Below are 72,089 nucleotides of genomic sequence, written 5' to 3' on the forward strand. Positions count from 1 at the left end.
CAAGAAGAGGCTAGCTCTAGATTTGTAACCTTAATCTTCTATAGTGAACCTCCAGATGTAAAGGAGGAATATGTACTGAATCAAACTGTGAACGCCAAGAAGAGGCTAGCTCTAGATTTATAACCTTAATCTTCTATAGTGAACCTCCAGATGTAAAGGAGGAATATGTACAGAATCAAACTGAGAACACCAAGAAGGGGCTAGCTCTAGATTTATAACCTTAATCTTCTATAATGAACCCCTAGATGTAAAGGAGGAATATGTACAGAATCAAACTGAGAATGCCAAGAAGGGGCTAGCTCTAGATTTGTAACCTTAATCATCTATAGTGAACCTCCAGATGTAAAGGAGGAATATGTACTGAATCAAACTGAGAACGCCAAAAAGGGGCTAGCTCTAGATTTATAACCTTAATCTTTTATAGGGAACCTCCAGATGTAAAGGAGGAATATTGTACTGAATAAAACTGAGAACACCAAGAAGTGGCTAGCTCTAGATTTATAACCTTAATCTTTTATAGTGAACCTCCAGATGTAAAGGAGGAATATTGTACAGAATCAAACTGAGAACGCCAAGAAGGGGCTAGCTCTAGATTTATAACCTTAATCTTCTATGGTGAACCTCCGGATGTAAAGGAGGAATATGTACAGAATCAAACTGAGAACACCAAGAAGGGGCTAGCTCTAGATTTATAACCTTGATCTTCTATAGTGATATTTCAGATGTAAAGGAGGAATATGTACAGAATCAAACTGAGAATGCCAAGAAGGGGCTAGCTCTAGATTTATAACCTTAATCGTCTATAGTGAACCTCCAGATGTAAAAGAGGAATATTGTACAGAATTAAACTGAGAACGCCAAGAAGGGGCTAGCTTTAGATTTATAACCTTAATCATCTATAGTGAACCTCCAGATGTAAAGGAGGAATATGTACAGAATCAATCTGAGAACGCCAAAAAGGGGCTAGCTCTAGATTTAAAACCTTAATCTTCTATAGTGAACCTCCAGAAGTAAAGGAGGAATATTGTACAGAATCAAACTGAGAACGCCAATAAGGGGCTTGCTCTAGATTTATAACCTCAATCTTCTATAGTGAACCTCCAGATGTAAAGGAGGAATATGTAGAAAATCAAACTGAGAATGCCAAGAAGGGGCTAGCTCTAGATTTAAAACCTTAATCATCTATAGTGAACCTCCAGATGTAATGGAGGAATATGAACAGAATCAAATACATAACGTTAAGAAGGGGCTAGCTCTAGATTTATAACCTTAATCTTCTATAGTGAACCTCCAGATGTATAGGAGGAATATGTATAGAATCAAACTGAGAACGCCAAGAAGGTGCTAGCTCTAGATTTATAACCTTAATCTTCTATAGTGAACCTCCACATGTAAAGGAAGAATATTGTACAGAATCAAACTGAGAATGCTAAGAAGGGGCTAGCTCTAGATTTATTACCTTAATCATCTATAGTGAACCTCCAGATGTAAAGGAGGAATATGTACAGAATCAAACAGAGAATGCCAAGAAGGGGCTAGCTCTAGATTTGTAACCTTAATCTACTATAGTGAACCTCCAGATGTAAAGGAGGAATAGTGTACAGAATCAAAAGTAGAACGCCAAGAAGAGGCTAGCTCTAGATTTATAACCTTAATCTTCTATAGTGAACCTCCAGATGTAAAGGAGGAATATGTACAGAATCAAATTGAGAATGCCAAGAAGGGGCTAGCTCTAGATTTATAACCTTAATCTTCTATAGTGAACCTCCAGATATAAAGGAGGAATATTGTACAGAATCAAACTGAGAACGCCAAGAAGGGGCTAGCTCTAGATTTATAACCTTAATCTTCCATAGTGAACCTCCAGATGTAAAGGAGGAATATGTACAGAATCAAACTGAGAATGCCAAGAATTTGCTAGCTCTAGATTTATAACCTTAATCTTCTATAGTGAACCTCCAGATGTAATGGAGGAATATGTACAGAATCAAACTGAGAACACCAAGAAGGGGCTAGCTCTAGATTTATAACCTTAATCTTCTATAATGAACCCCTAGATGTAAAGGAGGAATATGTACAGAATCAAACTGAGAATGCCAAGAAGGGGCTAGCTCTAGATTTATAACCTTAATCATCTATAGTGAACCTCCTGATGTAAAGGAGGAATATGTACTGAATCAAACTGAGAATGCCAAGATGGGACTAGCTCTAGATTTATAACCTTAACATTCTATAGTGATCCTCCAGATGTAAAGGAGGAATATGTGCAGAATCAAACTGAGAATGCCAAGAAGGGGCTAGCTCTAGATTTATAACCTTAATCGTCTATAGTGAACCTCCTGATTTAAAGGAGGAATATGTACAGAATTAACCAACTATAGGATGTATAACCCTCCTGAACACACTTTCATCAATCTTGGGAAAGCTTGCCCACAAAAACCTCTTTGACTTCATTAATACACACATGCTTCTCACTACACAATCACGTGGTTTAGACCCAATGCATGGAGTCATTACAGACCTTATCTTTATGACAAATTTCTGTAGTTAGACATTATATTTCTGTACACATATCTTTCATTTCTGTGCACACTGTCTAGGTTTGCTATATTAATGGCCCTACAGACCTTATTTTTATGTTAAACTTTCTGTCGTTAGACATTAATAATATTTCTGTACATATATCTTTCATTTCTCTGTGCACTGTCAAGATTTGCTAGAGTAATGCCCCTACAGATCTTATCTTTATGATAAATTTTCTGTGACTAGATATTAATATTTCTGTATACATATCTTTTATTTCTATGCTCACTGTCAGGGTTTGCTAACGTCCCTATATTTGCCCAAAGCATCTGCTTGGCACATCAGCAATTCTTCCTTGTTAACCAACAGTCTTGTCTTGTTATGGACCAGACACAATCTTTTCTGTTTTTAACTCTTCCAAGAAGGAAACATGATATGACTTGAGGCTGTTTACTCCCCTTTGCAGAAACCTTAAGTGTAAAATAAAGGCTGGTGTTTGGCTTATCATTACAGGAAATGAAGAAAAGAATGCAGGGAAATGTTTTAATGATACTCACATGTGAAATATTCAGAAGGCTCCACCCACTTTTCTTCAGCTACTATTGCATCAGAACCAGGAAATAAGTTAAGATTCAAGCTGTCAGACTCAGGACGGCATTGTGATACATCCTATGTGATCTGTCAGAAACCTACAAAAGAGATACTCCCATTTGTCTTTACATTTCATCTTTACCCCAAACTATGATCAAAATAATCATCTTTATCAAAGATTTATAAATTCAGAATGACTGTTACCTTATATTTAAAAGGCAGGCCTAGGAAAGGATGAAACAATAAATGAAAAGAGAAACTAGCAACTTTGCAGACAATACTGGGTAAATTACTTGATAAATGCAGCTACTGTGGATGTGCAACTTCAAAGAATTTTTGGGGGGTGCATGATATATGTGCTACCATTTAGACAAATTCAGTGCCTAAGCATGATGTAACTTGCCATGGGGTGGAGGTGTGGGGTGTTAAGGAACACCACTGTTTAACTCTTCATTACTTGAATCATGTCCGATTCTGACAAACTTCACCTCACCCACCATGTGTTAGCGTAGAAAATCTTATACGACAATGACTATGTCATACTCACTGGATCAGTTCCAGAGTGACCCTCCCTAATGATTTAATTTCTCATGAATACTTCTTGTTTCACTAAGTCAGCACTAATAACATACATTATAACATCATTTTTTGCTTTCTTTGCTGAATCTAAAGTTTCTTCCCCTAAACCTTAGGGAAGAAACACTTAACAATTATTATCTGTAGACATATAAAATATGGCTCCAGGGACAACAGGCCTACCGATAAGGAACTAAATGACTAATGACCATCATTCTCACTTGTGGTTTCATCACAGAAAAATATTCTTGATGATGCAGGCTTATACTACAAGTAAACTCCCAAAGCACTTAATAAGTTTAGTGTCAGTAACACTATCATGTCCTTCAAGACATTGTACCTCCACTATGAACATTTATAGTATTGAATGTTGAAAGTTGATGTGACACCTCTTCAAACATAAAATGCTCCTTGAAAGATTAATAGGAAGAAAAGGTTTATAAATTATTTTGATTGAAATGGAAAGACTGATGACATTAAACTTAAAAAGCTTTACTTAAGTTTAAAAAAAATGTGAATGTTTGTATATGATCTCTGTGCTGTCCCCTACTTGCTAATGAAATACGCAGTTGTAATAAGAATATATTTCTTCATACTTTTCATTTCCTTATAATGCCTACTACCAGTAGTCAGTGGTCAGGAGAAGTGCATTGTAACCTGGGCAGGGTCAATACTATAATTTTATTGTTTGCTTTTATTGACAGTAGAATTGTAAGTCAAAAGCTATACCATATACAAACAAATGCAGTAATAAAATAAATATAAATCATATACTTTGTTTCTTTACTCTTCCCTCCCTATACTTTGTGCTCTTTTTTGACATTTCTAACCCTCAAATTTGCTCTTTAACCTCCTCTATTCCATGCACAACCAGGTTTCTACTCTTGAAAGATTATCCCCCGGATTCACTAATCTTCCATGTAAGACTAGATTAGTCTTACACGGAAGCGGCAGTGTAAGAGTATGATGGCAGTGAGCCATGCATATTAATGAGGGTATGCTGCCTCAACTCTAAAGCTTACATGGAGTGTGGATGAGTTTAGAGGGTGTGTCGGACTGCCGAACAGTCCAAAAATCCATGCCCCTGCAATGAAGAAATGCCGCAACTTCCATTTACATGAGCGAGTCCACTCACATGTGTACAAGGTAACACTACACTCCCTCATATGTTAAACAACTTACAAAATAAAAAATAAAAATCATTTTTTTTCTTCCGATATAGCTGCCTGTAGTTGCACGGGTTTGCGCGGGTTTGCCCATTGCTTAGCTACAGTTAGCAGCTTAGATACCAGAAGAGGATAATAAGAAAAATATATGCAAATTAAGCAACATAGCAATAGCGTAGTGGTTAGAGCCTTCACACAAAGAGGAGGCATTCCCGGTTCAAGTCCAACTACTGCACATTCCTTTTTCTGTGGGAAATCTGTATACAAAAATATTTCCTGACATTTTTTATGTATAAATTTTGTAAAAAGCATTGGAATGTTAAATGTAGTAGTGCACAAATTTTATATATATATAAAATGTTTATGCATTCTGAGGCATGAGTAGCCTATTTTAAGCAATATAAAGTACTGCTAAGCACATTTTACCAGTATTGAGCATATTTAAATACAATTGAGCATAGCTGTGCACCGCGCTTACTAGAGCAACGTTGGGCAAAGTCGGGCAAAGTCGAGCAAAGTCGGGTAAACACACTCACACCTGCTTTACTGTTCCTTAACCAGTCAGGTCTGCCCAACGCAGGATACTGTGCACTACAGTCACAGTACTTAACCGCTAAGCCATGACAGCATTTCACAAACATACACTTTCAACAGAGACATATCTATTAAAGGAATTTTAAACATTGCCAACATCAGCTAAGCAGGCGTGCCCACAGCTGAGCTTTTCTGAAACTGGCCAATCACAAATAAGTGCAGGAAATGAGGCATATTTAAGCTCCATAGGTGAGAATACTTGCTATAACTGGTTGTAGCTTCCTTCTGCAGTCAGCATGGCTGGTGTTGGTGAAGGCACTCTATTTAGAGCGCAACGCTGGGGCATCCAGGAGTCCAAAATTATGGTTTGGCTCCTCGTCCACAAACATGAGGAAAGACTCCTGCAGGGCCAGTACCAGGGTACCCAACATAAAACTGTGGCCTGGAACAGTCTTGCCCATGATCTCACCTGTGCCACTGGTGTTCCTCGGACTGGTGAGCAGGACAGGCACCATTATTCTGACCTGAAGCGGTGTAGGGGGGATGCACTGGATTGGTGGATCCAGGAATCCTATATGATGCCTAATGCCCCTGTACTGAGTAAGTAGCCATTGTATTAAGTAGTTAAGATTTGCCATGCTTGTCTATACTATGGATAGGTATATCTCAATATCACTGCATTTACTTCACAGCTCCAGGTGAGTGGGCTACGAATCTGCAAGCCCATGAAGATAGGTTGCAAAGGCTGCATCACGAGGCAGGTTAGTAATTATTCTGCATGTACTGTTATATAAAATAAATGAGACAGCCTTCAAAAAGTGTTTTAACCCAATAAATAAAGGTGTAATACTCCTTTAATAAATATATAATTCCTGGAGTGCGTCTGTGTCATTTTTTTTATATGTTGTTGTACTGTTGCATTCTACAAATAGTAGTGTTGTATTAAGCAGTGTTGTAAACACTTGGGTAGGCCCATATAATGTGGATGAAGGGAGTGCCAGTAGCTTGTATGCATATGTACAGCCCTTAACTGTTGGTTCATGGCCAGCATGTACAGGTTAATCTGGCACATGAGTAGCTTGGTATTGTGTTCCCCAGAAATGTCAGTGTGCTGCCAGAAATGTAGGGACCTGTCAACATATAACTGATACTTTCACCTGAACATATGTAGATAATTATATGAAAGTAGAGCTGTCAGTGTACCATCTTAGCAGTAGTGTGTGTGAGCAATTCTCAAATTATGTTGCAGTAACATCTGCATCTTGGACAGTTTGTATGTAAGATACAGCTCATGTATATAATGATCTAGCAAAATCCAATTTCACAATATAAGGATATTGAGTAGTGCAATAATACATGTAAGGGACATATAACTGCAGTTAATATGAATGTAGTGAAAACTAGAAGGATATATAAGTTGTTAATTGAGCTATCTTTTTCCACCCTACTGTATGTGCATAAAAAATGCAATTCCACACCTCAATCGGTATGTCTAATCTCAAAACATTTGTTGGGACATATGTCCTATTGGTTTATAAATATTTGCATTTATTTCTATGCATGTGCCCTGTTAAAATACCACAATATTGGTGGCCTGTTGCCATCAATTAAACCTGCATGCTGTTGTAATGTTCACTATTGTTCTATATATGCATGTGTCATGCTTGCTTTTCAACTGTTGAAAATCTGGTGTGTTGGGTTAGTGGGAATACTTCTGCATGCTGTTATAACTAATTGGCAATGCTGTTGACTGTTACTAACCCATATCTTTATTAAACTCTCCAAAAGATAGTTCATATGGGAAGGCTGGTCCCAGCAAACCCACCTGTCCCACCTCAGCTGGTCATGGCACCTGGCACCAACAGATCTGGTGCCCAGCCTGAGACCTCCTCCTCCATTGGTCCTATGCCACCTTTGGGTGGAAGCGCTGCAGGGGATGGGGCTCGCCCCCCCCGTGCAAGCATGGGTGGAGAGGTATCTATCACTCTTCATACAGTCCGGGCTGTGGTGCGTAAAGAGATTGAACATTCTGTTGCAGAACCTCTATGCCAGCTAGAGGCCCGAGTGGCACAACTCCCATGTCAGCCTGCCCCTCCTACACAGCCCCGAGCACAGCCACCTTCTGGGGTGTGAAGGTGCAGTGATGACTGGCCATGGGTGAGGACCTCAGTCCCATTGTTTCCATCTGGGGGCTCATGGGATTGCAATTTCCAAGCATCCCTTCCCGTCAAAGGTGTTCACCCACCATGTGTCATATACCACCTCTGTATGCATCTTGTTTGTCTTGTCTGTTTACCTTCTCAACCTACCTCCCCAAATATACCTATTTCCCCAACCCTACATTCCACTCTCACCTGAAAAAAGGGCAATCTGCTCCCAAAAAAAATTACACCCCATACATAGCTGCCCATTTTGCACACATGTCCACTGCCCACATGAAATGTTATTTAATTGGCATTACAACATACTTTGTTGTCCTCACCCCTCTTTCAGGGGTTGAAGGGTTCATATCTACCTCCAAATTTATTGCATATGCACAGCTGTTGCTGTTGATGAAATGGGCAGCTATGGATCTTCCCTACACCCATCCTGCACATCCCAAGCTATTTTCCATACTGTCTTTCCCTCTTTGTGCCCCTTTTTCACCACTTTCCTATCTCCCTATTTTTCTTTTCTTTCAAAGAAATTAGCACGGGGGTGAGTGGGAGTAAGCACTATTAAGCAGTAGTTAGCGGGTTTGCACGTGTTTGCTCGAGTTTGTGCTTATTTGCGCTTGGCTAAGCAATGAGCAGCATTGCGCAAACTTGTGCAAACTCGCTTACAACTGCTTAAAAGTGTCTTAGTCACTCTGTATGTGAGGGCCCTTGTTCTGCTCAGGAATAAAATAAAACACCTCTGTAAGTCACAAACCCGGACCTTGCACACACTTTACAACATGAAGTACCAGTAAGCCATGGTAGATATACATCAAGTTGGTGCTTAAATAATTATATCATGCATCAGAATGTGTGATTATAAAGGAAAATTAGGAATACCATACCACACAACTTATTCTGTGGATGTTGACCAACAGTTGTTGTGGGATGACATTACATGACTGTGATAAGAGAAGCAGCCATTCTAGCAGGAAATAATGTTACACCATCACCTTACAACCCCACACAGTATCACAGCAGGACAAACACTGGTATATCTGTTTAGGGCAGAAGCCATTCCTCTCAACTGTCCCTAATTTTCAGGGACATCCCTAATTCTGACCCAAATGTTAGCTCTGTCCCTCTGAATCCCTCTTAAAACTAGTGACTTTGGGCAGAAAGGTGGTGAATTACACTTAATCAATAATGACAATAATTAAGAGTTATACACTTCTTTTACTTCAGAAAGGTGTATTAATTCATATGATCTGATTCTCTCAATGTTTCAACTTAATGGCACTAATATTTTAAAGGTGTCCCTAATTGTCCCTGAGTTTTTCTTGACTTTTCCCTGATTCTGTTCAGATATGTACCTGATTGGTTGTGAGGTCTGGCAGAGCTTGAAACACAGAGGCATATTAGCCTTTCTGCTGTTACACACTGTGCAAATAGCTTTGGAAGGAGTTTTGGAAACATACCCTTATGTAGGAATAAAACACTGAAATACATATGGATGTAGCCATGTACTGGTAGCAACCAACTGTAAGAATGCCATTGCTCTATTGCTGAAAAGACCTGTGTGGTGCACAGACAAAAAATAACAGGCTATTCTCTGGCTATCATGTGGATAGGTCCACAGTTGGGAGTTATGCAGACAGACTACTTGCCTTGATAAACTAACATGTACACAGCAACCGTGTAAGTCCAGCAAGATAAAATCCACACAATAATACGTTCACTCTCTGTACTTCTGCAACCCTACCAAATGTAGAATATACCTGTGTGTGCAGGGTCTACCAAGGATGTAGGTAAGCATACTCACTGTACTGAAATGTGTCCAGTTTTTCTGAGCAGCTTGTGCTAATGTCAACACTAAAAAAGCACAAACTGTTTAGAACTGTGTAAATGAATATTCACAGTATAGCAGTTCACAAACAATTCTTGTGCCAAAGGAATACATCTCTATAACTAGCTTTGTATGGCAGTTAATTGAAACAGTTGAAAAGAAAGTACATCTTTCCATGTATCTTGGGGTAGCATTTTGAGGGGTGAGTACATTTCTACACTGACAAGTGGGTACTGGAAGCAGCAACATTAGGTCTTAGTACAAAATGTAAATCTCTGGCTACACCCCTGGCTTCTGATATAAGAATTATACCAACCTTCTGTCCTAAACAATGATGTCCACACCAAACAAGGATGATCTCCATCTTGGAAAGCTGAACGGGCCATGCCTACATGAGTCAGCAATTTATAGTTCTGGGTTGCTATGCCAGTGATTACTGCAATTACTACACAGCAGGCTGCATGCAATTAGCAAATGGTGGGCACTAATTGGTATAGAGGCCATCACATGCTCATATGCAAATCCTACAAAAGCAAGCTGCAATCTATGCCAACAAACTCAATCACTCTATTGCAGAGACTGACAGAGAGAGAGAGAGAGAGAGAGAGAAAGAGAGAGAAGGAAAAGGAAAATTACCAAATTATACAAAGGAAAGGTATGTGACACATATGTATTTACTGGCATGTAGTAGATGTTATTGAAGAATAGTCTACATAATGTGAAACATTCATATGTGGCAGCAGTACTTATTTATGCATAGATGATCCGCTTAACTACTGCTATGGACAATACTGTGTGTACCTGTGGACAGTGGGACATGCCTGTGAAATGTGTAGCTCAGCATTAAATGTAAAAGATCTGATCCATGTTATCTGTGATCTGTACAGTAGTGTGGCCAATGGCTGTTGGGGGGATTAGTGCTGGCATTATATAAACATGGGTGTGACAGAACAACACATGAATGATAGTCATATTAAAGTGTAGCTTAGCATTGGCAACTAGTGTAGCAGTCTAGTATGCTTATCTAGCATCCGTTGCCATATATACCCCCCTGATGTTAGTCTGTGTTCATATGTGACATCTGTATGTGTTGCAGCAAGACCCAACAGTTCAGCTGTGAGGTACAGGGACTGACAACAGTGTGGACCATGTGTGTGTATGCCACACACATACAGAGAAATATATATGTGTCATATATATTCACATCTGTATATGTGCATAGAGCAGGGGACATCTTGCAACTGTTTGTGAAGGGGAGATATATATGTTGGTGAAGGTTAGTATGTGCATCTTTGTATGTAGATTTTAGCGTGTGACAAACAAGACAGCATACAGTGCTGGTTTATGACATGCGGTGGTTAAACACTGTGGGTGGTTTGTTCAGTTTGCAGTGTTGAAGCCAGTAAGGCCTGCTAAAGCTACCTGGGCTGTGAACACCTTCAATGCATTTATCCCAAGACTGTGCGATGTTATTACATTACTGTACACATTACATCCTTTGTATAATTGATATTCTCACTATGAAAGGTGAAATGTATATATATATATATATATATATATATATATATATATATATATATATATATATATATATATATATATATATATATTCATATATACCCATACACACCTACATCTACTTGTTGCAATAGATTCTCTGTACGGTTGACTGACTGTGATGGTCAATATGTTTGTGAATATGTCAAAGATATGTATCTGTGGAATAGCTTACTGGGAAACTGTTTATGTTATGGTATTCTGGGTCCTTGCTTTGATCCTAGCAAAAGCTTTGTATTCTGTTGCTAGGCAGAACAAGTGCTATTGCATACAGTGTGATTAAGTCCCTTGGTTTTAACTAGGGTGTGTTATTGGAGGCTAAAGCACTACATGCATGATTATTGATTGGTACCAATGTTGAATGCAAAGCATGTGTGTACTGTAGTACTAATTGAAGCTCTAGGGCTGTACAGCAAACTATGGTGTATGTCCCCATTGCTTGCATCTACTGTTTTGTGTGGTCCCTGTATTCATCACAGATTACATTTCTCAAGTTTAAGGTTGCGTAAGTACTGACACACAGTACTGTATAGTACACACTGAAAGCTTATCTGGGTTGTCATACCTTTGTGTCCTGTAATTATGTCTGACGTCTGTGTGAGTATGTCTGTAACATGTCCTTTGACATATGTGTGGTAATACATATTACTGTGTATCTAGCAACATTCATAGTGTACTACAGCAGTATGTGACCTATATTCCCAATTGTGCACATATTTTGGCCATGGCTTTGGCATTAACAAGTTGTGTGGTATAATATTAATACATTTACTGGACCTTATACTGATTGTGATGGATGATATATTTCTTTAAACATCAGTTTGATTTATATCTGCTGTGGCTAGGTGGTGCATCGTGTTGCATACAGTGTGCCAGGTACTCTTGTATAGTCTTATATAGTGATTTTGTTTTGCTGCTGTGAAAAGCATGGTTCATTGGATAGAGAGTGAGACAGGCACTTTCAAGGAGTTGTCGGTTGAGCAGTGATAAGGAGCAGTTACAGAGTTTCACTCTCGGTTAGCTTATAGGTTGCTAAACATCCATAAGCTGTGCTTACCCTTCTGAAAACCTACTTGCAAATGCTGAAATGTGTCTTATTCCATCTGTAGCCTCTGAACTTTGTTTTGCCTAGTAACAAAATAAAAAGCATTTACTAGGAAAAAACCCACAACCATTAACATCACAGCATATGTGATTTCCCACTAAGCCATTTCAGATATGCATATAATTTATGTATTCACAAACATGACATCCAGTACAATCATGCAACACTAAAGAAAATGTACTCCAACATGTAGATGTATGTGTGTGAGTAATTATTGTAATCTGTGCTCAGGGACAACATATTGTATTATGTATGTAGGTATATATATATATATATATATATATATATATATATATATATATATATATATATATAGCAGTTCAGTGATATCTCTACTGCATAATGTTAAATGTGTCATTTGACTTGCTCAGACATATTTTTGTATTTATGTCTTCCAGGGATCATAGCCCACCACAGAAACCGAAGCTACAGTAGGGCTGAAGATGATATCATCACTAGCATCATGATTCAGCACTACCGTGTGCTCTTTTCAGAAACCAGTCAGGACCAGCAGGAGTGTACTGCAATGTGGCAAGATTTTGTCCACAGGGTCAATGAGGTAGGCCTGCATAACCTCACATATGAGCAGGTACGCCACCACTGCAGTGATCTTCTCCGACATGTCCGTCAGCGTGCTGCTGATGTGTTTATGGAACAGCATGCAACAGGTGGTGGTGTTAGCATCCAACCCCCCCCCTCACCAGAGTGGAGGAGCTGCTCATGAGCCTGGTGGCACCTGCCCAACAACAACAGCAACAGACATACACCATGATGGAGGTTGGAGCCACCCAGTAAGCACACATGGAGCATGCAGGTAACATGGCATATCTGTAGACTACTGTTATCTGTATTGGTAGATCATGCATATGTTAGATGTGGACTGTGTCGTTCAAAGATGTGGAGCCTGTTGTTGTGCAATACTGATCATTTGGAACATAATCTGCAGCCCTGTCAATGTAAACTTTTGTACTGTAAGATTGCAAACACACAGTAGCAATGCCACAGTTGTGGCCACTGACAAACTTTCTCATCTCTATGTAGGTACCTCTAGGGTGACGTCAAGGCAGTGGACAGATGCTGGTCAGTGTGTTCTACATTTATTATTTGAAATAAAAAGTGCATGTCATAGTTAAGGTGTAGGCCATGTACACATACAACACACCTACCCATAATGCATGCTGTGCATGTTTGCTGAAAGAGCACGCACATCTCACTAATGTGATTAGCAGCCTCAAACACATGCAATACCCAGACCATCCCAAACAAATATGGCTAGACTGTAGTGACCATTAAACAGCTGATACTCAACATCCACATAACACACATCTATGTCATACACAGAGCATTTTAACATGCTACGCATAAAGGATTCCCAAACCCTCTGTAAAGACACACTCCAGTGTCCAAAATCTCATCCACACATTACACAGAATATACCTAAGGCAGAGAGGCATATCCTGGGGTATGTAAACACTCTGCAACACACTACACATTCATGTCAGGGAATGCTCCTTATTGGCCTCCTTACAAACTCATGTAACAACTGGTTGTGAAATGGTGAATTTAGCCAAGGTAGTACAGTTCTGGCACAGCATGATTTGTGCTGGTTTATGAAACATTTGTAGCCTTGAGTGACCACCTGATGCTTCATGATGATGGCCTATGGTACTATACCCCATCCGGTTATTGTAACCACATTACTACACATAGCTGTCATTGCTACCATAATGATGCATGTGTGCACACATATGCACCTCTAAACAGTATGCATACCAATCACCATTTGCACAACTGACACATATATGTCTTGTGATGCTATTGAGTGGCTGGGTCATATGACAAATATTGGGTATGTGTAGTGTTTAAATATGCAGTTGTGTTTTAGCATGCCATGTCATGGATGAGACTGGCATGCCACAATATGATCTACACTCACCATAAGTACCGTACATTTGGTATGTGGCCGAATGGTATTCCATTAATTATCCATGCACCACTGATGATGTTGTGTGAATACTCATCATGCATGTGCTAAAAACGTGTCCATAATTAACACGTTTCCTCAATTATTTTCTAAAGACACACAGGCTGTAATCAGCATTGGATACCTACCTGACACATAGATACACATCCAGCAATGGTATATACACCTGTGAGTTATGGTGCACAGTACATCACAGGGTTATGAATACCTGCACAGCAATGTTATGTCCATGTATGCATTGTGTTCCAGGGGGAGGGCCATCACCTAATAACAAAACACATGCATCAAAGCCATGTATACTGTTAGTAACAAGGATTGATTACACTTGCACTGCATGCTGTTGAGCAACACATGTCCTGCATGCTGACAGGTGTGATATGACTGTTTTGCTTGTGATACTGTATTCCACCATGACCTGCTATTGTGCATGTTCTGTGATTGCTGGTGTTGTGTGTGTCTGCTTTTGGAAGGAGTGCAGTTTTGTGTCTGTGCATATGTGCATGTCTGCATGTGTGCATGTCTGCATGTGTGCATGTGTGCATGTGTGCATGTGGTCTGAAGTAATGTGCAGGTCTTAATGTGTGTTTCCTGTTTTCCTCTCACAGGTGGTGAGGTGGGGCTGGTTCAGTACAGCAGGGAACCTGATGTCACTGACACAGACAGTGATCATGAGGATAGGTGTGTTGAGGCTCAGGCAGGTTTGTCAGGGTCTGTTGTTGGGCCACCAATTGACAGTACACAAGTCTCCACCCCATCCATGTGCACAGTCATACTGCCTGTACATCTGTCATCACCATTGCCCTTAGCTGAGGGACAGTGTACGGTTGGCACTGACCAGAACAGTGTGGTATCTATGGCACATGTATCAGGACACAGAAGCCATAGCCAGATGTTTGGAATGGTACCACATAGGCAGATGCTCAGGGGTCTCGTCAGAACACTGTTGGTCATCATGCCCCTGGCAGACATGCCACACCTCTTTCTACCACATGCATGTTCCAGGCTGTCATGGATGCACAGACATGAATGGAGCAGTACACCAGACAGGGGCTAAGGGCACAAAGGCTCATTACACCTCTGTAAATGACAGTATCCGTGACCTAGCAGGTGCCATACGTAACTACACTGAGGTCATTGATAGACGTTGGGGTGAGACATTGGATGTCCTCCACAATGTCATGTCCATGTATCAAGATAGTGCGGGATGGTTGAGATGTCTATGTGGACCTATGCCAGCAACATCACCAGCTGGAGGTTGCCATGGACGTCCTGCAAGTCACAGCTGCTCCCGTAGTGCCAGTACCAGCCCCAGCAATGTTGGAGTGGCTGTCAATAGACCATCCTAGAAGACCACATGCACGTGGCTCTGGCCAGTCCCAGCAGGGACCTGGATCCAGTGGACATTTGTCAACCTCTTCGGATAGTACCAATCTGGATTAGTACCTGATACTGTCTGTAGCACCCCTGCCAGGCACAGGTTCCATATCTGTGACCAGAGATGGTGATCTGTAAAGCTTGCCAGGTACAGTCTGTAGCTGTCTCACAAATCCCCGTATATCGCAGCCACATGGTGGAACTGTGTGCATGCAGACACACACACATAAACCAGAAACCTAGGACAAACACATACCCGCACACATGACATCAACATTGGCCCATGACAGTACTCATGGCGCTCACACAAACACATGTTGATTGTATGGCTCAGTGTAGGTCTCTGGCAAACCAACAACACACCCTGTGCATATGATGAAACTTGTTCCACCTCCTGTCATCTGTAACATTGAGGCAGGAACAGGCTAACATGGTGCTGATGCAGAGGGTGATTTTAATAAAGTATATCTATGATTAGATGTGCAGCATGTTGTCAGCAGTAAAGTATAATGATATCGTTAAAGGTGTAGTTGAGCAACCATGATGCATTAAAGCTGTAATTAGCAATGTTGCATTGTTTTCACCAGTGTTTATTCCAATTGTGTTTTGTTTGCAAATGTGCCACATGGCTGATGTGTGTAGTTGTGTCAGCATGTGTTATACAGTGGACAGTAAGTGTGAAGTGTGTGCAACACAGGTATGCAGCTGTCCATTTGTGAACATGGTGGAGGTGCACTGTCTGCATGTACATGCATATTGGACACATGGGCAGGGTGACATGCCCTGTATTGGCCAGTGTTAACACTCCATAGTTCCTGTTGGTGGCCAGTATGCATTGTACTACATGCATTTTGGAACTTGAATACCCATGTATGTGTATGACACGGGTTGACACTGTGCTGTGGGTGATGTTGTTGTTGCTATCTGTCATTGGTTTGCATTACTAAGGTTAACACTGTCCCAGCTGCATAATCCTTTAGTAATGCACACTATTCACCTACAGGGTTGCATGGACCGTGCTATCACAAACACAAGAAATTCTCACTTATACAGTAAAAGTGCATTAGTCTCATGAACCCCTGCCATAAACTAAACATATAATAGAAGGTGTGAAGTTGTACCAAAAAAGAGTTACATACCAAGAAGGGATAACCTCTCTGGTCAGTATCATTGGGAAAATACAAGCCCTCATTAATCATACAAAGCAAGCTTCCAAATACAAATTGGCAAGGATTCCAAAGACAACACTAAAGCTTTCTTTAGTGTTGTTTATAATCTAGAGGGGAAATCTCAGATCTGGTCACAGTTAATGTAAATGGTCACAAAGTACACTTATCTGACTGACATTACCAATATCTTGTCAGACAGTTTGAATGTTGATTTCACCACCATGTCGTTACACAAGGGCCACATTTCCAGACCTGCAGAATGTAAAATCTGATGATTCACAGACACTCTAGTTAAAACATCTCTTTATCAAAGTCCAAACCACAGTGGCAATGGTGCTGGACAGTGTCCCCGGCTGTGCCATACACAAGCTGACATATGAAGTCACCACTCACCTAAACACTCTGTTCAGATGCAGCCTCTATACAGGTTACATACTTGTGAAATGATGCACGGTAATGGTGTTCACAGTCCACAAGGGTTAAGCTACAACTTCTTCTTCTTCTTCTCCTTTTGGACGCTCCCATTAGGGGTCACCACAGTAGATCATCTGTTTCCATTTCCTCCTGCCCTCTGCATCTTGTGCTGTCACACCATCCACCTACATGTCCTCTCTCACCACATTCATAAACCTCATCTTAGGCATTCCTCTTTTCCTGTTACCTGGTGGCCTCATCCTTAGCATCTATTTCACAATATACTCTCCATCCCTCCTCAGCACATGTACAAACCAACATAATCCTGCCTATCTGGCTTGGTCTACTAACCTTCAAACCTGGGCTGACCCTATAATATACTTATTCTTAATCCTGTCCACCCCCATCACACCCAGTGCAAATGTTAACATGAATTGATTAAGGGTAGAGCTACAACAGATCCTGGAAACTCTCACCCTATAAGCCAGACAAATGTTATCTGGAAGGCTATGGAGCACAGCATTATGGAACTCATTAACAGAGACATTATGAGCCTGCAGACACTGCACCATACCAACTTAGGTTCTCTAAAGGCCAGATCATGTCTCCTACACCTAGTAGACTTCAAGCTAGTTAACAAGGCTATAGGTGAGGGAGGGGAGGTCCACACAGCCAAGCTATAGCTCACCAGTAATTCATACCCATCCCACATTCTGGTATTATACATAACCTCAACAGACTGACCATAAACGATTGTTAGATGATGGATTGACAACTGACACACAGATATAGGACACACAGTAACATTTGCAGCCTCCATGTACAATTCTATGCCAGTAACAAGTGGCATTCACCTGCAATCAGTCCTGGGACCACTCCTGTTTGGCATATAGCTTTCTTAAGTACAAGAAAACAAAGTACGTTTATGTCTGCCCACATCTGATGAAAATGCATACTGTGGGCTATACTTTATTCTCCGGATGACACATACATCCTCCAAAAGGGTATCATAGAGACAGATACCTGGTGTCAAAATCATGCTCTAAAGCTATAAGCCAAAGAAAGCATAACTATCCACTTTTAGAAAACAAAGTATCCCCAGAGTACCACATCGATAGTAGCCCCCAAAATGTGGAACAAGTACTAATGTATACATAGAGCCATGTGTTTAGTCATATCCTTTGATAATCACATTACCAAAGGGTTTTGGAAATCCCTCTGTGGAGCACATAAGCAATAAAGGGTTTGCATGCAGATCCACAGAGGTTGTTGCACACCTATAATGATTAATCATCTTTGCCAGACCTTACTTGCTTTGGAACAGGATTCAAATATACCTCAAGCATAAACCCTCACTCACACTCTTCAATAGAAACCGTGATGAGTGGATGTGAAACAGAAGATGCAGCCCAGGGATCACTGCAGTGGCAAAGCTTGTCACAAGCATACAGAAGGGACCTAAGGTCTGGAAAGCACCAGCACATTCTGGCAAAGCTAACAGATGCTTTGATGGAGAAAGCAGAGTACCCACCTATGAAAATATTGTGGTCACATGTATGTATATGGCTTTGCCCTACAGCTACCTTACATGTGTTATGCACATACAGTTGTCATTGTGATATGTCATACACTAGAAAAATCAAAACCCACTCCACATTGAGCAATGGTGTCACACTCTCACACACAGTTAGCAAGTGTGGGATTCAAACTCCTACCTAACTACATTAGAATACTACAGCAGCATGCATTTACACAACGTGCTATACACATTACTAGGATTTTTCCTTCCCACAGGTATATTTGTAGGATGGTGACATCATCAGAATTGACAAAGATGAGTATATCACTTTTAAGGGGTGTGGGTAGTCTCCAAAAAGGTTGCTCCCTCCCCAGGGAGAGACACACACACAGTTGGCAAGTGCAGGATTCAAACTCCTACCTAACTAGGTTATGATATTACAACAGTACGCATTTATATGATGCACTATACACATCAATGGGGTTTCATTTTCCCACAGGTATATTTGTAGGATGGTGACATCATCAAACTTGACAAAGATGAGTATATCACTTTTAAGGGTTGTGAGTAGTCTCCAAAAAGGTTGCTCTCTCCCCAGGGAGAGACAGACACACACATACACAGTTGGCAAGTGTGGGGTTCTTAATCCAAACTAAATACTTCTTTACACTTCAGCAAGCAATATAGAGTTACAGGGTGCAATACAGACATTACTTGCTGAAAGTTTGCCCAAAGGTTTTTTTTCACATTTGCTAACCACAGCAAGCTTATCATACTAGGTGTATTGTGGGTGTATTGTATGCATAAGCTATGACCATATCATATATGGGTTGATACACTACATGCTGGCACCCACAGGGTCAAACCAATACTGGACAATTCAGTCAAGAGGAGTATGGTCATACAAGCACAACACCAACAGTCTCATATACACCTACAATATAAGCACCAGCAAAACACACACATAAATACACATTACCATACTCAGAGAATACAAATATTAATCTGAAAAAGAGAGAGTGTCCTCCTAAGCAGACAAGCAAGCAACATGCACCTCCAAGCACACGCCAAAAACACATAATACACCAAAGCAGTGTGCCTCACAACATGCCCTAAGGCAAAACAACATACCCAACACACTAGTAGTAGGTGACTCCATAGTCAGGCACACAGATGTTCCACTCACTAGGCTGGACAAGGGGAAGCTTACTGTCAGTTGTCTGTCAGGTGCTATGATCCGTCACATAACACAATCACTTAGATCACTCCAGAACAGGTACATATGTGATGCTGTCTTTGTACATGTCAGTGTGAATGATCTGAGACATACCTCCCAGGACAACATGACAAGAGATATATAGTAGCTGTATGATCATGTAGCCCAAGCTGGTATGACCCTGACCTTCAGTAGCATCTTACCTTCACCTACATAATACTGCAATATAACAGAAAGATGATAAACTTCAACAACTGGCTGAGCTTCTGGTGTCATTCAAAGGGTATCCAGTCTCTGTCTGCCTGGGATGACATGATAGACATGCCTCATTGCTTCGCTAGATATAGTTTGCACCTGTAAACCCTATGCTTCTGAATACTGGCGCAGGCTCTTGCTGTCCTCATATTACCTTTTTTAGGCAAGGCTCAAAGGTTCATAGGTTCATAGTTTCATAGGTAGGTACTAGGCTATTGGCCCTGGGAACTATACAAGCCCAGCCTAAAAAGGTACCCTGGCTTTTGCCACCCAAGAAAATTATTTTCCTGTGCCACTGTCGAGCAGAGCCATAGAGGTGATCCTCAGGGTGAATTTCCTATTTCCCATCCAATCATCAAGATTTTTCTTTAAGAGTGCTAATGAGGAGCTATGTTTGATATATATTGGTAGTTTATTCCGGAGTATGGGAAGTCTCTGGGACAGGAATCTATCCCTCCGGCATGTTCTGTTTATTGTGGTGACAAGGTTTAGGTCACTAGAGTGTGTAGCTCAGAGGGATTGGGATTTCTTTAAGTGGAGCATGTCCAACAGCTCTGGGTTTGACATAGCTTTGTATGCTAGGCATAGATCACCTCTGAGTAGGTGATATGCGATGGAGTAAAGCTGGAGTTTTTTGAGACAGTCTGTGTAGGGCATCTGTTTGAGGCCGGTAAAACTCTTTGTGAGGGATTTCTGCGGCCTTTCCAGTTGTGGATATCTTGTGAGGTACATACCAAAAGGGGCGTTGTACTCTATAATGGGTCTAATGAGTGATGAATAGAGGGGAACAATGAACTCTTTTTTTCTGGATGAGAAACCTTTTGTGATGGTGTGCCATGTAGAAGGATTTCCTGACTACTGTGGTGATGTGATTATCAAAGGAGAGACTACTGTCCACCTGTGTCCCAAGGTCTCTTATCACACTTTCGGTGTTAAGTATACTACCGCCTATGTTGTAGTTCATGGGTACAGAGTTTTTACCAAAGGGCTTGACAATGCACTTTTTGGCATTGAGCTTGAGGCCATGGCTTTGACACCAGACATCTGTCTCAGTGAGGCCCTTTTGTATGATGTACACATTGTTAGGAGTTTCAATTATGGCTCCTAGTTTGCAGTCATCTGCAAACTTCATTAGCTAAAGACCTTCTGTGTTAGCCTGTACTTCAGAGAAGTCGATACCAAACAGGAGAGGACCCAGGACTGAACCCTGTGGTACTCCACTTGTCAGTGGTCTGAAGTCAGATTTGGAGTCTGCTACTTTCACAGAGTGGGTTCTGTCAGTGGTTGGCAACCCATCTTGTGACATAGGGATTTATACCTAGTTTAGTGAGTTTATCTATAATTCCAGAGTGGGGGATGGTGTCAAAAGCCTTGGCAAGATCTAGATAGGCTGTGTGAACCACCTTACCCTTGTCTACGGCTTTGGTGACTGCTTCAAAGAAGTCTATCAGGTTTAGGAGACATGATCTGCCTTTTACAAACCCAAACTGGGTGGGGTCCCGAGTTTGGAGATTACCAATGTCTTTGTTTATAAGTTCCATGATGATACGTTCCATGACCTTGCAGACCAGGCTCATCAGGCTAATGGGGCGGTAGTTCCCGGGGTCTGTGGTGGCTCCCCCCTTGTGGAGTGGGATAATCTTCACTGTGTGCCATTCAGCAGGCACAAAGCCTGAGGTGAGGCTATGGCTGAACATGGTACTTAGGTGGGGTGCCAGTTCATTCTGTAGTTCATGTAGAACACAGCTGGGATGTTGTCTGGTCCCATGGATGCTATGTTCCTGGCTTTGGGCAGTGTGGTTTTTACCTGTGCAGCCATGATTACAGGAACTTTGCATTCTTCTGGTATAGAGATGGGCTCTTTAATGGGTGAGAGGGGGGTAAAGTTAGCACTGAACCTATCTTCCAGGATGTTGGCAATCTCAGTTGGGTCTGTATATTTAGTGCCATTGTGCTGTAACTCAGAGCAGATCTGAGTGTTGCCATTGAGATTCTTGACATAGCTATAGAATGCTTTATGGTTGTCTTTAGAATCAGTGGTGATTTTGTTTTCGTAACTAGCTTTGGAGGATTTTATCAGGAATCACAGCTGCTTACTGAGGCTGACCAGGGAGCTCATACACTCGTGGGAATTTACTCTCTTTTGCAGCAGTTTCTTCCTTCTGTTGTACAATTTGTTTATGGTAGGGGGACCACCAGATTTGCTTCCTTTTTTTGGAGGATAGCATCGTGGTTCTGTTTGGGATAGCACAATGCATGCACTCATGTAAGTGCTTATAAAGTGCAATTGTGTAGGATTCAGTAGTTGTAACTGTATTGTCCATCTGCATGGGTGTCATGAAGTTCACCACTTCTATCTTAAGAAGCATGAAGTTGGCTTTGGAGAATTTTTTTACCATGGTTTCCTTAATAGGGGGTGGGGGCAGAATGTGGATATCTAGGGTAATTGGCTTATGGTCGGATCGGACCAATGAGGCATTGACTTCAGGTGTGGAACACCAGTCACTCAAGGCAAACCAAACCCCGTAGCCAACACAAATAAACACAAAGTGAGCTAAATGCTACTCATTGCCAGAAGTCTCAGCCTCCAAATGCACACACTCCAGGCACTTCTCAGTATGGAGAATATTGATATCTGTGCAGTAACAGAGCCCTAGTTCAAGGCTGCAGAGAGCACAGCAGCACTATCAGGATACTATTCATTCCATACCTTCCAGCATCAGAACCTGGATCATAGAACATAGGGTGGGGATTTATCCATATTCATCAAGGACACCTACACCTCTCTCTACATCCTCTCTACAGGATATGTACTCATAGAATGTTGCACAGCAACATTCTTCCTACTCCACAGGGGTGGAGCCACAACAGACCCTTGGCATTCCCGCTCTATGAGCCTGACGAGTTTGATCTGCAAGGCAATGGAGCCAATCATAATGGAAGTCAACAATAAAGACATTGGGAACATTCACACAGTTGAGCACATCCAGTTTGGCTTCATCAAATGCAGATCATGCCTCCTGAACTGGCTGGATTTCTTTGAGACAGTTACCCAGGCTACAGATGATTGAAAGGAGCTCCACACAGCTTACCTATATGTCTCTAAGGCATCTGACAGCATTCCCCAGTCAGGTATCATAGTTGAACTCACCAACCTGGGCATAAACCCATATATCACAAGATGGATTGCAAACTGGCTCACAGATAGATCCCACAAATTAAGAGTTGCTGGCTACATGTCAGACTCTAAACCAATAACAACTGGTGTCCCCCAGGATTCAGTCCTGGGGCCCCTCCTGTTTGGTATATACTTCTCAGAAGTACATGCCAACACAGGAGAGTTGTGGTTGACTAAGTTTGCTGGGAACTGTAAAGTGTTTGCCATAATAGAGTCCCTGGATGACACAAATATTCTCCAGAAGGGACTCTATGAGGCAGATGTGTAGTGTCAGAATCATGGCCTCAAGCTCAATGTGAAAGAATGCATAGTAATCCCGTTTGGGGAAAAACAATATCCAGAAACTACCACATAGGTGTTACCTCCTAAAAACTGACAAGGTAATAAAGGATCTGGGGACACAAGTAGACAGTCATCTTTCCTTTGACAACCATGTTGCCAAAGTGATTATTAAATCCTATGTGGCCCACCTAATCAACAAAGGGTTTGCATCAGGATCAAAAGAGGTAGTGGTGGCCCTCTACTCTTAAGTCATCAGACCCATCATTGAGTACAATGCACCATTTTAGATATACTCGACTAGGCATATCCAGCAGCTGGAGAGACCACAGAGGTACCTCACCAAGAGGATTACTGGCCTCAAACAGCTGTGTTATGTAACACAACTGGAAAAACTAAATTTGTTCTCTGTTGCATACCACCTACTCAGAGGCAAACTCTGCCTAACATACAGAGCCATGTCCAACACATAACTGTTGAACATGCTCCATCTAATGAAAACAAAATTGAGTTGCACCACTCACTCCAGGGATATGAACCTCATCACAACAATGAATACAACATGCTGGTGGGATAGAGTACCATCCCAGAGACTTGCCTTACTGTGGAACAGAGTCTTAATGTACATCAGACAGATCCCCTCGCTGACATTCTTCAATAGGAACCTTGATGAGTGGATAGGAAACAGACAATTCATGCCAGGTATCACATCAGCAGCCCCACTAGAAAGGGGTTTAGGGTACTAACTATTAGAACTAGGCCTTAAGAGACTAACCAAATGGGGTGGTGAAAGCTGCACAACTTGTCTAGGCTAATATATGCCTTTGTGAAGATAGTCTACTACATACCTATGAACCTATGTGACAGGTACATGTCTACAGATAGTAGATGTGTACTTCATTGTACAGTCATGTTGTACAGCAGGCACATGCACCACATACACTGTAATGCTTACAGATACTGGTGGCTATTATGTAGAGTGGGTGAGATGTGCACCTCAAGTCGTTTGTGCCATTGGGATGTGTGCTGGGTGGGACAGTCCTGGATGGCTCCCTGTCATGGTCACCCTCTTACACACATATTTGCCCATCCATCTTTGACTTATTATACTGTGTTCCCCCTACATATATAGGTACATAGGTATGTAATAGGCTATCTGCCTGAATGCATATATTAGTATGGCCAGAGTGTGCAGCTATCACCACACCTGGGGTTAGTTCCCTATGCCTCTGTGTAGTAGAGCTGATGAAGTGATCCATGGTGTGACAGTTCAATTTCACATACACTCATCAAGGCTCCTCTGGAAGATTGTCAGTGAGGCACTCAGCTTAATGTAGGTTGGGAGCCTGTTCCAAAGCAAGGGATGTCTGTGAGTTAGTAATGTATCCCTCCAACATGTTCTATTTATTGTTGTGATGATTATATCCCTAGAGCATGTAGCACAGTGAGCTTGGGTTTACTTCAGATAGAGCATGTACATCAGTTTTGCATTGGACATGGACCTGTCTGTTGGGCAGAGATCGTCTGAATAGACGGTATGCAACAGAGTACAGATTGAGTTACTTCAGTCTTGTTGCATGGGGCAACTGTTTGAGGCCAGTAATCCTCTTGTTGAGGTACTTCAGTGGTCTTTCCAGCTGCTGAAGGTGCCTCGTAAGATTCATCGCAAATGTGTTGTGGTACTCTCTGATGGGTCTGATGACTGATGAGTAGAGGGAACCTCCTTTGACCTACATGCAAAGACTTTGGTAATTTGTGGGAACACATAGCATGATTTTCTAACCACTTTGTGAATGTGTTTCTGAAAGTAGAGATGACTATCCACATGTGTCTATAGATCCCTTATTATTACCTCCATATTTAGGGTGTTGGCGCCTATGTGGTATTTGTATGACTGTAGCTCAAGGCCATAATTTTGACACCACATTTGTCTGACTGAGACCCTTTTTAAGGATGTCTCTGTTGTCCCAAACATCGATTATGACAACCTTTTTGCAGTCATCCACAAACTTTGCTAACCATAGCCCTCGTGTGTTTGACTGTACTTCTGAATAATATACACCAGACAGGAGGGGTCCCAGGACTGAGCCATGGGGGACAGCTGTTTCCACCAGCTTACAGTCCAACAGGGCGACCACAATTCTTACCTTGTGGGATTTATCTGTGCCCCAGTTGGCAATCCATCAGATGACATATGTGTTTATGCACAGGTTGTTGATTTTGTGGATATGACATGTGTGTGGGATGTTGGAAAAGGGCTTTTCAAGGTCTATGTAGGCCATGTGGAGCTCATTTCATTGATGTATGCCCTGGGTAACTGCCTTGGAAACTGTCTAGACTCTAGCAGGTTTAGGGACCATGATCTGCCCCTGACCAAACCAAAATGGGTAGGGTTGGGTGTTTGTAGGCTTCCAATAGCTCTGTTTATGAGATGCATAATGATGGACTCCATGGCCTTGCAGATCAGGCTTATTAGGCTTATAAGACAATAGGTCCCATGGTCTGTTGTGCACCAACACTTGTGGAGTGTATCAAATGTTGCTGTAACCCATTCAACAGTTTCATATCCTGTACAGAGGGTGAGTCTCAACAGACTGTCCAGGTGCAGGATCTGTTTATTTTGGAGTTCACATATGACACAACCAGGGACACCATGTCATCCCATAGATGCCATGTTTTTATATTTGGATAGAGCTGTTTAACCATTGTATATGTGATTTCTGGGTTTTCCCAATCTCCAGGTATGGTAATGGGTCCTTTTGTCAGTGAGAGGGGGGCAAATATGTATGAACCTGTCTGACAAGATTTTGGCAATGTCAGTCATGTACATGTATTCGTTTACACTTTGCACTAACTCAGAACATATATGAGTTTACATAGATATTTATGACATTGCTAAAGAAAGCTTCATGGTTCTCTATGGAATATTTGGCAATATTTTTGGCAGAGCTTGGCTTGGATAATGTTAGGAGTGCTCATTGTTTCTTGATGATACTAATCGGAGATTTATTGATCTTTGTATTTTAACTTTCTTTGAACAACTTAAGTACTTGTATTACGTAGTTTGATTATGACAGGGGTCCAATATATTATATGGGTATGTTTTCATATCACTGTGTGCGCAAGGCAGGATTGGTGAATAGTGACATGTGTCTGAAGTAAGAACTGCAACTGCCAGATATGTGCGGCCCACTGCTGTACTCAGACATGGCCTAAGTGTGTGAGCATGCCCGGTATGATCTTTCAGTATGTTGCTGACTGAAATTTGCTAAATTTGTTTAACTGTGTGAGCATACCCCCTATGGGCATATATACTATATGTGTGTGAAAAATCAAGTTGGTTTTTACTTCAGGGCTCATCTTTGTGTTGTACATTGACAGGAAGCACGCTGTGCCTGCAGGGCTTCCATGAGTCAATTTGCATAGACTTATCAACATTTCTACATACAGGGGGGACAGCTATTATTTGTACATTTCTACCCGGGGGGGCACACCTGATTGTTACTGTGGGTGTACATAGGATGAGGGGTACACCTGACACTTATACACATTTGCTAGGCCTGCACTGCTATGTCAGGTACTCCATTTCAGTCTGTACTGTTGTCTATCGTACTGGCTTGAGGCATACCACTGTACTACAGAACTTAGCTTCCAATTACGCACATATTAGTTTGTGACTTCATAGCCTACCCAACCCACATCACACTGCCTGGCCTGCTTTTATCTGTCTGCATAGGCCTGGGGGGAGGTTAGCCATATGCCTCTTCAGAGGGCGTGATACAGCATTTGTTTGTGTTTGCATTTGTCTACAATTGTCCTGATGCCTGTGACTGTTAAGTATCTGACCCGTCCAACTGGTATGTGTGAGTGACTTAAGTTGTGCCTGTGCCATTGAAATGCTGTCATGGCTTAGTGGTTCAGTACTGTGACTATAGTGCACAGTATCCTGAGTTCGAGCCCTATTTTCCTGCTGGGCAGACCTGACTGGTTAAGGAACAGTAAAGCAGGTCTGAGTGTGTTTACCTGACTTTGCTCAACTTTGCCCGACTTTCCCCAACTTTGCCCAACTTTGCTCAATGTTGCTCAACATTGCCCGATGTTGCGCTGGTTAGCGCAGTGCACAGCTACTTGCAATTGTATTTAAATATGCTCAATACTGGTAAAATGTGCTTAGCAGTGCTTTATATTGCTTAAAATAGGGCACTCATGCATCAGGTGGTGCTGCAGGGCTGCCTATGTTGGATGCACATAGTACACTCCCTATACATGTTTGAAAACAGGTAGTGTCAAGTTAGGCATCCATTTTACTGTATGTGCGAGTCAGAGAGAGGTGCTATTTCCAGGGTTCCTACTGAGTCAGTGTATGGGCTATGTGTTGCCTCTTTGCCAAGGCCAGGGCATACTGGGCATGCCTCCTTCTGCCTACTGGGGCAGGCTCAGGTTGTTCCTCCTCCTAGTCAGGCTGTGCCTGTGCAGGCCTTGGCAATGGTGGGGGGCTGTTTGGCCCTGCCCCATGCTGTTCCTGCTGCAGCTGTTTCCACAGGATCATATTGTGTACATGGCACATGCCATAACAATTTGGGTACATGTAGTTGGTGAGTACTGCAAGGCTCCACCAGATGTGTCCAGTCATCGGAATCGTGACTTGAGCATCCCAAACACACACTCAGTTATGATTCTTGTTTGTGCGTGTGCCTCATTATGGAGTTCTTGTTCAGGTGTGTGTACATTTCTGGTGGGTGTCATCAGCCATGGCTCCAGTGAGTATCCAGCATCCCCTACCAGGTGACCATAGGGAATGTCCCCATTGGCAAATAACTGGTACAGCTGGGTCAAGTGCCAAATGTGGGAATCGTGATAGCTTCTAGGCATCCAGCACACACACATTCATTATTATGCCCTGGGCATCGCACACAAACTGGCAGTTGATGGAGGGGAAGACCTTGCAGTTGATGTAGACCCTACCCCGCCCACTGGGTGGTGCTTTGATGTGCATGTGCATGCAGTCTATTGCACCCACTACCTCAGGGTATTCTGCTATTTGGTGGAAAAGACGCATATTGCTGGCCAATGCCTCATGGGTATTGTGGAAATATATGTGGTCACCAACATGTGCTGACATGGCATCCAGGAACTTGTGGAGAACCCTGGATGCTGATGCCTGTGAAATCCCCATCATATCACCAGTTGGTCTTTGGAAGGTACCTGTAGCTAGTATTCTTAGGCCAACACATACCTTGGTATCCACTGGGATGGGTTCCCCTCTGATGGTTCTGTGTGTGAGGCATGGCCGGCACAGCTCAACAATTTGCTGTAAGAGGTCCCTGTCTACCCTATAGCAGTCCACTATCTAAAGCTCATGTAGCCCCTGGTAGGTTACCCTGGGTCTGTACACTCTTCTCCGTCTCCTCACTGTGGGTTGCTCAGCAGCATTCACAACATCACCACGCTCAGCACCTTGCACATGTTAGTTTATGATAGCAAGAGCAGCCCCTAACATTTTGTCTGACTTAAGCTTTTTAAGCTTTCGCTCTTTGTATACTGCAGTGTTGCAGAGTTCTTGAGAAAAAGCAGGTGGGGGATGGTGTTTGCAGAGTTTAAAGGGCTGGGCTGGGCTGGGCTAGTCTGCTGCCTGCATAATTGGCTGATTCTGATATATTTCACCTGGCAGCTCTGCTAGTTCTCCTTGGTTAACTTCCTACTACTTCTTTTCCTTCCTTTTGCCTTTCTGTTTCTGCCCGGGGCAGCGCCGTGCAAATGTGCGCACACACGAGCACACATGCTGTGTGCATGTTTGCAAGGAGTTTCTTATCTTTTAACAATGTGCACCTTTGGTTTGAGGTTTTCAAATAGGACAACTGTAGGCACGCCTCTTGCAATCCTGAGCAACTCAGGGCAAACACAAGCCACTGTGCTCCAATTAGCTTACAGCCTGTCTGACTCACCCCCTCATGATGTCACCTATATTCTAGTCTTCTACATATCTACTCCTACTCTTACACTCTTGGGACATGCCTCACATGCTGGGGAAAATTGGGATTCACTATCCTTATCCTCATTTGCATAGGATTGCCTAGTAATACATGGTTACATCTCTCACACTGAGCTTCCCCCCCTTAGCAACCACTAGTCAGTGGACATGTTGTCTTCAGCCTGCCATTCACCTGCATGGCAGAAAAAGTTTTTTAGTGAAAATGGCTATTTTTGGCTTTTTTAAATTATTTTATTGTTTTTATAAGCGCCGCACATTTGTGCGGTGCTGCGCTATACTTAAACATCTTAGATCGGGGAAAAAAAAAGTTACATTTTTATATTTTTAAACATTTTAAAATGCCAATGGCCTTATATTTGGCCATTGGCATGCTTCCTCAACTGTATGCATCCTTTATTTGGAGTTGTCATAGCTCCGTTCAGCTATTTGCAGAAATGTACTCCATTACCAATGGAGTACATTTCTGCAGCTAACACTAATCTTCCACGCACAGGTTAGTGTTTCCTGGGTCGCAAATTTACCTCATTTGCATGGCTTTCACAAGCAAATGAGGTAATTTGCATACCATGATGCTGTCCATGCAAGATTAGCTTTAGCAGCTCTCATTCACGCCCCTACCGGCTGTTCCTGGATCGCACGGCAGACATATTGCCCGCGTGATCTCCTACACTCTTCTTGCACTCTGTGCAAGCTTTCGTGAATCCAGTGGTATGTTTCTCATCTTCACCATTCTACTTTTATTTAATCTTATACCTTTATGTAATATGCAAATACAGTAGCATGTCTAAAATTGAGCCAAAGGGGGCAACTGCTCCAGGTGCAAAATGGTGGATGATAGGCTGATCTCAGCTGTTCTTTTTCAGACTGGCTCTTAAAACCTCTCTGTGTGGTCTAAACTGTAGCAACTGCTCACTATATATATATATATATATATATATATATATATATATATATATATATATACACACACACACACACTAAACCTGAGTGCTGTAGTGCTCTCTGTGTGGTATAACCTGTTTGTTTCTTTATTTAAATTAAAACCTGAGAGCTGTAGCCCTCCCTCTGTGGTTTAATCTGTAGCAAGCAGTTTGCTTGCTACAGTGTAAACAAATTGTTTCTTTCCCACTCTCAGTCTCTCTCTCTCTCTCTCTCTCTCTTATTTTTTGTTATGAAAACCTAACCACTGCATTGCTCTGTGCAGGGTGTAAACTATAATAACTGTGGGGTACATTATTTATAGCAAAGGGTTTAAAAGAAAAAAAAATAAAACCTGCGTGCTCTAGTGCTCTATGCATGGTAAAAACTGTGCTTGCTACAGTTTTAAAGAAAAAAAAAAGTTTTGTTTTTTTTCTCACTAAAACCTGATCTCTGTCATGGTTTGTGCATGGTATAAACTGTAGCAACGTTTTGCTACATTTACAGCTAGTAGTTTGCTATAGTTTAAAAGAAAAACAGAGATTTGTTTCTTTTTTCCTACCTAAATATGAGGAAGGAGGGTTGGGGCAGACCTCCAAGTATCTAATCATAGGCTTTTTTTTCTGTTCCATTGAAGATCTGGGGCAGAAGGGTGGGGAAGTGTATCTGGCTATGGGGCATGTATCTGGCTATTTGGCATGTATCTGGCTATGAAACACATATCTGGCTATCAGCTACATGGCAACAGTAAAAGGAATGGCTCTTTTTTTTCCCTTGCTTTCTTCAAATGAAAAGCTGGGGAGATGGGGCACCAGTATGGAACTCATCCAGCTACAAATCGTTATATACATTGCCTTCTTCATTTCTAGAAATCACCCACTCTCTTGGTTTTCTATCACACCTTAGTTTTCTTCCAAGCTGTGTTGCTTATTAAATAATTAGGATGTCTTTGCTGGGGCCATATTAGACTTACAGAGTTGAAATTTGCTCATCATACTGAGGTTATATTTAAAGACTATCTCACCAGCTTCTCCTTCTTACCTGTTTACCAAAGATAACATTTCATGAATGATAGCAGACTTCATTTATTGTGTTAGCTACTAGTGTCATTCTAAGTGGATCCAATATATATAAACCTGGGAGGAGAATATCAACAACCCTGTCTGCTTTGCTAGAGATGGACTACAACCCTCTCCTTAGGGCTGCCATATATTTGACATAGTACCTTTATTAGGTATGGTCAGGCTCCTCAAATTACCTACATTAATAATCAAAATCAAAACTATATTAAGATAGCACTGTGAATGCTAGGATACTAAACAATAAGTTGCACTTCAGGCATGCAGACATTTTAACTCTTGAAAATATAGATATCTGCATCGATACTGAAATGTGGTTTCAGAACAACAAGAGCACCACAGGGTGTAGGGTTTTAGTGCTTACCACTCTTTCAGACCGAATGTGGAAAATGGTAGTGTTATTTCTGGGAGTGTGTCTGTAATCCTAAGAAGCCATTTCACCTCCAGTCTCTTAAGACAGGACAATGTCCTTGAACTTCTCCATATCCTTTCCATGATAAATAAGACTCTGTATCGTATCATAGCCAACTTCCTTAGCCCCCTCCATGTCATCTGCTGCCCATGAGGCACATCTAAACAAATTGACATCCTTTTGTTTTAAGCCTAACACTATTCTCTTGGGAGACTTCAACTATCCCACTATAACAAGGAAACCTACCCCACCTCAAATATATATGGACAAAGATTACTGAACTTTGTTAATTCCATCTTCATAGACCAACTAGTTCAAGTCCCATGTAGAGGTCCAAAAATATTGGACCTGGTTTTCACTAATATTGCCACCCTGTGCTCATCACCTACAAGTTACCACCTCACTGGCCAAATTAGACCACCATTTAGTAAATCTCACTGTGAGGATAACACCTGACTTACCCCCAAAGCCCTCTATCTTTAAAGACTACTGTAAGGTAACCCATATCCAGCTAATTGATGACCTGATGAAATTCAAGTGCCCTTCTCATCTTTATGCCACATCTCACATACTCCCATAATTGTGGATGACTTCTAGTCACACTGCAAAGCATGCATTGTGGCATCAGTTCCCATAAGACACAAACACAATGCCAAATTCATGGAGATAACATTGCAGTAGAACTCTAGTAGAAATAAACTGCACAATAAGAGGAAGAAACCCATACCTTGTAAAAGCCATCTTAATGCCTATCATCTAAAGATGAACTCAGAAACATCACCAAAGAACTCAGAAACAAAATCAAATCCTCAGAAAGTAAGTACAGATTAAGTACTGCTACCTCTGTTGAGGACAACCATAAAAACATTTTTCAGCTATGTTAGAGCTAATACAGAACAACACTTACTCATCCCCGAAGACTTAGCCAACATATTAGTTGACAAATTCATCTCTAACTTTACTCCTCTACCTCTCCCTAATTTTCAGGAACTTGTTAGTAGACCCACACCACACCATCTGATCACATCTGAGCAGATCTGCAGCACTCTCTCCAAGGTCAAAAACACTTGCTCTGTTGGATTTGGAAAATGTGCCAGACTGCCTTCTTGTCAGCACCAGATACTGTCTGGAAGATTTGCTATTAAGCCTATTCAGTCTCAGACTTTTCACTTGGTTCATGTCAGAGGAAAGGAGAACTGCAGTAGTTATCTCATTCCACATGGTGGGGATCCATTGCTGATCCAGGAAACTGCACACCCATAAGCATCATATAGAGCTTATTCACAAGGACAAAAAGAGTCTGCAAGCCCTTGTCCCAAGCTGGGCTGAGCTTGTTAGTCACAGATTCTGCATCTTGAACTTGGTGGGCATCTTTAAACATGTCATTGATGCATTAGACTTGGACAAATTGGTTCACACCACCTTTCTGGACCTAGTCATGGTCCTTGATGCCAGCACACGTTCCAACATTTCTACCAAGCTAGTCAAACTAAATGCAAACCCATATGTTACCTACTGGATAGCCAACTGATTAACAAAACCCAATATATTAGAATGAGAGAGACATTCTTTCAAAAGAGTAGTTACCAGTAGTGACCCCCAAGGGATCAGTCCTAGGATCACTTATGTCTGGTATTTACTTCTCTGATGTTCATAGGTCCATAGGTTCATACTAGGCTATCTGCCCTAGTGCATTTATAAGCCTATCGTAATCGAAAGCAGGAAGGAACTGGTAAAAAGAAATACCAATGCAGCCCAAAGTAAAATTCACAATGGCTTTAATCATCCAAGGTCTAAAACAACATCATCTCTAACTGACTAAGCATTTCACCCAACCAAGGGCAACTTCAGAGTCAGTTAATTCGTGATTACAGATCATATTTAAAGAAACTTGTAACCTGACAATAACCAATGAAACATAAGCATCAATTAAATAATTACCATCAATAATTATTCACTTAATTCACCACATATTAACCCTTCACAATAGTGCCACAGTAAATGTTGTAATGTATCATTTTGTAAAATGTTCACAAATTTACACTTTAAAAAAACTGTTGTTATGTGTTAAATGTTATAAATGTAAAACAAATTCATGTCAAGTTCTCCTAAAAATAAATCTAAAAATAAAAAAAGATAAGTAGATAGATAAATAAACTACTAATGTGTTTTTTAAAGATTTTAGAATTTTATACCAGCAAAGCCTTTTGTTTTAAAATACAGGCTAAAGAGACAACATCATTGATGCCAGGCTTTGTACTAGCATCCAATCTAACTTGCCATAAGCACTCCTTTACTTCTAACATGTTTTGATAATCACCCCCAAAATCTCTTGTGTAAATCTTATCTATAACAAAAAATATAAATTTATTAAAACTTACACATCTTTGACTGTGAATAAATAGGGAATTTGTTGTTTTTTGATGTTTATGTCTCTTGTATGTTCAAGTATTCTTTGTCTTAATTTTCTAGTTGTCATTCCTATATAGAATGCAGGGCAAGATAAGCAGGATGCCACATAAACAACCAAACCAGTGTTACAATTACAGTAACCAGGGCTTGCTATCGTTCTTTTGTAATTCCCAATTGTAACGTAAGGGCCATCGTTAATAAACTTACATGCCTTACATTTACCACACTTAGCCATGTTGGCTCGTCTCATACTAGCGGGTTTTTGTTTCCTTTCCAACAGCTCCTTGATGTTTGTACCTCTACTATTGATAAACCTAGGGGACGCCCCTATTATTTTAGTAACATCTTCAGAAAATATGCTAAACCAACCTGTTTCAATAATTTCCAGAATTTTCATTATAAGGTAGTATTAAACCTACATGAGAATTGTTAATTGTGTGCCTTTTCTTGGGAATGTTGACCTTTCCAAAGTTAGTATCAGACAAATTAGGTTTAAAATCTACATTTCTTCTAAGTAATATTTCATTCTTGGTCAGTATTAGCAGATCCTTGGGGTATCCCCTCTCTAAGAACATATCAGTAAGTGTATTCAGTTCTTCAAGAAATTTGTCTTCCTCACTAGTTATTCTCGATGCCCTAATCATTTGGCCTTTAACTAAATTCCTTTTCATATAATATGGATGACAACTCAAAAAATGTAGGAAGAAATTACTGTATCTCTTTTTTCTATAAATGTTTGAATGTATTTTCTCTTCCTTTATGTAAAGATGCAAATCTAAAAAGTCAATAGAATTCCTACCAACTTTACTAGTAAACCTCAAAAATGTAGTCGTTGTATTCAAATATTTTATAAATTCCTCAAGTTCATAGTCATTACCCTTCCACAAAAGTAATATATCATCCAAGAACCTCAAATAAATTAACATCTTAGGAGCATATGGTGAGGACAGCACATATTGGGTTTCCTAATCAGCAAGCACCAGGTAAGCATATATGGGTGCACATCTGGCACCCATTGCTACCTCAGTAAGTTGTTTATAGTATTCTGCTTCAAATTGAATGAAATTATTTTCTAGAACCATTTCCATTAAATCTACCATTAGTGTTCTCTTAACTAGATGCATATTCCCATATTTCTGTAAGCTCCTTGAAAAACTTTCAAGTCCCTTATTGTGTGGTATCACTGAAAAAAGGTTTATGACATCTATTGTTACAAAACAAAGTTCTCCCAATTCAGCACTGTTCAAGGTTCACAAGCAATCAAGACAGTGCCAAGAATCTTTCAGTATATGTGGCACTTGCTTTAAAGCTTCTTTACATGTAATGTCAACATAAGCTGCTAAAGGTTCTGTTTTTGATCTTTTTGCAGCCACTATTGGCCTGAAGTGGGGATTTTTGATGCTTTTGTGTGTCTTTGAAATCCCAAATAGGTTAGGCATAAGTGGGTGTTCAACCCATATGTAATCAAATTCGTCCCGATTAATTACACCTTTAGATAAATACTCATATAGTTGCCAATCTATTTTAGTGTAAGCCTTTTGAACTTTAAACTTAGATGCTAAGCCATAGGTTTCACCCTCTTGTAACATATTCTGCATATTCCAGATATATTCTGTATTTGTCATAATAACCACCCCTCCTCCTTTATCAGGTTTCATCAATCTGTATTGTTGATTGCTTGTAAGATCATTCAAACAGAACCTTTCTGCCGAAGTTAAATTGCATGAAATGTTTTTCAGAATGCCACTTGTTCTCCTAATTTGGGAAATCCAGAGTCTTTCAAATGCTAAAATTAAGGGATTGTATGGTGGAATAACTGTACTAGTCCTTTTAGGTGTAATAAATTGTGTCTCCCTTGTAACTTTTGGTCTACTGTCAAAATACATTTTTAAATTCAACTGTCTAGTGTATAGTTTCAAATTAAGTATTCTCCCCATATCTTGTTTGAAACTGGGTACAAAAGAAAAGCCTTTTTTCAATAAAGAAACATGATCTATAGATACTGTCAAGTCTGAATAATTGTATATAGTGAACATACCATCACTAATAATCATGGGACAAAAATCAATGTCTGTATTATTTTCTGAATTATTACTTAATTCCATTATTTGTGCTTCTTGATTCAATGAAGTTCTTAGTAATATCTCAGGTAACTTAACAGAGTCATAAGACGATAAAGTGTGGATCCGAGAATCTGAGGTACAATAGTCCTCATTATTGTGTGACCCCTGTTCTATCTGTAATGCCAATTCCTGTTCGAATTGTTGTTGTTCACATAAAATGTCCTCTGGCCCCCCCCCTTCCCCCTCGAGTTGCCATCTATTTGATGATTCTGCCAGTGGGATGTCCTCTCCTGGCCATCAATATCAATTGTTGTTCTTTTAGTTGCTGATTGTGATTTAGATTCCTGATCCGATCTGACCTCCTCAATGGGGTAGATTTTCTAAAAAAACTTCTTCCCTTTCCATCTGTATTTCTTCCCTCTCATCCATTTCAGAGCAATAAGTGTCTCTTCTAGTGCCTACCTCCCCTAAAGTTCCTCCCCTATTGGGCTTTGAGTATGCTCTGTTCTCAGAATATTCATTGGTGCCCCTAATGATTTTATTTTGTTTCCTTTCCAGATTTGTAGTTACAAATTTGTCTAAATCTACCTTAATTTTCTCAAATTTGTGTTTGTAACTGTCAAATAACAAATCAGTCTCTATGCTTTGTTTTAATACTATCAAATCTGCCTTCAATAACCCAATGTTATTGTTATTTTCACCAATAATAATTTTCATAAGTTCTAATCCAGTTTTGTCAAACAGGTCAAGCATTTTTACATAAGCGTCAGTATTAACCTCTATACCCATGCACATTTTGTAAATCCTTAATCCTCTAGGAATCTGTTTGAGTTCCAAGGATCTTTCTAAGAAAGTATTGTCACATTGTAAGGATTTGTATTTCTTAGCTACTTTTTCAAATTTTTGTAACTGCTCATTCAGATTCCCCATGTCTCCATGTTGTACCCTATTTATTGTCCCACCGAACTTTGGGGAAAGGAGGAAATTATCCATATCAAAATTAATATTTACTCCATTATTGTTTGTACTCATTTCTCCTGTTACTCTACCAGCATAACTGCTGTGAGCTCCTCCTATGTGTGCACTATTGTTACTACTTTTTTGTTTACCACTTTTTTCTTTATTAGTACCTGGTGGGGTGTGCATAGTGAACAATTCAACTTGTGAATCAGTAATGCTCTCAAATTTATCTGTGTCTTGCTTTGCCTGTAATAAAGAAATTATTTGTCTGGAAATATCCATATATTGGACCATAAGTTGCTCCATCCCTGTTTTTTCAACTCCTAAAAGATAATATACAATAATTACTCCCTTAAGACCTCTATATACTAACCAATAATGTAAATTCTAAAACGACCCTGTAATTATCAAATGTTTCAAATCCTTTGTTTTTTTGAAATGTCAGAAAACCAACTTAAACAATACCTAAAAAACTTTCAGTAAGAATCATAAGTATAAAATTAAAATATACTAATTGTCATAAGAAATACAATACAATGTTTTCTTAAATCATTTCCAACACAAAAAAATCTAAATAAAGTAAAATAAAAATCAAAATAGAAGCAATACGTATTGTTTTAAAAAACACAGTGTATAAGCCAGAAACCACAATATAAATTCGTTTAGTGCTGAACAACACTGCCTTCAAGTCCGTGGCCTCAGCACAACACTATTCATACAAAATAACAATGTGGGAACATAAGAACTTTGTGGCTCCTGCAGGTGATGATTTTTTAGAAACAATTGCTCTACCAAGGTTTTTCGGGCTGAATAGCCGATTCCTGTGTTAAAAACTTAATTTGCCAAAAGGTTTACTGTGCATGCTGACTGAATGACCTGTGGTTTCTACATTTGATGGTTTTTTAGAAATTATTGCTCCACCAAGATTTTTTGGGCTGAATAGCCGATTGCTGTATTAACAACTTATTTCGTAAAAGGGCTATTGTGTGTGCTGATGGTATCTGGATGGTTTCTGGACGCGATTACATCAGCCACTAGTGTTAAACTAGAGTTGGCTTTTATTGTGATTCATCTTTGCTTTTCGCCGTAAGTGTTTGGAATTATTTTGTGAACAACAACAATAAGTCCACTAATGATTCTTAGGAGGTTCCTTTTTCATTGAGCCTCTGCCAATTGGATCCGGAGGGTAGCAGCATCAGGAAAGGCTTCCTTGGACATCTTGACGCATTAGGTGATCCCTGAGATGGAAGATGTTGGGATGAAAAGTGTTTTGTTTATTTTCAACTACATGTTTATAATTACATTAATCCACAGTGTTTGAACTATAAGATTTTCATAAATGAACTATGGTGGCCCTACAAATTCTAAGCCAAAGCTGGTAAGACGTTCTCTTTTTATATCTGACAAGTTGCCAAAAAGGTGCAGCCTTGTATCATTACCTTACACCTAATGTTTTTTATTGAATGAACTAACTGTCAAAGGCAACTAAAGTTTCATATGAACGTTGAAAATATTGAATATAATATTACATCATTCCTAGGCTTAAATTTGTAGTTTTTTCAAGCGTTTCCCTGTTGCAGTGTTTCTAGTTTTATCGGACATTTTTTTCACTGTACGGAGATTTTGTACGTTAAAGGCTACCATTACAGCTTTAGGAGGTGGTGGAAGATTACTGTAGAACTTTAAGAGATTTTTGTTGCATCTATTACTTTGGAGCTGGTTTGGACTTTTTGAACAAGAAATATATTAATTATAACAACATTTTCAAACTACGAAGAGTTTTTGTTTAAACTGAGGCCATGGACTTGAAGGCAGTGTTGTTCAGCACTAAACGAATTTATATTGTGGTTTCTGGCTTATACACTGTGTTTTTTAAAACAATACGTATTGCTTCTATTTTGATTTTTATTTTACTTTATTTAGATTTTTTTGTGTTGGAAATGATTTAAGAAAACATTGTATTGTATTTCTTATGACAATTGGTATATTTTAATTTTATACTTATGATTCTTATTGAAAGTTTTTTTGGTACTGTTTAAGTTGGTTTTCTAACATTTCAAAAAAACAAAGGAGTTGAAACATTTGATAATTACAGGGTCGTTTTAGAATTTATATTATTGGTTAGTATATAGAGGTCTTAAGGGAGTAATTATTGTATATTAACTTTTAGGAGTTGAAAAAACAGGGATGGAGCAACTTATGGTCCAATATATGGATATTTCCAGACAAATCATTTCTTTATTACAGGCAAAGCAAGACACAGATAAAATTGAGAGCATTACTGATTCACAAGTTGAATTGTTCACTATGCACACCCCACCAGGTACTAATAAAGAAAAAAGTGGTAAACAAAAAAGTAGTAACAATAGTGCACACGTAGGAGGAGCTCACAGCAGTTATGCTGGTAGAGTAACAGGAGAAATGAGTACAAACAATAGAGGAGTAAATATTAATTTTGATATGGATAATTTCCTCCTTTCCCCAAAGTTCGGTGAGACGATGAATAGGGTACAACATGGAGACATGGGGAATCTGAATGAGCAGTTACAAAAATTTGAAAAAGTAGCTAAGAAATACAAATCCTTACAATGTGACAGTACTTTCTTAGGAAGATCCTTGGAACTCAAACAGGTTCCTAGAGGATTAAGGATTTACAAAATGCGCATGGGTATAGAGGTTAATACTGAAGCTTATGTAAAAATGATTGACCTGTTTGACAAAACTGGATTAGAACTTATGAAAATTATTACTGGTGAAAATAACAATAAAATTGGGTTATTGAAGGCAGATTTGATAGTATTAAAACAAAGCATAGAGACTGATTTGTTATTTGACAATTACAAACACAAATTTCATAAAATTAAGGTAGATTTAGACAAATTTGTAACTACAAATCTGGAAAGTAAACAAAAGAAAATCATTAGGGACACCAATGAATATTCTGAGAACAGAGCATACTCAAAACCCAATAGGGGAGGAACTTTAGGGGAGGTAGACACTAGGAGAGACACTTATTGCTCTGAAATGGATGAGAGGGAAGTAATACAGATGGAAAGGGAAGAAGTTTTTTTAGAAAATCCACCCCCATTGAGGAGGTCAGATCAGATCAGGAATCTAAATCACAATAAGTAACTAAAAGAACAACAATATCAAGATGGCCAGGAGAGGACATCCCACTGGCAGAATCATCAAAGAGATGGCAACCCGAGGGGGAAGGGGGGCCAGAGGACATTTTATGTGAACAACAACAATTCGAACAGGAATTGGCATTACAGATAGAACAGGGGTCACACAATAATGAGGACTATTGTACCTCAGATTCTCAGATCCACACTTTATCGCCTTATGACTCTGTTAAGTTACCTGAGATATTACTAAGAACTTCATTGAATCAAGAAGCACAAATAATGGAATTAAGTAATAATTCAGAAAATAATACAGACATTGATTTTTGTCCCATGATTACTAGTGATAGTATGTTCACTATATACAATTATTCAGACTTGACATTATCTATAGATCTTGTTTCTTTATTGAAAAAAAGGCTTTTCTATTGTACCCAGTTTCAAACAAGATTTGGGGAGAATACTTATCAATTTGAAACTATAGACTAGACAGGTGAATTTAAAAATGTATTTTGACAGTAGACCAAAAGTTACAAGAGAGACACAATTTATTACACCTAAAAGGACTAGTACATTTTATTCCACCATACAATCCCTTAATTTTAACATTTGAAAGACTGCATTTGCCAAATTAGGAGAACAAGTGGCATTCTGAAAAACATTTCATGCAATTTAACTTCAGCAGAAAGGTTCTGTTTGAATGATCTTACAAGCAATCAACAATACAGAGTGACGAAACCTGATAAAGGAGGAGGGGTGGTTATTATGACAAATACAGAATATATCTGGAATATGCAGAATATGTTACAAGAGGGTGACACCTATGGCTTAGCATCTAAAATTGAAGTTCAAAAGGCTTACACTAAAATAGATTGGCAACTATATGAGTATTTATCTGAAGGTGTAATTAATCGGGACGAATTTGATTACTTATGGGTTGAACACCCACTTATGCCTAACCTATTTGGGATTTCAAAGACACACAAAAGCATCAAAAATCCCCACTTCAGGCCAATAGTGGCTGCAAAAAGATCAAAAACAGAACCTTTAGCAGTTTATGTTGACATTACATGTAAAGAAGCTTTAAAGCAAGTGCCACATATACTGAAAGATTCTTGGCACTGTCTTGATTGCTTGTGAACCTTGAACAGTGCTGAATTGGGAGAACTTTGTTTTGTAACAATAGATGTCATAAACCTTTTTTCAGTGATACCACACAATAAGGGACTTGAAAGTTTTTCAAGGAGCTTACAGAAATATGGGAATATGCATCTAGTTAAGAGAGCACTAATGGTAGATTTAATGGAAATGGTTCTAGAAAATAATTTCATTCAATTTGAAGCAGAATACTATAAACAACTTACCGGGGTAGCAATGGGTGCCAGGTGTGCACCCATATACGCTAACCTGGTGCTTGCTGATTGGGAAACCCAATATGTGCTGTCCTTACCATATGCGCCTAAGATGTTAATTTATTTGAGGTTCTTGGATGATATATTACTTTTGTGGAAGGGTAATGACTACGAACTGGAGGAATTTATAAAATATTTGAATACGACGACTACATTTTTGAGGTTTACTACTAAAGTGGGAAGGAATTCTATTGACTTCTTAGATTTGCACCTTTACATAAAGGAAGAGAAAATACATTCAAACATTTATAGAAAAAAGACATACAGTAATTCTTTCCTACATTTTTTGAGTTGTCATCCATATTATATGAAAAGGAATTTAGTTAAAGGCCAAATGATTAGGGCATCGAGAATAACTAGTGAGGAAGACAAATTTCTTGAAGAACTAAATACACTTACTGATATGTTCTTAGAGAGGGGATACCCCAAGGATCTGCTAATACTGACCAAGAATGAAATATTACTTAGAAGAAATGTAGATTTTAAACCTATTTTGTCTGATACTAACTTTGGAAAGGTCAACATTCCCAAGAAAAGGCACACAATTAACAATTCTCATGTAGGTTTAATACTACCTTATAATGAAAAGTCTGGAAATTATGAGGAAATTATTGAAACAGGTTGGTTTAGCATATTTTCTGAAGATATTACTAAAATAATAGAGGCGTCCCCTAGGTTTATCAATAGTAGAGATAGAAACATCAATGAGCTGTTGGAAAGGAAACAAAAACCTGCTAGTATGAGACCAGCCAAGATGGCTAAGTGTGGTAAATGTAAGGCATGTAAGTTTATTAACGATGGCCCTTACGTTACAATTGGGAATTACAAAAGAACGATAGTAAGCCCTGGTTACTGTAATTGTAACACTGGTATGGTTGTTTATGTGGCAACCTGCTTATCTTGCCCTGCATTCTATATAGGAATGACAACTAGAAAATTAAGACAAAGAATACTTGAACATACAAGAGACATAAAGGACAAAAAAACAACAAATTTCCTATTTATTCACAGTCAAAGATGTGCAAGTTTTAATAAATTTATATTTTTTGTTATAGATAAGATTTACACAAGAGATTTTGGGAGTGATTATCAGAACATGTTAGAAGTAAAGGAGTGCTTATAGCAAGTTAGATTGGATGCTAGTAAAAAGCCTGGCATCAACGATGTTGTCTCTTTAGCCTGTATTTTAAAACAAAAGGCTTTGCTGGTATAAAATTCTAAAATCTTAAAAGAACACATTAGTAGTTTATTTATCTATCTACTTATCTTTTTTTTATTTTTAGATTTATTTTTAGGAGAACTTGACATGAATTTGTTTTTCATTTATAACATTTGACACAACAACAGTTTTTTTAAAGTGTAAATTTGTGAACATTTTACAAAATGATACATTACAACATTTACTGTGGCACTATTGTGAAGGGCTAATATGTGGTGAATTAAGTGAATAATTATTGATGGTAATTATTTAATTGATGTTTATGTTTCATTGGTTATTATCAGGTTACAAATTTCTTTAAATACGATCTGTAATCACAAATTAACTGACTCTGAAGATGCCCTTGGTTGGTGAAAGCATTTATAAGCCTAGCCAGAGTGTGTTTGGCTTTTGCCACCTATTTTAAATTAATTTTGCTATGCCCTTTTTCGAGGTTAGTATACTGTGACTCTGTCTAACAGTGACACAGAAGTGATACCCGGGGTAAACCTACGATCTCCCATCCACTCATCAAGATTCCTCTTGAAGAGAGTCAATGAGGGACTCTGCCTAACCTGGACTGGGATTTTATTCCAGAGTGAAGGGAGCCTCTGGGTTATGAATCTGTCCCTGCAGCATGTCCTATTTATTTCAGTGCTAAGGTTCAAGTTTCTCGATCACGTAGCTTGATGGGATTTGGATTTTCTGAGGTGCAGCATGTCCATTAATTCTGGGTTGGACATGGCTTTATACATCAGGCACAGATTGCCTCTGAGCAGGCGGTATGCCACTGAGTAGAGCTGGAGTTTCTTTAACCGGGCAGCATATGGCATCTGTCTGAGCCCTTTGATCCTCTTGGTGAGGTACTTTTGGGGTCTTTCCAGTTGCTGCAGGTGTCTGGTAAGGTACATCCCAAAAGGGGCATTGTACTCAATTATGGGCCTGATGAGGGATGAGTAAAGAGGCAAGATGACCTCCCCTGATCTAGATGTGAATCCCTTCATGATTAGGTGGGCTATATAAAATGTTTTTCTAACCACTTTGTCCACGTGGTTGTCAAATGAGAGATTGCTATCAACTTGTGTCCCCAGGTCCCTACTTACTTCTTCTGTACTTAATGGATTACCACCTATGTGGTAATTTGTGGGCACTTTGTTTTTGCCAAAGGGGATGACTATACACTTTTTGGCATTTAGCTTGAGGCCATGGCTCTGGCATCCATTGTCTGTTTCTATGAGGCCCTTTTGGAGGATGCTTGTGTCGGCTGGAGAGTCGATTATGGTGCCCAGTTTGCAGTCATCTGAGAACTTGGTCAGCCACAGTCCTTCTGTGTTGGCCTGTACCTCCGAGAAATATATACCAAACAAGAAGGATCCCAGGACTGAGCCTTGTGGGATGCCACTTGTAACTGGTTTGGAGTCTGACATGGCTCCAGCAATTCTAACCATGTGGGTTCTGTCCTTGAACCAGTTTGCAACCCATCTAGTGACATAGGGGTTTATATTTAAGCTGGTGAGCTTATCTATAATGCCCGAGTGGGGTATTGTATTGAAGGCTTTTGCGAGGTCCAGGTAGGCTGTGTGGACCACCTTTCCCTCGTTAATGGCCTTGGGTACTGTTTCAAAGAAATCAACCAGGTTTAAGAGGCAGGATCTGCCCTTAACAAAGCCGAACTGGGTAGGATCCAGTGTCTGTAGATCCCAATATCTTTATTTATGAGGTCCATGATGATCCTTTCCATAGCTTTGCAGACCAAGCTAGTCAGGCTTATGGGGCGATAGTTTCCAGGATCCGTTGAGGCACCACCTTTGTGGAGAGGGTCCACTGTTGCTGTATGCCACTCTTTGGGTACATATCCTGTAGTAAGGCTGAGATTGAACAGTAGTTTTATGTTTGGGTTTAGCTCTTCTTGGAGTTCATGTAGGACGCAGCCCGGGACACCGTCTGGTCCCATTGATGTTGTGTTTTTTGCTTTGGAGAAGGCAGCTCTTACCTGAGCATCTGAGATGTCAGGGGGGCAGCACTCTGCTGGGATAGATATTTGCCCTTTTGGTGGGGAGGGGGGGCAGAAGTTTGCACTGAACCTGTCAGCTAGGATGTTGGCAATGTCTGTGGGTTCGGTGTATTTTTTGTCATTTTGGACTAATTCTGAGCATATCTGGAATTCCCACCCAGGTTCCTAACATAAACAAAGAAAGCCTTGTGATTATCCTTAGTGTCCTGTGCAATTTTTCTCTTGAAGCTGACCTTAGATGATTTTATGAGTGCCCGTAGTTTTTTGCTAATACTGATCAGAGATGCCTTCCCTTTTTGGGATTTTGCTCTATCTTGTAGTAGCTTCCTCCTTCTATTGTATAGTTTGTTTTTGGCTGGGGTCCACCAGACAGGACGTCTGCCTTTGAAGGATTGGGTCTTGGTTTTATTTGGGATTGCATGATCTATGCATTCCTGAAGGTGTTCATCAAGGTCCAGTGGCTGACCAAGTTTGCAGATAGCTGCAAACATGGAAATTTCATTAAGTCCCCATCTGACTTCCAAATTCCTCAGAAGGGACTAGTGTGTGTCAATTCATGATACCTAGACCGCAGCCTAAAATGAAATGCCAAAATATGCAGCACCGAGTCCTTAGGCAAAAGTGGCACCCATGCATCTGCCACAGAGGTGACACTCTTTTGAAAGTCGACTCAGCCATTTGGGACTGGAGCAATTTCTTGTTCAATGAGCTATACTTTGATCATAATTTATTCATTACTGTTAGGAAATCCTTTCACCTTGCCAGATCTAAGAAAGTTAATATCCTTCTGTACTCCTCCCCCATCAGGCTCAAATTAGTGCATATTTTGCATTTGCAACATTATTCTCATTGTAAGTCATTACTGCTGGAGTGCTGTTACCGCTGAAGTACTGTTTCATTCATTGTGAAAGGACCGTGCTCAGTTTGGCAGTGCTGCAAATACACACGCGCGCACACACACACACACACACACACACACACACACACACACACACACACACACACACACACACACACACACACACACACACACACACACACACACACACACACACACACACACACACAAAATAAATAAATAAATACATGTATGTTGTTCTTATAAAGGTTAGGGTAGTTATTATTTTATACAGACACTTTCACTGGCCACAACTTTATAAATGTATTATTTGAAATATGTAGCAGGTATAAGACTAGCAAAATTCATGTTCACCTTAAAAAGAAACAATCATGCTGTTGTGTAATATACTTCTGATTACTTGCAATTTGGTTCTGCAATCAACTGTATACTTTTAAAATCTCTCCATTAAACACAATATTCCTTACAGTTCAAATGCTTGGTGTTGCAGCTCTGGCCAGCCTGCATTTCAGGTCTGAAGTACATCTGCTATAAGTCTCCTGGTAGTCCCTCAATGAATCCACAGTAAGGCTCCTGGTATTTCTTCAATAAATCCATTGTAAGGCTCCTGGTACTCTCTCAGTAAATCCAAAGTGAGGCGTCTAATATTCCTTCAGTAAATCCACAGCAAGGCTGCTGTTATTTCTTCAATAAATCCACAGTAAGGCTTCCAGTATTCTTTCAATAAATCCATAGTAAGGCTCCTTGTGTTCCTTCAATAAATATACAGTAAGGCTCCTGGTATTCCCTCAGTATATCTACAGTAAGGCTCCTGGTACTCCCTCAGTAAATCCATGGTATAGTACATAGAAACAGCATTTCTGGCATAACAAAGAGTCACTGTGCCACATTGACTGACCACCCAGCACAGAAGCCCTAGTTCTATACTGAATGGGATGAGTTTTAGGACTTGGATAACCCATCCACATTCCCAAGGCTCTTGCCAGGCATACGTCTAATGATGAAATGAAATGCCTGCAGTGAAAAAAGCCCAGTAATGTATCTTGGTGTTTGCACCTCTTTGCTTTTACAAGTTACATTTTGAATAATGGGAGGAAAACAAGAGAGTAAACTAGACTGGCTTGTAATTAAAAAACATAATGCTAGAATAGTGGACAAGGGGGTGGCCACGGTGGTGCAGTGGTTAGCATTGTCGCCTCACAGAAAGAGGTTCTCCAGTTTGATCCTCGGCTAGGGTGTCTTCTGTGTGGAGTCTTCATGTCCTCTCTGTGGTCGTGTGGGTTTCCTCTGGGTGCTCTGGCTTCCTCCCACATCCCAAAGACATGCAGTAGGTGGATTGGACACTCTAAACTGGCCCTCGTCGTGAGTGTGTGTGTGTCTTCTGTGGAAGGTTGGGCACTGGGCTGGCAACCCAACACTGTAAAACTCCACTGCCAATCATGAGCAGACAGGTGATCTGCTGTGGCAACCCCTAACCGGGAAAAGCCAAAAGAAGAAGAGGAAGAAGTGGACAAGGCAGAGATAGGTACAAAAACAGTATTGGACCACACCACAGTTAAAATAAAAAAATTGAGGAAGACACCTAAAAGAAGCCAAAACAATGGAGACAAAATGAATCCAGAGTCCCAAAAAAGAAACTTGAAGACAGGAATACCTGGAATTTTAGAAGAAAATGTGAGATATAAGGGAAGGAGTTAGGACTAGTTTGGTTGTGATAAGCACAGTGATGAGAAGATAGTTAATGCAAGATTCAGGGATCACAAGGATGGAGGTAGAAATGTGCCTTAGGGATGCAGTAGGAAGGTAAAAGAAATACAGAAAAAGATGCATAAGGGAGGAAGTAAAAGAATTACAGAGACCAATGCATATGGAAGAAATGAAACAAAGATGGAAGCAGGAAAAGGAGAGTAAATATATAATAATCATTAGAAATAATTATAACTGAAAAGAAAGTTAATTATGTAGGTTTACTCAGAAATTGAAACAAAAGTCCATGGAAGTTAAGGGGAAAAATTAAAAGCTAGGGATAATATTAGTAAAAATGGGAGGAGCCCAAAAATAAGGGAGGAAATGCAAAAGCTTCTCGAAGAATTCTTTAAACAGTTATACAGCCTGGCAGAGCACATGAAAGATAACAAAGACTACAAATAGTCATGTGGAGGTTAACAAAGCACTTACAAAAGTCTAAAAAAGAAGGCAACAGAGGAAGATGTAGAGATATCAATAAGTGGATTGAAATGGAGAACAGCAATTGGGTTAGACTGGTATTGCACACGAATTTACACAAATTAATAAGTGGTTTTAGCAATGGGAGGAAATGAGGGAATTAACTCACTCCAAGAACAATCAAATGGGGGAGTAGCTTACTCCATGAACAATCTGAGTGCAATCTTTCTACCAAAAGAAAGCAAATAAATTATTGATCCAGGAAGCATTTAGGCCTATATCCATAGCAAACATACATGTAAAAAATCATTCCAATTTATTGAAAAAGTGGACACATGCCCGCGCGCACACAATCACACACACACACACACACACACACACACACACACACACACACACGCACACAAACACATATGCACACACACTCACGTGTGTACATATATATATATATATATATATACACACACACACACACACACACACACACACACACACACACACACACCAATATTTATTGATAGATGTGAAGCTGCTGATTTGAAAACAACGAGTAATTTTGTATGAAACTAAAAAAAGCATTCAGTTCAGTAGAATGAAATTAGTTGTTTGTGATACTGGAAGGAATAAATGTAAGGGACAGACCCACTAGGGTGGGGAAAGCAGTCTACATTAGCCTTAAAACAGGACTCCATGTGCATTTGTTAGAACAGGCAAGTGTATTCAGTGTCATCACACCTCTTCTGGCTAATAATGTTAATGTGTGCTAGGAAGATTAGAGAAGATCTGGAGAAGTTATCCCAAGGGGAGAGAGAAGAAACATTTTTTTGTAATGATTGCTAATTATGTCATCCTAGTAGAAGCTAATATGGATACAGCAGGTGAAATAGTTATAAGGCATATGGTGAACTTCCGTAAAAATTTGGAGTTGGAATAAAGAAAAAATGTCTGAGTATCTATGGGAAGAACAGAAGAGAATACCATACTAGGAGACATTAAACACAGACAAAGATCCAAATATCCAGGGCTGCAAATGTCAGGAATTTCCTCCAAAACAAAAGAACAATACTACAGAACACTAAAACAAAGGATAGACTAGGAAATAAACACATAAAGAAGGCATACATGATAACTAGAAGCTAAACATTATAAGGTTAATGTTATGTGAAAATATTAATCATGTGTTTAACAAAGATAATGAACAAAATGTAAAAGATTTTTCAAGAATATGTGACAGGCCAATATGAAAAGGACAATACCGGATGGTCTACAGGATGATTCCAGGCTAGTGGTTACATACAGGGATAGGGAGCCCCAACATATAGATGTAAGCAGTTAGCCAACAACACATCAGTGGGTAAAGGATAAAGAAAACTGCATGGAAGAAAGAATAAGATGAAAGTGAAAGGAGTAAAGCAAGAAAAGGAAAAGCAGTGTGAAGAAGGATTAGTTGTTTTTTTTCATATCCCATTTTCTCTAATCTAGCTCTTAAAGAGCACCTTAGGTTGTGTACCTTGCTACAGTTCCACATAACATGGAGAATATCAGTTGTGTGGTGTGGGCAGTGTGGGCATATGGGCGAAAATTTGAGATTGAACTTATTTAGCTTTGATGGGGTATAATATACATTGTTATTTATCATAATTTCTGTGTATAGCCGCCTCTTAAAGGGAATAAACTTGACCGTATTTTCAATGGCCAGTCTTTTGCTTTCTTCAGTAAGTAATTGTTTTTTCGCTTGCCAATAAGTTGAGAATAATAAGAATTCTGGTATTTTATGCTAGTTACAAGTTTGTATGTCCTAGAGATTGTTTTTATTTTAGTCACAAGATTTTTTAGTATTAGTTTTACTAAGTTAACGTCCTGCAGGTCAACATTAGCTTGTGACAATTTAGCATTTATAAGATAATAGATTTGGCTAAGAATGATAGTATATTTCTTAGGAAGACTGAGTTTCAATCCTAGTTGTAGTATATTGGATTATTTCCATTTGTAAATTTCCCATATTGTAAGATCTTTTATGAGGGGGTAATTTGTTAGATTTAGGTCGACCATATGACGCTTGAACTTTTAAAAGTTCGATTATGCAATATAGATCCCAGTATGTAGACTAAATAACATTCCTCTATTGTATCCAGTGTCTACAAAAAAAACAACACCTCACTCATCATGAATACATTCGACATTCACACTAAAATTAATGCTTTATGGGATACAATACTTCAAGTGACAATGCTATACATTTTTCTTAAAGTGGCAATGCTATAATACATACTCACAGTACATGCAGGTTTACACATTTGTCATTGCATCTCCCCCCAAAAGAAAATGAGAGACATTGTTCTGAATTTAGGAAGTACAGATATGTATACAACTGGTGCAATTATTTAAGTTTTAGAATGCTTCTGTTAGTGCACAAGCTAACATTTTGGGTGCTGTTGTCTGTGTAATACTCTAAATGGTTTTACATAAAATATACTATGGTCATTTAAAACATTACAATACTTAAGGGAGACATTACTTAGGTAGAATATTTTTTTTTCTTCAGCTGTAGTCTTTATCATGAGTTTGTGATTTATCTTCTCTCCTGTTGTGCACCATCCAAACATTACCGAAAATGGAAATGGGCACTGGGACAAACAATTACAGTGAACAGTATTTATTATTTATTTATTTATTTCACATTTGTTAGCCGGATTGGTCCAACTGAGCACAAGCCCATTTCCAGTGTAGACCCAAGGAGAAAAGCTCCAACAGTAGTACATAATTAAACATGTTAGAGTATTCATTAGATTACAAAGGTTAGCCAGAAAGATGAAATAAAATACAACATAGTTGTTAACATATACAGAGATGTCATTTGAATAAGTAGAGTTACATATGATTTGAGAAAAATAACATGGAGGAGTATGCAATTTACAGTCAGGAATTGTTGAGATTGAGTATGTTTTGTGCAGTCTGAGACTATTCAGGTAGGATCCTGACAGGGGCAGATCCACTTTTTCTGGAGGTAGATTTTTAGCTCTATCTTAAAGCCATTTGCCTGTGTGATGTTTTGCAAGTCTGAGGGGGGGGGTCGTTCCAGATTTTTGTTATGGATGATTTATAAAGAAGATAGCCTATGTTCATTTTTGGTGTACATGTTTTGAGAAGTAGTTTCTCTGAACTACGGAGGGGGCAAGGGGTGAATAGTAAGAGACTAAGTTGGCGAGAGAGGGACAAGCAGTGGGTTTATTAAGTATGAGGTGGGTTAAGTGTAGTTGAGATAGTTTTAGGTGATGGGAGAATTCAAGCCATTGTAGCCTGCATAGAGCTATGCAATGGTGGGTAGGATTTGGTAAGTTGGCAGCAAATTTGTTTGTTCTAGCTTGGAGAATAGGCAGGATTGAAGGTTGGTAAGGACTGGTAATCGATATAGGAGGCAGGGAAGGAGATAGGCTGTGGCTAGGGTATGTCTGGATTCGGCAGTGAGGAATTTTGAGTTATGGTAAAGCAAGCCAAGTTTTTGGTTAGTTTTCCTAATTGCATGGTGTATGTAAGAATCACATTTAAGCTGGTCAGGTATGGTCATTCCAAGCAGTTTTGTGTTGGTGTCTACATGGATGATGGTATTGTTCAGTGAAGACATAAAGAAGTTAAGCTTAACGTGGTCATTATTTTGGAGAGAAAGAGGAGTAGCTTAGTTTTTTGGGGGTTTATGATAAGCTGATTGTCAATTAGCCATTTTTCAACAAGAAGGAAAGATTGTTGTTTGTCTGAAGTTGTGCAATAGAGTTGGAGGAAGCTATCAGGGTAGAGCCATTGGCATACTGTAAGGTGGTGGAGAGGGTGGTGGAGGTTGTTAATAAAGATGTTGAAGAGGAGAGGTCCAAGAATAGAGCTCTGAGTGTATATAGGTAGGCAAGAAGAGCAGGATGATTGCCATCTGACAGATTGAATTCTGTCAGTGAGATAACTTGAAAACCAGGAGAGCGTTGAGCTGGATAGATTAAGGTTAGCTAATCTGGTCAGAAGTTTGGAGTGTGATACTGTGTCAAACACTTGTATTACACTTAAAGTTACTCTGGACAAAAGTTTCAGCATGATCAGGAACAGTCACACTTGGCTGAATACATGGTCTGTCATTACACATTTAGATGAGGTAACACTTCCAAGTAAACAGGATCTCTCTATGAATAAATGTGGACCTAGTTATTCTTGGCTCATACATGGCTGGATTACACTCAGGAACACAGCATTATGCTTCAGGTTCAATAGGAACTACTTGAATATGCCTCTGACTACAGTGCCATCCATTGCACTATGTATGATTGCAGTTCTTCAGTTTCACCTACTGCACCCCCATTGTATCCCACTTTCTCCCCTCCTATAACTTTAGGCACACTAACTGGCCTTGGTGAAAGGCAGGTAGATGTACAAATAACATTTCTTGTAAAAAGTCTTACTTAAAGCTTTACCTGTTTGGTCATTTTACTAAGTTATATGGAATACTTTTTTCTCAGGTTTATATTCCAGTATAGGCATGCTCTCTATGCACTCCATTTGATGGATGACGGTGATGACTTGACTCTGTATGAGTAAAGCCATAGTCATTATAAAATTGTTGGAATTTAGACAACTTGAACTGTGTACCATAATCTGCAGCCAGTTTAATGAGTGTTGCATATCTCATGAATATTGTTTAGAGACTTGTGTTATTTGGTGGCTAGTTGTTGTCAGTATATGCAATTTTCTTATATCACAAGAGTAATGGTCCACCACTATTATGTTGAGCCTGTTTCCTCTGCAGTGCTATTTTGTTTGGTTATTGGTTGCTGCACTTTGTGTGGTTTAAGCACTGTTTTCTACTTTGTTTGGCATAGAAACTAATTTAAATTCTAAAGATAATGCAAAGCTCTGACATCAAAAAAGCAAGTGCTCCATGTATTTAGTCATCATTCTGTAAAAGTTGTTTAAATTAAAAAAAAATGAATGCAGTTCACTATTCCATATATACTAACACCGTCTTCTTTAGAAATAAAAAATACCAAAGTTAGCAAAATCTGTGAAAAACACGAAAGTGTACAAAACTTCTGTGAATTTCATAACATATTTTAAGCTGCATTAAGATCTTTTGACGGTCCTCAAAACATTTTTTACACTCAACAGCAGGGAGTGTGCATTTGTTTTTGTTTATTTTTTTAAAAACATTTTTAATTTGTTTTCATTATAAACATATGCAAATGTACATATAACAAATACAATAAAACAATAAGAAAACGTTTTACAATATTTACATTTATCCATGATAAACAATCATTTTATCTATGAGAAGTTATCAGCATTTGTTCAAAATGTTTTCCAGTTTTTGCCATGCTATTTTTTATGAATAATGTTATGAGTTCTATAACAAATGGTTTGCAGTTCTTTTTAACAAACAACTTTTGATAAATTAATAAAATCTTTAAACATCAAATCTTGTTTACTTTTCCAGTTCAAAGTAATAACTTTTCTGGCAATTTCAAGAATTGACCAGAGTAACTGAATGTGAGGTATAGGTATTACATTAGGTATAGGAACATTGAATAGGATTAATGAGTTAGAAATATGACAGTTGTCAGACCATAAAGCATTTACAAAATATCTGAAGTATTTCAAGTGCTGAGCAACATTTCTACATTCAATGAACATGTGAACCCAGATGGCCTCTAGTAATTCATCACATTTCCAACATTTACTTTCACTGTTTTTTAGTATAAAATTTATCTGGAGTACAGAAACTCATATTCATAAATTTCCATGTATTCAGTCTCCAATATACTAAAGAAGAGGTACCATATGTAGAATTCAATAACACTTTTTAGATTCATCAGATATTTGTTCTCCATTAATCTTTACATAGTAATTCCAAAAATCTGAGTCAAACTTTAGTGTGTCTTCTCTTAGTATATTACAGATAGGTGAGATACTTAATTTTTGATTATCTGTCTTTTCAAGGCACCTAATAAAAAGCTGAATTAAACTAGGTATAGATTCAGTCTCTAGGTTGATTGATACTCTCATTTTGTTTTCTATAAAGTGCTGTAATGAGTGTATAAACAACCAACTGTCTTGACTATTATCAAAACTACATAAAAGAGAGTTTAGTGGTTTAATACTCTTATTTTTAATAAACTGATGCCAGAATATCAAGTTATTTTCCTTTAATTTTTGCATCGCATTGATGATGAAAGAATCTAGGCACTCAGGGGAGTATGCTATAGGGAATATAAGAAATAGAAATTGTTTAATGATGTAATTACAATCAATTATATTTTTAAAGTTATTAAATATTTGATTAATGCCATAAGAAAAATGATCAAACTTCTTATTAAATAAACAAAGTTCACATAAAAGCCAATGAAGTCTACCTATTCCATAGTGTTCCTTAAATTGATTTTCTATAGTTCTGACATCAGTTATATGAATGTCATGTATTGTTTTCCAGCCAGATATATAGGTAGGTGTGATCCAGTATAATATTACATTTATTATAACTGATTTGGAATAAAAATCTAAGCTAGGGAATGCTATCCCATTACTGTTCCAGGCTCTAATGTGCCATTTATATGAAATCCTAGGTTTTAAGGGGAACCATAAAAAATTCAAGTTTTTGGGAGGGGGTGGTATCAATGACTGTATATAAAACAAACTTTTAGGTAAAATTATCATTTTAATTAAAGAGAGCCTGTCCTCCATTGTGAAGAACATTTTATTCCATCTTTAGATTAGTTCACTAATGGTGGTTATTAAATTATTGTAGTTTAGTTTAACAAACTCTTTCCATGTACTTTTTTATACTGACACCCAAATTTTCTAATATATCTTTCTCCCAATTAGACATGCTATTCTCTCTTAGGTTTTGTTGATCTTTTTGTTACTTAGTAATGTTTTTGATTTATTATGATTAAATTTAAGCCCTGAAATGCTTTCAAACTTGCTTAAGGTATTTATGACATCATGCAAAAAACCCAACATTAATAGCATATCAGCAAATAACTATATTTTAGGACAATAGTCCTTATTAATTTGAAAGCCTTTTTATATTTTGCTTGTTTCTGATATAAGTAGCAAAAGGTTCCATTGAAAGAGCAAATAATAATGGTGACAAAGGACAACCTTGTCTAGTTCCCTTGAAGATTTCTAGTGGTGAGGATAGACATGCTCTGATTTTCACATATGTGTGTGCCCCACTATAAATGCTCATTAAGCTGACAAAATCTGAGGAAAATTCAAAACCAATCAGAATTCTTTGTAGATAAGACCAACTAATAGAATCAAAAGCCTTTTATATATCTAGCTGATAATAGTTAATTGTTTTTTGTATTTACATGCTATGTGTATTAATGATAGTAATTTAGTAATGTTATCTTGCACTTTTCTATGAAGAATGAACCCTGATCATTACGAATTCGATTACGTAATATTTTTTTTATGCTATTAGCTAATATTGTCATGAACATTTTATAATCAGTGTTTAGTAATGAAATTGGCCTATATGAATCACAAGTTTTGCGGTCCTTACCTTGTTTTAATATGGGGGTGATAATTGAGTATTTCCACAATGAGGGTGTTTTACATTTTTGCTTAACCATAGTAAAGGCACTCATCACTTTCTTTATTATATATTCAGGAAAAATCTTATATAGTTCAGGAATTATTCCATCCAGTCAAAGAGCTTTATTATCTTTTAAATATTTTATTTAGTGCTATTTGTTTATTTAATATGTTGTTTTGTTGTATTGACACCTTAGTAGTTATATTTTCTTGAATAAAAGCATGTATTACATTATCTGTAATGGCTTAAAAGTAGTGTGTTATTATTTATATCTTTTTAGTAGTTTTTGAACACTTCTAATATGCCTATTAAGTTTAATGTACTCTTAACTGAACCATCACTTTTCTATTTAATCTCATTGATAAGATTTTTTGGATCTTATTGCTATTTTATGTAGATATTTGGGATTTACAGCATAAGACTGTAATTTAAATTTTTCCACGTTTATGGCTACCTTATGATTCAGAACTTCTAAGTATTTTTGATTTAACTTAGTAATTTCATTATGTGTTACTTTGTTATTTGGTTTTGCATCCATTTTTATCTTGTCTATGTTTTTTCTGTAAGTAAAAAAGTTCTTTGTCGCACTCTTTTTTTTTTTAAGGTACCAAGATTTTATTCTACTATATATATATATATATATATATATATATATATATATATATATATATATATATATATATATATATATATATATATATATATATATATATATATAAACTTTAAAGGTGTCCCATAGTATAGTATCAGTCGCTTCACCATTATCATTTGTTTCCATGAACATGTCTACTTCTTTCATTATCCATTCCCTAAAGTTATTTAACTTAGTTATGCAAGCAGGAATTCTCTGTAGAAATCTTAAATCATCTGTATGTGTAGTTAATGTAAAGTCTATAGCATTATGGTCCGAAAGTAGACAAGTCATTATAGATACGCCACTTATTTTAGAGTATATATTATTTAATATGATATAAAGACCTTATCAATGTTTGTTTGTGTACCAAACCAATATAAATAGTGAGTATAGAATAAAGAACAATGTTCTCTTAGACCATGTATATCTTTAAGGTTCATCTGGTTGGTAAAGTCATTTAACTTCTTAGCTTTAGATGCTAGCTTTACTTTATCATTTTTAGAAGTATCATTGTCTGATAATAGGCAGTTAAAATCACCTGTTGCTATAATTTCCCCTTTTACATTTAAAGTAATCAGATCCAGATATTTGTCAACATATTTAGTACTCAGTCCTGGTATCCAGTATGTATTAATCAAAGTATAATACTTCCTATTGATTTCCAAAATAACCATGCTTAGCATCCCATCTTTATCTGAAATTGTATCTATAATTCTTGGCATAGTATAAGCATTTTTCTATAAAATAAGGGTGCCCCTTCTCTTTGTCTTAAAACATGAATCAGCCAGAATGGTATAGCCATTGAATGAGTATTTTTGTAGATCTTTTTATAATAGATGGGTTTCCTTTAAAAAGATGATCTGGCCTTTATGCATTTTGATATATTTAAGCAAACCAGCTCTTTTGACATTATTGTTCAAACCATTAATATTTAATGATAAACATTTATAAGCCATTGACTATAATGTATATGTCATTACTAACTGAAAGACCTTTCTTCCATGTTGACTTGAAATCCACTGAAAACTTACTTAGCATGCATGTATAATGTGTATTAATCACTATTTTCAAAAACCCCAAACTATTTACAAACACATACATGAAACATAAAGTTTCTAGTTTAGTTAAAAACTTAACTAAACCATCCATCCACCACCTCTCCAATACTAAACAACACAAATTATCCATCTCTGCTTAGAATATAGTATAAAAACAAAAAAGAAAAGCACTATGAAAGCAGCTAAAGAAATCTGAATCCATGAAATATACATTAGAATGAGAGTGCCCAATATATCTGAAGCTATATGAATATGTCACATATTAATAGCACCTCTATTACATAGATATGACAGAAATACACATCAGATCAAAGTATGTATAAATATTAGAAGCTGAAGGTTAAGAAGATTCTCATTATTTCCAAGACTTTTCAAGAAATATCAGATAATTTAACCATTGTGACAGTCATCTATCTAACATTTTTCATGTAAGGATCTGTTGAATATAAATAAATATATATATATATATATATATATATATATATATATATATATATATATATAAACACTTATTACAACATAACTAGTATATTTTGCAATTATACAAATATTACTCATATGTATTAACAATATCTATGTTGACATCTTTCATCAGGAAGGAGGGAGAAATAAAAAAAAAGAGGGAGCCTCACAACCCTCTGTTTAGTCACTAAAGGTTTAGTTATATAACGTTAGTCTGATGTTAATATGCATAATGAGTTTTCTAATGCAGCTCCAAGTTCACTTAATGTCATTTAGTTTCTAATAGTGTCATTCAATCTAGAGAATGTATGCATCTATAAGATAACATAGGGATTTTCAAAGGAGTTAAACACTTTTATCAGAACTAATTATTTACCATTTAAAGTATCTAGTGAAGGATAACAGAATTTCAAGAGAAAATAATTCTAAGTACAACCATTTAACAAGTTCAAAAGGTCAAATGATGTCATCACTGTTGTTTCCTACAGCTGCAGCTTCATAAACTTGTTAAAAAGTATCTAAATAGGCTCGTGCATAACAGAAGTTGTCTCTAGTGAATAAAAACACATTTTCAGTGGGAAATGCAGATCTTGAAGCTTTTAGAGTTTACAGAAAACAAAAAAAAAATAAAAAAACACACTCAAGCTGCCTTGTCAGTGCATGTCATGAATCTCCATAGGTTCATAGGTTCATAGTTCATACTAGGCTATCTGCCCTAGGGCATTTATAAGCCCAGCCATTGTGTGTTTGGCTTTTGCCACCCATTTTAAATTAATTTTGCTATGCCCTTTTTCGAGGTTAGTATACTGTGCCTTTGTCTAACAGTGACACAGAAGTGATACCCGGGGTAAACCTATGATCTCCCATCCACTCATCAAGATTCCTCTTGAAGAAAGTCAATGAGGGACTCTGCATAACCTGGACTGGGATTTTATTCCAGAGTAAAGGGAGCCTCTGGGTTATGAATCTGTCCCTCCAGCATGTCCTATTTATTTCAGTGCTGAGGTTCAAGTCACTTGAGCGCGTGGCTCGATGGGATTTGGATTTTCTAAGGTGCAGCATGTCCATTAATTCCGGGTTGGACATGGCTTTATACGTCAGGCACAGATCGCCTCTGAGCAGGCAGTATGCCACTGAGTAGAGCTGGAGTTTCTTTAACCAGGCAGCGTATGGCATCTGTTTGAGCCCTTTGATCCTCTTGGTGAGGTACTTTTGGGGTCTTTCCAGTTGCTGCAGGTGCCTGGTAAGGTACATCCCAAAAGGGGCATTGTACTCAATTATGGGCCTGATGAGGGATGAGTAAAGAGGCATGATGACCTCCCCTGATCTAGATGTGAATCCGTTCATGATTAGGTGGGCTATATAAAATGTTTTTCTAACCACTTTGGCCACGTGGTTGTCAAATGAGAGATTGCTATCAACTTGGGTCCCCAGGTCCCTAATTACTTCTTCTGTACTTAACGGATTACCACCTATGTGGTAATTTGTGGGCACTTTGTTTTTGCTAAAGGGGATGACTATACACTTTTTGGCATTTAGCTTGAGGCCATGGCTCTGGCACCAGTTGTCTGTTTCTATGAGGCCCTTTTGGAGGATGCTTGTGTCGGCTGGAGAGTTGATTATGGCACCCAGTTTGCAGTCATCTGCGAACTTGGACAGCCACAGTACTTCTGTGTTGGCCTGTACCTCCGAGAAATATATACCGAACAAGAGAGGTCCCAGGACTGAGCTTTGTGGGACGCCATTTGTAACTGGTTTGGAGTCTGACATGGCTCCAGCAATTCTAACCATGTGGGTTCTGTCCTTGAACCAGTTTGCAACCCATCTAGTGACATAGGGGTTTATATTTAAGCTGGTGAGCTTATCTATAATGCCCGAGTGGGGTATTGTATCGAAGGCTTTTGTGAGGTCCAGGTAGGCTGTGTGGACCACCTTCCCCTCATCAATGGCCTTGGTGACTGTTTCAAAGAAATCAACCAGGTTTAAGAGGTAGGATCTGCCCTTAACTAAGCTGAACTGGGTAGAATCCAGTGTCTGTAGGTCCCCAATATCTTTATTTATGAGGTCCATGATGATCCTTTCCATAGCTTTGCAGACCAAGCTAGTCAGGCTTATGGGGCAATAGTTTCCAGGATCTGTTGAGGCACCACCTTTGTGGATTGGGACCACTGTTGCTGTACGCCACTCTTTGGTACATATCCTGTAGTAAGGCTGAGATTGAACAGTAGTTTTATGTTTGGGTTTAGCTCTTCTTGGAGTTCATGTAGGATGCAGCCCGGGACACTGTCTGGTCCCATTGATGCTGTGTTTTTTGCTTTGGAGAGGGCGGCTCTTACCTGAGCATCTGAGATGTCAGGGGGGCAGCACTCTGCTGGGATAGATATTTGCCCTTTTGGTGGGGAGGGGGGGAGAAGTTTGCGCTGAACCTGTTAGCTAGCATGTTGGCAATGTCTGTGGGTTCAGTGTATTTTTTGTAATTTTGGACTAATTCTGAGCATATCTGGGAATTCCCACCCAGGTTACTAACATAACTAAAGAAAGCCTTGTGATTATCCTTAGTGTCCTGTGCAATTTTTCTCTCGAAGCTGGCCTTAGACGATTTTATGAGTGCCCGTAGTTTTTTGCTAATACTGATCAGAGATGCCTTCCCTTTTTGGGATTTTGCTCTGTCATGTGGTAGCTTCCTCCTTCTATTGTATAGTTTGTTTATGGCTGGGGTCCACCAGACAGGACGCCTGCCTTTGGAGGATTGGGTCTTGGTTTTATTCGGGATTGCATGATCCAGGCATTCCTGAAGGTGTTCATAGAATGCGTTTATAAAGGATTCTGCGGTCTGGGCCATATTTTACACAGGCCCGTGGGCTTTGGAGGATTCCACCTTGGTTTTGAGGAGTGTAAAATTTGCTTTAGAGAAGTTTTTCATTGTGGTTTTCTGGGCAGGGGGTGGGGTCGGGATGTGAATATCCAGTGACATTAGTTTATGGTCTGATCTTACCAGTGAGGGATACACTTCTGGTCTGGAGCATAAAGTCCCCATGTTGGTGATGATCAGGTCCAGTATGTTTTCCCCTCTTGTGGGAGTGGTAACAAGTTGTTCCATAGCATTTGAGTTTATAAATTTTAGGAACCTTTGGGCTAGGGTGTTGGAGCTAGAGTAATGCTCCCAGTCTATGTTTGGGTAGTTGAAGTCGCCCAATATAATGGTGTTTGGAGAGACCTTCATATTTTCCAGTGTTCTCAGGAAGGCCGAGTGGGGTTCCTGGGTTTGAGAGGGTGGTCTGTAGTAGGCTATAAACTGGAAGGCAGTTTTACCCACTGTTAGTTGCACATGGATAGTCTCTGATGCTTCGTGCTGTGCCACCAACCTGGAGGTGTGGGTATCTTTGACGAATATTGATACTCCCCCTCCTTTTGTGGTTCGGTCCAGTTTTTGGGGCCAAAAAGCATAGTATGAGGTATAACCTGGTAGTGCTGGGGTGCTCTCGGGAGCCTTGAACCAGGTTTTTGTTACTGCACAGATATCGATGTTCCCCATGCTAAGGAGGGTTTCGAGTGTGTGCATCTTGAAGTTTAGACTTCTGGCATTGAGTAGCATTACTCTTAGTTTCTTATACCTTATGATACCTATGGAGGTGGGTTTGTCTTTTGAGCCTTGCCTAAAAAAGGCACTATGGGAGTAGCAAGAGCCTTTGCCAATATCCGAAAGCCCAGGGCTGACAGGTGCAAGCCATCCCTATTGAAGCATCGTGACTTGTCGCACATGTCATCCCAGGCTGACAGGCATTGGATCCCCTTTGAATGACAACAATACTTAAGCCAATTGTCGAAACTGATCATCTTGTCTTCATATTGTGGGATCATTCTTGGTGACGGTAAGATGCTACTCAAGGTCAGGGTCATACTGGCTTGGGCTACATGCTCAGAGAGCTCCTCTATGTCTCTTTTCATGTAGTCCAGGGAGGTACGTCTCAGGTCATTCACACCAGCATGGACAATGACTGAGTCATATTTGTACTTGCCTTGGAGTGACCTGAGTGCTTGTGTTATGTGGCGGATCCTAGCGCCCGACAGGCAGCTCACCGTGACCTTCTCCTTGTTCAGCCTGGTGAGTGGGACGTCAGTGTGCCTGACGATAGAATCACCTATTACAAGTCTATCAGGTGTGGTGTTTATCCTTAAGGGCTGTGACTGTTCGGCACACTGGCTTTGTGAGCTATGTGTTGCATGTGTTTTGTTTTGGGGTAGCGGTTGTTTGGGTGTCTGCTTTGGAAGTCTCTGCTGCTTAGGTAGATTTTTATTTAGAGCCTCCGTGTATGTTTTTGTGTGTTTATGTGTTTGGTTTGCTGTCATGGTAGGTCTATGTGAGACTGGAATTGTAGTGAGTGTGGTTTCCTTCTCCTTCTGACTGGTTACGCCAGTACTGAGTTGAGAGAGCTTAGCCTCCAGTTTGGCTATATGGTTGCATCTCTCACATGTGTTGGAATTTGTTGGGAGGAGGAGAGGGTTGTCTGTGTACATGAGGCAGTTGTAACATTGCCTCAAGATTCCCAGATTCACCAGCTGGACTGGAGAGGAGATTGACAACTGACCTTTGGACATGCTAGAATAGTATTGGGAATTCCTTTATAATTGAAAGAAAGGGCCAATTGGGAACAAGGTACTCAAGGGGAGTTTGTGAGGGTGTAGTACTTTTAATTTTTTTAGTGCTGACTTATAAAATTGCTTTAGTGAGCAAGTGCCAGGTAACTTAAATGCAATGTGTTACAGGTAACTTAAATGCAAAAATGACAAACAGTAACTTTCTTTCAAGTGAAACAAGGAAATAAGTACAGTAAGCAATGCAGATATCACTAGGGATCCACAGAAGTGCTGAAAAGCCGCGTTTTAGGTGGAATTAGCTTTTCAGGGAAATAACAAGCAAACAAAGAACAAGCATACAAACAAAGCTAGATTCAGCAGGCCTGGATCTAGTCTATGCTACAGCAAACAAGGTGTACCAATTACAGTAAGAAGCAGTTCCACAAGGACAACAGTCACACAGACCACCAGTTTCCACACAAAACATCAACATCATGACAAAAAAATTAACCTTTTCATATAAAAACAGCTATTTAGAAGTAACAACTGCTGCCTCAAATCAGAAATCTTATTATCACACTTCAATCATTTACTCATCAGTTAACCTGGCCAGAGGGAGGGAAAAAAAGAACCTAGTGTGTGTGTATATATATATATATATATATATATATATATATATATATATATAAAAACATATATTTAGCTATCTATAAAGCACCATTATGGTACTGTATTAATGTTTAAATGTATCTAAACAAAGAGTCTAAAACATCTAGTTAGAAACACTAACCAGAAACACTTTGTTACCCCACCACTGATCTACTAGAAAAAATGCAATTTGGTATTAAGTCAAATTATGCTATTACTGAAGAATTAGAAGACATACATAATTTGTAGTTATTTAAAAGGGAAAAGTATTTAAAGTACTTATAATGGGGAAAGAGAGAAAAGGAACATTGGTAACAAAAAAGAAGAGAAAGAAAGAAGAGAGAGAGAATGTTATTTAAATACTTAATACTATATGTAATTAGAAGAAGTAGATATAGAAAGGAAAAGAGAAAGTTAATAATATAGCAATAACCCACGCCTGGGTGTGGGTAATGCTAAATTTACCCACGGTTGGCGTGGTTTGGTCCCGAGGGACCAAATAAAGCCAACCGTGGGTAAATTTAGCATTACCCACACCCAGAAGTGGGTTATTGCTATTATACCATGACATTATTTAAGAAAAGAAACTATTACTTTTCTTAAATAATAGCATAGTATAATGCCTGTTTACTGCCCTTCCGCAGATGTCTGGCATCCGGCAGTTCTGATGTACTGCGCGCCTGCGCAATACATCAGAGTTGTGCAAAAGCAACGGAGAAAGCAAGACCTCCGTTGCTTTTTTGTAGTGTTTCGCTATGTTAAATGAGTTTAACATAGCGAGACAGTTTTAAAATAAGCAACTGAGATGTCCGTTGCTTATTTTAAAACTGTCTCGCTATGTTAAACTCATTTAACATAGCGAACACTAAAAAATGCAACAGAGATCTTGCTTTCTCCGTTGCTTTTTAAGCACTGTCTCGCTATGTTAAATGGGTTTAACATAGCGAGACAGCTTTAAAATAAGCAACGGATCTCTGTTGCTTATTTTAAAGCTGTCTCGCTATGTTAAACCCATTTAACATAGCGAGACAGTTTTAAAAAAACGAGTTATACTAACGGAAAAAGTCCGGCGACCGGACCTTTTTCCATTAGTATAACTCGATTTACAACGGGCACGCTGGCCAATCAGCGTGCACGTTTTGGGGGGGTCATGGTATAATAAAAATGATTCACATTACCTTACAGCATAGAGACTTTCCAGAATCAAACATATTATGATTCATAAAACAAAGCATTTAAAATTAGAAGGAATGTATTCACTTTTCCTTTCGTTTCTGGGTTTTGTTTGCTCCTTCCTTCACAGACTATCCATGTTTTGTTGCCTGTCTCTTCAAACTCTGGGATGACCATTCCATTTCTTCTATGCCTGACAGTATTTTCTTCTTTTGGATAAATTCTACTGCTGCTTCTTGTAGGGAATCAAAGATCTTCACTCCTTCTGGCAAGGTGATTTTTATTCTTGCAAGAAAAAGAATTTGAGCTTTAATATTGGCTTTTTTTTCCAGGACTTAATTAGAGGAACACAGTCCTTTCTTCTGGATATGACTGTAGAGGTGTAGTCATTGTCAAAACAAATAACTTTTTCACCCATCTCAATAGGGGAATTAGTCCAAGCTGATTTCAGCACGAAGTCCTTGTCTTGTGAGGAAAAAAATCTAACTATTATAGACCTGGAGTTAGATGAACTCAGAGATGAAGTTGAATTTGCCAGGGACCGATGAGCCCTCTCATTTCCAAAAGAGAGGGATTCAGGCATGTTTAGTGCTGATGAAAACCACTTACTGAGGAAGTGAATCATGTTAGCACCCTCTTCTTTCTCGGGAATTCCATATATTTTTATGTTATTCCTCCTTGATCTACTTTCAAGATCTTCCAGTTTCTCAATCAGCCTGGTGTTTTGTTTCAGAAGAAATTCATTGTGATGTTCATTTTCTGTCACTCTAGTATCAAGGTCAGTTACTATTTCCTGTAAGGCAAGAATCTGTTCAGATTGTTTTTTTACTATTCCATTTAGAAGTTCCAGTTGTTTACTGCATTCTTGTTAATATCCATTTTGTTTTTGAATTTGTCCATTTTTAGTGACAGTTCTTGGATGTTTGTTATTATAAGATGTAGTTCTTTCTTCACTGCACTCTCCTGGTGTGGGTTCTTCACGTTGCTCATGTTTTTAGTGACAGTTCTTGGATGTTTGTTATTATAAGATGTAGTTCTTTCTTCACTGCACTCTCCTGGTGTGGGTTCTTCACGTTGCTCATGTTTTTAGTGACAGTTCTTGGATGTTTGTTATTATAAGATGTAGTTCTTTCTTCACTGCACTCTCCTGGTGTGGGTTCTTCACGTTGCTCATGTTTTTAGTGACAGTTCTTGGATGTTTGTTATTATAAGATGTAGTTCTTTCTTCACTGCACTCTCCTGGTGTGGGTTCTTCACGTTGCTCATGTTTTTAGTGACAGTTCTTGGATGTTTGTTATTATAAGATGTAGTTCTTTCTTCACTGCACTCTCCTGGTGTGGGTTCTTCACGTTGCTCATGTTTTTAGTGACAGTTCTTGGATGTTTGTTATTATAAGATGTAGTTCTTTCTTCACTGCACTCTCCTGGTGTGGGTTCTTCACGTTGCTCATGTTTTTAGTGACAGTTCTTGGATGTTTGTTATTATAAGATGTAGTTCTTTCTTCACTGCACTCTCCTGGTGTGGGTTCTTCACGTTGCTCATGTTTTTAGTGACAGTTCTTGGATGTTTGTTATTATAAGATGTAGTTCTTTCTTCACTGCACTCTCCTGGTGTGGGTTCTTCACGTTGCTCATGTTTTTAGTGACAGTTCTTGGATGTTTGTTATTATAAGATGTAGTTCTTTCTTCACTGCACTCTCCTGGTGTGGGTTCTTCACGTTGCTCATGTTTTTAGTGACAGTTCTTGGATGTTTGTTATTATAAGATGTAGTTCTTTCTTCACTGCACTCTCCTGGTGTGGGTTCTTCACGTTGCTCATGTTTTTAGTGACAGTTCTTGGATGTTTGTTATTATAAGATGTAGTTCTTTCTTCACTGCACTCTCCTGGTGTGGGTTCTTCACGTTGCTCATGTTTTTAGTGACAGTTCTTGGATGTTTGTTATTATAAGATGTAGTTCTTTCTTCACTGCACTCTCCTGGTGTGGGTTCTTCACGTTGCTCATGTTTTTAGTGACAGTTCTTGGATGTTTGTTATTATAAGATGTAGTTCTTTCTTCACTGCACTCTCCTGGTGTGGGTTCTTCACGTTGCTCATGTTTTTAGTGACAGTTCTTGGATGTTTGTTATTATAAGATGTAGTTCTTTCTTCACTGCACTCTCCTGGTGTGGGTTCTTCACGTTGCTCATGTTTTTAGTGACAGTTCTTGGATGTTTGTTATTATAAGATGTAGTTCTTTCTTCACTGCACTCTCCTGGTGTGGGTTCTTCACGTTGCTCATGTTTTTAGTGACAGTTCTTGGATGTTTGTTATTATAAGATGTAGTTCTTTCTTCACTGCACTCTCCTGGTGTGGGTTCTTCACGTTGCTCATGTTTTTAGTGACAGTTCTTGGATGTTTGTTATTATAAGATGTAGTTCTTTCTTCACTGCACTCTCCTGGTGTGGGTTCTTCACGTTGCTCATGTTTTTAGTGACAGTTCTTGGATGTTTGTTATTATAAGATGTAGTTCTTTCTTCACTGCACTCTCCTGGTGTGGGTTCTTCACGTTGCTCATGTTTTTAGTGACAGTTCTTGGATGTTTGTTATTATAAGATGTAGTTCTTTCTTCACTGCACTCTCCTGGTGTGGGTTCTTCACGTTGCTCATGTTTTTAGTGACAGTTCTTGGATGTTTGTTATTATAAGATGTAGTTCTTTCTTCACTGCACTCTCCTGGTGTGGGTTCTTCACGTTGCTCATGTTTTTAGTGACAGTTCTTGGATGTTTGTTATTATAAGATGTAGTTCTTTCTTCACTGCACTCTCCTGGTGTGGGTTCTTCACGTTGCTCATGTTTTTAGTGACAGTTCTTGGATGTTTGTTATTATAAGATGTAGTTCTTTCTTCACTGCACTCTCCTGGTGTGGGTTCTTCACGTTGCTCATGTTTTTAGTGACAGTTCTTGGATGTTTGTTATTATAAGATGTAGTTCTTTCTTCACTGCACTCTCCTGGTGTGGGTTCTTCACGTTGCTCATGTTTTTAGTGACAGTTCTTGGATGTTTGTTATTATAAGATGTAGTTCTTTCTTCACTGCACTCTCCTGGTGTGGGTTCTTCACGTTGCTCATGTTTTTAGTGACAGTTCTTGGATGTTTGTTATTATAAGATGTAGTTCTTTCTTCACTGCACTCTCCTGGTGTGGGTTCTTCACGTTGCTCATGTTTTTAGTGACAGTTCTTGGATGTTTGTTATTATAAGATGTAGTTCTTTCTTCACTGCACTCTCCTGGTGTGGGTTCTTCACGTTGCTCATGTTTAGTGACAGTTCTTGGATGTTTGTTATTATAAGATGTAGTTCTTTCTTCACTGCACTCTCCTGGTGTGGGTTCTTCGAGTTGCTCATGTTGAGATCTCCAGTAAAAAACTTCTTGACAGGAATAATTAAAAATTTATCTTGACTATGTATTAATTTTTAGAAAATAATGAAGAGTCTATGTTAATCTAACTTTTAGTATACTTTTAGTTAGAGTTTTCAAAAAATTAAAGTATATTTCCTGTCAGGATATTAAAATCTAAGCAGAGCTATGGATTTCTACTGCTATCATGCTGGCATCTTGGCCATTCCCCCTCATGCATTTATTTCTCAGTATAAAATAGGCATAATACATTTTAAAGAGAATGCTTGGATGGGACAACATATTTACAGACACGGAGTGCACAGTTAAAATAGAGTAAATATTTATATATTTGGGTTCTTGTTAAAATTCTGAGGACAAACACTATGATCCTCAATAGTGAGGCTAAATGTGTGGAAAGGACATTTTATACAAAGTCTGAGGTCACAGTATCTTGGAGTATCCCACTTCATGAAGACACAATGTTCTTAGGGTAAGTGTGTACAAGTAACAGCTGTTCAGTGAGACAAAGCCTTTCCATAAAAACACCTTAACTATACTGCACTGAGATAGAACATTTCACTGCATTTATATTATAGCTGTACATTTTCAACATTGTAGGACTCATGGGTCTCATCCATCTGACAGGTAGTCCAAACATAAATCAGTTACACGAGCAAACCTCTCAGCTACAGAGAATTTCACAGAATGCCTAGATTTCTGCCTTTTATTTTTGGTCTGTTCCTCATAAAATGTGTGTTTTTCTAGCAAATTGTGGATGATAGTTGTCACTAAATAATGGCAGATATGTTAGTTTCAGACTTCATATCCTTCAGAAAATATATGCTAATGCAAAACCTGTTATTCTTGCAAATGTCTATGAGTAATGATTAGAATCTGTCTGTATTTTTGCCCCCTCCCGTTATTGTTGGCACTGCCCTTGAACTGTATGTGGTTGAGAGATATGTTTGTCAGTAATAGCTAGAGAAACTGATATAAAGATATATGCTGACTTTACTTGTTAAAATCTGTATTCTGAATGAGAACACAGTTTTAGATTTTTACTCCTAAAAGTGAAATAATAATTCAACAGAAATATAACACATAAAATCAGTTTAAAATGAATAATTGCATATATAAATGACCATCCACACCATGACAAGAAGCTATGCATGTTTGCTGTAACTGAATTATTGTTATAAATGCTCATATAAAACCCTGCAAAAGGAAAATGTATTGGCCATTCTTAAAATACAGAAATTTTATTTTTGACTTTAGTCAGTGAAGCAATTGGTGGTGTTGCGGTAGCGTTGTCGCCTCACAGTAAGACGCTGTCTTGTTCGATTCTCAGCTAGAGCATCTTCTGTGTGGAGACATGCGTGAATGGGCCTACCTTCGTTGAAGGTTGTGCGTCAGAGCTGGCAACTTGGCACATAAAAATCTACTGCCAATCATTAGCAGACCGGAGTTCCGCTGTGGCGACCCCTAACCGGGAAAAGCCGAAAGACACAACAAAGTTAGTGAAGCAATGCAGATAACTAGATGCATACATTTTACGAACTTAAAATTACTAGAGGGTTTAAAGAAACGTCTACTACCAAACAGATAATACTACAACTGTGTATAACACATACTAAATTTTGTTAGGCTGCCGATCTGTAAGCACGATCATGTACAAATGCATTTGTTGTTTAAAACATTTTCAGAGTTGCTGTCCTTGTCTTCTGTTTTAGGTTTCATCTTTATATATTCAAATGTATGGGTATCTGCCTGGAAAATAATTCAAGAGACAACAATGTAGTCAACAACTATTTTAAAATAATACAAGCATTCTAACATATTTAATCAGATACTCAAATACAGATGTAGCCTGCAAGTTGTATAGCAATTCATATCATTACTAAATGCTTAATCATAAATATGGATCCTCACAAACACATAAACATAACATCAGACTTCAACACACTGGCACAAACTACTACAACCCCCAGCCCTCCATTTATTGCCTCCATTCCTGATACAAACAACCTTTATAACCCATCAAGTATACTAACCATGAACAACTTCCCATTCACTGCCATCCATTACCTAGCCTGACAATAAAAATACTGGCCCCCTATCTATCCATGTCTATGTAACGTCTTCATTATAGAAACATACAATAAAACTTCCCCAAAGACTGTACAAACTCACACCCATCATTTCTATTCTGCTTATAAGAGCAATATTGACACCAACTCTGGCACACCTCAACTCTCTTGTCTATTAAAAAAAATGCAAAAAGACTACGTACCCCACTAGACCAGACTGACACTCTAATTAAATTGTATAACCCTGACATACTAGCTATTACCAATTTCTGGATCAAAAAAGAAAATCCAGACTTGCATGATTTTTACCACATCATTATTGCTTTCTGCTAGACCTGGCTCAAGAAATTGCAGTGTAAGCCTCCTACTGTATGAAACACATCTAAAGACTGAACAATTATCCCAGTTAACACACTCTCTGTCACTAGCCCAAACTGGCTACTTCTATAAATTACTACAAAAGCAAACCCTGCACCTCTTGATAGCCTACCTCCCTCTTACTAGGTTTAGGAATTTCTTCCTTGAATTAAATACAAACAATTGTGCTTTAGACATTTTTTCTTCCTTTTGGCTCATTAACACTTGCAGACTATCAGCTTGGTTTGCTTTTAAACTTTCTCATTTGTTTGAATCTAGTTGGAAGTGCCAAGTTAATGCATCAGGTGCAAGTAGAACTTACATGTATAACTCTTTGTAGTATCAATATTATACAATTATACTCAAATTTGGAGACTTTATCATAGAACTGTAGGAGACTTGTACCTTTGAAGTCCTTGAATTCTGTGATATTTGCTTCTGATGGTTTGACATTTTTGAGGGAAGTTCATAGCTCTCAACCTCTTAACCCAAGAAATCTGGACAAAGCCTAAAATAATTGGGGACAGAGGCCCACAAAATAGGGACATATTTTAAGAATTTATTTTAGACTTAGGAAGTTGCTAGAGTAATAGGATGTGTGTGTTAACAAGCATATTCTAAAGGATATGATGTCTGAAATTCAAATGTATATCAAATTTTATACTTTAATCCTCAGGGATTTGCCAGAAAAATATAAATTTTATGAGGAACAGTCCAAAAATAAGGGGCAAAAATCTGGACATTCTGCAAAACTCTGTACAGTTGAGAGGTATGAGTTTACTTGTTTGAGGTCTGACTTGACCAGTGGGAGGGGGTACCTTGGGAATGCTACATACAGCTGCTATCTTTGATAGGATGAAATCAAGTATATTTTATCCTCTAGTGTGCTCTTTAACAATTGAGTCCTGGGAATTCTTATGTATGAAGTCTAGGAAGTGTGTGCATATCCAACATTTGTGGTATAGGTCCCTCCAGTTTATCATTTGGTAGTTGAAATTGCCTAGGATAACAGTGTTCTCACTTATGAAGAGGTCATTAAGAATATTTAGGAATTTTATATGATTTTCTGGGGACATAGAGGGAGTCTTGTAGCATATCATGATCTGACACCTGATCCTGTTTAGTATGATCTGATTCTCTATAAGCTCTGTTTGTGGGTCTCTAGGTATCTGTCTCTTAGTAATGTGTTTTTTTAACAAATATGGATATGCCATGCCACCACAGTTTCTCTCAGGTCTAAATGACTGGTAAGCGCAAAACACAATTACTGAGGATATGCCCTCTTTTATTTATTTTTCATTTAACATTTGTTTACCAGGAAAGTCAACTTAGAACAAAGCCAATTTTTAGCGGAGACCCGGGGAGAAATGCTCCAAACGCATGTCTTTACAATGAGGGAGGAAACTTGAGAGCACCTGGAGGAAAACCACATGAATGCAGGGAGGACATGCAGACTCCACACAGAAAGCACTATAGTCAAGAATCAATCCGAAGAACCTCTTGTTGTGAGGCGACAGCACTACTGTTGCATCACTGCACCACCCTCTGGACTTCTAAACCAGTTTTCTGTAATAACACATACATGGATGTACTTCAAATACAGGAGGGCTTTAAGGGCTTGCAGTTTGGTGTTTAAAGAACCACGTTGATGTGGTCCAGTGGTTGATTTGTTTTAGAGGTTAGATTAGGAGGTCCATTAGCTGAAATCTATCTAAAAAGGACACATTTGGGGCAGAAAATGCTTTTCCCAGTATTCAGGTGCTTTGGAATGAGAGGTGCAAACTGCCTTTTGTGGAGAAAGTAGGGTTATCATGCACCTCATCCTATCATCATTGACAACCCCAGTCTAATCTCAAACATTATCATCCACCCTCGTTCTTTTAGTGACCATTGCTCAATAAACTTCATAATAAATAATACCATAACAACCCCCCCAACTACTCTTATCTAGGCTTAAGACAGAGTCAAACAGAAAAAAGAAACCTTAAGGAGACCCTCTCCATTACAGACTAGTCTTTCATATTGAACCTAAACAATGCTAACTTTGCTGCAGAAGCTCTCACCTTTATACTCAGAACCTTCCAGGATACATTCTTTCCCATAATTTTTTGAC

The sequence above is a fragment of the Protopterus annectens genome, chromosome 9.part0, assembly GCF_019279795.1.
Source record: "Protopterus annectens isolate FY-2018-M chromosome 9.part0, PAN1.0, whole genome shotgun sequence".
Taxonomy (NCBI): Eukaryota; Metazoa; Chordata; order Ceratodontiformes; family Protopteridae; genus Protopterus; species Protopterus annectens.